The 72,089-nt window shown below is 46.1% G+C and overlaps 1 long non-coding RNA gene across 1 annotated transcript; it reads left to right on the forward strand.

Annotated features, from left to right (window-relative positions):
* Positions 1 to 27,577: 27,577 nt before the first annotated feature.
* Positions 27,578 to 29,076, forward strand: LOC141173208 (uncharacterized). The gene is made up of 3 exons (XR_012252611.1): positions 27,578 to 28,016; positions 28,133 to 28,347; positions 28,749 to 29,076. It is a non-coding gene; the product is annotated as an uncharacterized lncRNA (long non-coding RNA).
* Positions 29,077 to 72,089: the final 43,013 nt, after the last annotated feature.

Raw genomic sequence — 72,089 nt, forward strand, 5'->3', positions numbered from 1 at the left:
CAGAAATAATATGCCCACACACAGTATTTAGACGAATGAGACAGTACAAGGGAAAAACCAAAACCACCTTGCATACAACTTCTACACAACTACAACAGAGGGAACACCAACGGGAAAGGAGATAAATGATAAAGCGAGGAAAGGGAAAAAACACTTCCAAATACACTTATCTCAGCAACTCCAAACACCACGATCCGCTCTGTAAGTCTGAATGAAAAGCTTTCACCGACACCTCCCAAACAGACCTGCAGGAATATGAAGGAGTCTCACTAAAGAAGCATTGATTGCAGCTGGGCGAGGCTGGACCTCAGCTAGCCCAGAGAGAGAGAATTAACTCCTTCACTGCCGAAAAAACACAAAGCACCAACAAGTCAGCTGCGAGAAGTCAGGCTGTGTACTCGTGACGATCTTCGTGGCAACACACCCGTGACAACCATGGCCTGAGCATGCTGTAATGCACACGCCCGGGCTGAGCGGCGTGTGCGTGTGATTGTAGTGATTCCACTGTACCGTACCGGAGAGTGCCTGGAGGGGCATAACTAAGTGTCTGCCCGATCCGACCAAGATCGCACGACGGCATACAACGCCAGTGCACCAGGGAGGAACCGAGCAGAGGTACCAGGGTCTACTCCAGGTCAGACTCCGGAAACGGCTGTTGGCCCACACCGGGGAATACAGGAACTGGAAGGTTTAGGCTGGCACACTGGTATGCAGACGGGGAGGTACTGGCAGGTACAACAGGTTGGAGCACAGAGAGGATAGAAACCAGTACAGACTGGGACTTCTGGAACAGAACTGCAGAAGCGGTATACAAACACAGCAGGTTGAGAGCAAGACGAGGCCGCCAGGAGCAGAGCAAAGAGTCAGAGCAGAGCGAGGCTGCCGGAGCAGCGAGCAAAGGGTCTGAGCAGAGCGAGACTGCCGGAGCAGCGAGCAAAGGGTAAGAGCAGGGTAGGACTGCCGGAGCAGTGAGCAAGAGGAAACAGAGCGAGACTGCCTGAGCAGCGAGCAAAGGGTCAGAGCAAACTACCGGAGCAGCAATCTAGAGGGAGCGGGGCGAGACTGCCGGAGCAGCGAGCAAGAGGGAGCAGGGCGAGGCTGCCGGAGCAGCGAGCACAGGGTCAGAGCAGAGTAGGACTGCCGGAGCAGCGAGCAAAGGGTCAGAGCAGAGTAGGACTGCCGGAGCAGCGAGCAAGGGGTCAGAGCAGAGCGAGACTGCCAGAGCAGCGAGCAAAGGGTCAGAGCAGAGCGAGACTGCCGGAGCAGCGAGCAAAGGGTCAGAGCAGACTGCCGGAGCAGCGAACAAGAGGGAGCAGAGCGAGACTGCCAGGGCAGCGAGCAAAGGGGAGAGAGCAGAACGAGACTGCCGGAGCAGTGAGAAAGAAGGAGCAGAGCGAGACTGCTGGAACAGTGAGAAAGAAGGAGAGAGCAGAACGAGACTGCCGGAGCAGTGAGAAAGAGGGAGCTGAGCGAGACTGCCGGAGCAGTGAGGTAAAGGGAGAGAGCAGAACGAGACTGCCGGAGCAGTGAGAAAGAGCAGAGCAGGACGAGACCGCCTGGAGCGGTGAGCAAGAGCAGAGCAGGACGAGACCGCCTGGAGTGGTGAGCAAGAGCAGAGCAGGACGAGACAGCCTGGAGCGGTGAGCAAGAGCAGAGCAGGACGAGACCGCCTGGAGCGGTGAGCAAGAGTAGAACAGGACGAGACCGCCTGGAGCAGTGAGCAAGAGCAGAGCAGGACGAGACCGCCTGGAGCGGTGAGCAAGGGCAGAGCAGGATGAGACCACCTGGAGCGGTGACCAAGAGCAGAGCAGGACGAGACCGCCTGGAGCGGTGAGCAAGAGCAGAGCAGGACGAGGCCGCCTGGGGCGGAGAGCAAGGCAGAGCAGGGGGGACAGGGCTCTGTTCACACGGAACAGACAGGAAGGGAAAGGCAGAGCCAGATACAGACAGGGTACTTGCAGAGAAGTAGCGAGTGGACCACAAACTCACAAACGGGAGTACAGAGACATCAAGCAGGAGTTAGGTACGAGTTGCAGAAAAAGGAAAGGAACGGACAGAGAAAAAACAGGTAAAAGATAGGAGAGAGTTCAGACTGGAACTGAGTGTACGGAGGAGACCGACACTGCAGCGGAATACAGGAGCGGGTCTGGGAATACGGCCCCCAGAGAGGCGGGACGAACAGGCAAGGAGCGTGTTCAGACAGGACAGACAAGATACAGGAGCAGGTCTAGGTAATCGGCCCCTAGAAGGTGGGAGGAACAGGCTAGGAGCGTGTTCAGACAGGCCTGGAAATACAGCCTCCAGGATAGGCAGACAAGAGGCAAGGAACGTGTACAGACTGCAGGTTAGGGTACACAGATAGGACACAGTACAGACATGGGAACAGGTACAGCAGGACAGGTAACATAGAGAGGACCTGGCATGTCAGAGACAAGAGCCAACTGACAGGGCAAGATGCTCAGGCAGGGATTGATTGGAGCAGCTGGGTTAAATACTAGGTGACAGACAGCAATAGGCTGAGGACGCACAAGGGGTGTGACCCACAGCAGGTACAAAAAGCAGGAAGTGATCGGGCGCCGCCCTTAAGCAGCAGAAACAGACACAAACAGACAGCATGGAGGGAAGCCAGAGAGACATTCTCAAGTGCGTGCTCTTGCACAGTGGGAGATGGACCACTATGCAAAGACGCCGCCAGGTATGTTACACTGACCTCCATCAGGTTGCAAATTGAATATAATTTTTTTCTGCATCTAGCTCTGAAAAAATATTTGGGCTTCTAGCCGTGTGTGGGACTTGTTCTATTAGTCCATCTATACTGACCTCCATCAGGTTGCAAATTCAATATAATTTTTTTCTGCATCTAGCTCTGAAAAAATATTTGGGCTTCTAGCAGTGTGTGTGACTTGGTCTATTAGTCCATCTATACTGACCTCCTTCAGGTTGCAAATTGAATATAATTTTTTTCTGCATCTAGCTCTGAAAAAATATTTGGGCTTCTAGCAGTGTGTGGGACTTGGTCTATTAGTCCATCTATACTGACCTCCATCAGTTGGCAAATTAAAAAAAAAATTTTCTGCATCTAGCTCTGAAAAAATATTTGGGCTTCTAGCAGTGTGTGGGACTTGTTCTATTAGTCCATCTATACTGACCTCCATCAGGTTGCAAATTGAATATAATTTTTTTCTGCATCTAGCTCTGAAAAAATATTTGGGCTTCTAGCAGTGTGTGGAACTTGGTCTATTAGTCCATCTATACTGACCTCCATCAGTTTGCAATTTAAAAAAAAAATTTTTCTGCATCTAGCTCTGAAAAAATATTTGGGCTTCTAGCAGTGTGTGGGACTTGTTCTATTAGTCCATCTATACTGACCTCCATCAGGTTGCAAATTGAATATAATTTTTTTCTGCATCTAGCTCTGAAAAAATATTTGGGCTTCTAGCAGTGTGTGGAACTTGGTCTATTTGTCCATCTATACTGACCTCCATCAGGTTGCAAATTAAAAATAATTTTTTTCTTCATCTAGCTATGAAAAAATATTTGGGCTTCTAGCAGTGTGTGGGACATGGTCTATTACTCCATCTATACTGACCTCCATCAGGTTGCAAATTAAAAATATTTTTTTTCTGCTTCTAGCTCTGAAAAAATATTTGGGCTTCTAGCAATGTGTGGGACTTGGTCTATTAATCCATCTATACTGACCTCCATCAGGTTGCAAATTGAATATAATTTTTTTCTGCATCTAGCTCTGAAAAAATATTTCGGCTTCTAGCAGTGTGTGGGACTTGGTCTATTAGTCCATCTATACTGACCTTCATCAGGTTACAAATTGAATATAATTTTTTTCTGCATCTAAACCAGCCAATAGTTTTGGCCTAATACCCCAGTTTGGCCACTCAGCTCTGCTCGGTTCCCATCCATTGTTTTTTTGTGCAAACAACTCCAGAGTTGTGAATTAGTTAACAACCAAAATGAGTGGAAAAAGGCCTGCTGCTGGTGGAAAGGGGAATAGGCGTGTTGGGAAGGGGAAAAAAGGTTGTGTCCGTGGGGTAGGTGTTAAAGCAACAGTAACATCTGCAGAAGAAAGACTATCTTCCAGCCAAACTAAAATGTATACTTCTTTTAGCGGACAATGTGATAAGATCCCTTTCTTACGGCCATGCCAATCACTGCAAATTCCAGATGAGGCACAAAAACAGCAGGTGCTTCAATGGATATCTAGTGCTCTTTTAAGTGGGCTCTCCTCCACATCAACTTCAACATCACAAATACTCCCGTCCTCAAAGGTGTCACCCCAATCGCACTTGCTTCCTCACAGCTCCCAAATCTCCAGCTGCCCATCTGAGTATGAGGTAGAACAGATGGTTGAGTCTGCAGAGCTGTTTACTCATACTATAGCCTGGGAATCAGAGGTCGGCTCCAGTGCTTCTGTGAATCCAGACGAGGAAATGATCTGCACTGATGCCCAGAATCTTTATGAGTCGGATCCAGGACTCCTTTGAATGTGCATTGAGGTGAAGGGTACATTGCTGGAAAAGGAAGAAAAAAAAAAAAAACCTCTTTAAATCTCTTAGTTTGCGAGTGTGAACGAGCTGCGTGTGTCCGGAGCGTAAGTGCGAACGAAAGTAAGTGTGTGACTTGTTTTTCAGTGACTTTGGATTCAGGGAGTTTGGAAGGGAGGACTTAGGACTGAATTGCTGACTTTATTTCATTCTTTCTTTACTTTACTTTTTACTTAATTAATCCACCTGACCTACTTATCTGATTCCCCCGTCCATACTTGATACTTAACTGATCCCCCGCCGATATCTAATTGATACACTTGCACATCCCTAATTGATCCCCATCCATACACCTATATATAAATAATTGTGTTTTGTACTTGTATATATATACTGACTGTATCCCCATATTTAGAATGACGTCCATGTTGGCCGGAGCCATGCAGTGCACATCTTGCGCAATGTATGCATTCCGTGAGCAACCGCTCGAGGATCCATACTGCTGCGAGAGATGTGAGCATATCGTGCACTTGGAAGCCCAAATTCTGGATCTAAGTGCTCAGATAGCGGTACTGAGGAGCATCGACAACATGGAACGGAGTTTGCTGCTCACCAAGCAGACACTCAATGGGTCAATACTGGGGGTGGAGCATAGAGGGGAAGTGCAGGCTGAACAGGCAGGGAGCTGGATAACAGTTAGGAGGGATAGAGGGAAGAAGTATAGGAAGGCTGGTTCAGAACCAGCATTATTGGAGCACGACAGATCCTCTGACCGCCGGGGGAGTGTATGCTCCAGTAATGAGGGGGAGGGGGGAAGTGTAGGGCAGGCAAGACAGGTTCTGGTAGTGGGTGACTCTATTATTAGGGGGACAGACAGGGCAATCTGTCACATAGACCGGGATCGCCGAACGGTGTGCTGCCTCCTTGGCGCTCGAGTCCGGCTCATCGCGGATCGGGTTGACAGGTTACTGGGTGGGGCTGGCGAAGACCCAGCGGTCATGGTCCACATCGGCACCAATGACAAAGTGAGTGGTAGATGGAGGGTCCTTAAAAATGATTTCAGGGACCTAGGTAGGAAGCTTAGGGCAAGGACCTCCAAGGTAGTTTTCTCAGAATTACTACAAATCCCGCGAGCCACACAGGAGCGCCAACGGGAAGTTAGGGAGGTGAATAAGTGGCTAAAGAGTTGGTGCAAGGCAGAAGGGTTTGGGTTCATGGAGAACTGGGCCGACTTCGCGGTCGGCTACAGGCTCTACCGTAGGGACGGGCTGCACCTCAATGGGGAGGGTGCAGCGGTGCTGGGGAAGAAGATGGCTAATAGGTTGGAGGAGTTTTTAAACTAGAGACGGGGGGGAACCAAGGAAATAGGTGGGATGTGAGGCAAGCAAGGGGGAAGGGGAGAAGTGAATATAATGAGGGTGGAGAGGGGGGTGGGGATAGTACAGTTAGATCGTTAGAGAAGAATAGGATGCTAAATAACCCCAAAGTTTTATCTTGCATGCTGACCAACGCAAGAAGCCTGACCAATAAGGCGGATGAGCTGCAGGCGCTTATATCGGAGGAGAGGTATGACATCGTAGGTATAACAGAGACTTGGCTAGACGATAGCTACGACTGGGCGGTAAATTTGTTAGATTATAGTTTATTTAGAAGGGACCGGAAACAGGGGAAAGGCGGAGGAGTCTGCTTATATGTAAAGTCATGTCTAAAACCCAGACTAAGGGAAGATATAGGAGAGGGAGACGAGGGGGTCGAGTCCATGTGGGTAGAGATAGAGAGAACTAAAAATAATAATAAAATATTACTGGGGGTCTGCTATAAGCCACCAAATATAACAGAGGAGAATGAGAATCTGCTATTAGGACAAATAGACAAAGTAGCAAAACATAATGAAGTGATTGTAATGGGGGATTTCAACTACCCGGATATTGACTGGGAAACAGAAACCTGTAGATCTCAGAAAGGTAAAAGGTTCTTGACAAATATTAAGGATAATTATCTCTCCCAACTAGTGCAGGAACCAACGAGAGGGAAGGCCGTGTTGGACTTAATATTGACTAATAGGCCTGATAGAATAACTGAGGTACAGATAGGGGGGCACCTAGGTAATAGCGACCATAATATTATCGACTTCAAAATGCCCTTCAGTAGGGTTATCAATAAGGGAACAACAAAAACATTAAACTTTAGGAGGGCGAAGTTTGATCAGCTGAAAGAAAGCCTTCAACTTATTGACTGGGACAAAGTTCTTAATCAAAGGAATACAAATAGTAAATGGGAAACCTTCAAAAGAATTCTGAATACTCAGTGCGAGAGATATATACCGTATGGGAATAAAAGGGCCAGAAATAAGAGGAAACCAATATGGTTGAACAAGAACGTAAAAGGGGCGTTAAATAGCAAAAAAGAGGCATTCAAGAGATTAAAACAAGAAAACAGTAAGGAAGCACTAATGTGTTACAAGGAAAAAATGAGAACCTGTAAAAAACAAATAAAAATAGTGAAGGAGGAAACAGAGAGACGTATTGCTAGGGAAAGTAGATCAAATCCCAAACTGTTCTTTACGTATATAAATAGTAAAAGGATTAAATCGGATAATATTGGACCGATAAAAAGTGAGGAAGGCAAAATCATAGAGAAAGATGAGGATAAAGCTAATCTATTAAATAATTTTTTTTCGACAACTTTCACAAAGGAAATCGAACTAACAGGAGAAATGAGAAGTGACAAGCTTAATCCTCCACTAAGTATGACAAATCTAACCCAAGCTGGGGTACAGAAACGCCTCAGTAACATTAAAATAAACAAATCACCAGGACCTGATGGCATACACCCACGGGTACTAAGGGAACTAAGTAATGTGATAGACAGACCGTTATATCTTATATTTAAGGACTCTCTTGAGACTGGGTCTGTGCCACTTGATTGGCGACAGGCGAATGTAGTGCCAATATTCAAAAAGGGAGCGAAAAGTGACGCCGGAAACTATCGGCCGGTGAGTCTGACGTCCGTTGTGGGCAAAATTTTTGAAAGCTTCATTAAAGAGGCAATTACGGAGCATCTTGATGCTAATAATCTTTTAATCCCGAACCAACATGGATTCATGAGGAATCGCTCCTGCCAAACAAACCTGATTGACTTCTACGAGGAGGTTAGCTCTCGAGTAGATCAGGGGGAACCAGTGGATGTCGTGTATCTCAACTTCTCAAAAGCGTTCGATAGCGTGCCACATAATAGGTTGGTATACAAAATGAGAATGATGGGGCTAGGGGAAAATGTCTGCAAGTGGGTAGCTAACTGGCTAAAGGATAGAAGGCAGAGGGTGGTTATAAATGGAATATACTCAGATTGGGTAAGCGTCACTAGTGGGGTACCACAGGGGTCTGTACTAGGCCCAATGTTATTTAATATCTTTATTAACGACATAGTCAACGGGATAAATAGTAAAATATCAATATTTGCAGATGACACAAAGTTGTGTAAAACAATTAATACAAAAGAGGACAGTGCAGACCTACAGAGGGATTTGGATAAGCTGGGTAGGTGGAGCATTAAATGGCAAATGAGGTTTAACGAGGAGAAATGTAAGGTCATACATATGGGAAGGAAAAATGGAAGTCACCAGTACTCACTGAATGGGAAATCATTGGGGAATTCAGAGATGGAGAAGGACTTGGGCATCTTGATTGATAGCAAACTAAATTGGAGTGCCCAAAGTCAGGCCGCTGCTGTAAGGGCAAACAGGGTAATGGGATGTATCAGAAGAGGTATAGCTGCAAAGGATGAGAACATTGTTCTTCCACTGTACAAAGCACTGGTCAGACCACACTTGGAATACTGTGCTCAGTTATGGGCCCCAATATATAGAAAGGATATAAATGAGCTTGAAAAGGTACAAAGGAGGGCAACAAAATTAATAAAGGGATTGGAGGGACTGCAATACCCAGAGAGGTTGGCAAAACTAGGACAATTCAGCTTGGAAAAGAGAAGGTTGAGGGGGGACATAATAAATGTGTACAAATATGTTAGGGGACAGTATAGAGATCTTGCCCGAGATTTGTTCAAAAGGAGGGATATTACGGTAACAAGAGTGCACTCACTAAGACTGGAAGAGAAAAGGTTTCAGCACCAGCATAGGAAGGGGTTCTTTACGGTAAGAGCAGTGAGAATATGGAATTCACTGAGTGAGGAGACGGTAATGTCGGATTCACTACACCAGTTCAAGCGGGGACTGGATGCATTTCTAGATACCAGGCAGATTTCAGCATATACTTAAAAATAAAATAAAATAGTAGGTTGATACAGGGATTTATTCTGACTGCTGGTTTCAGAGTCGGGAGGGAATTTTTCCTCAGGTGAAGATTGGCCAAATCATTTGGGGTTTTTGCCCTCCTCTGGATCAACTTTAGCAATTACAGAACTAACAGGTCGAACTTGATGGACGCAAGTCTTTATTCGGCTTTACAAACTATGTTACTATGTTACTATGTTACCAGACGCTGAAGGTTCTGACCATAATGTAGACCCTCATTCCCAAACTGTAACTCATGTTGGTGGAGACAATGAGGAAGACGATGATGAGACTCAAATACCTGATTGGAGCGACAACTTTAGTTTTTTGTCAGGGCAGGAACAGGTTGGCTCTGAGGACGACGGGTGTGATAACGCACAGGGTGATGATGATGAGGTTGGAGATCCCAGTTACTGTCAACCCACAGTCAGCCAAGAGATGAGGTCAGCAGAGGAGGTGGAGGAGAATGCTAGTGACGACGAGGTCAGGTTGCGCCTTCCTGGACAGAGACGTAGTACTGGAAGCACGTCAACAACTGCATCCTCAAACACAACTCTGCCTCTCATCACAAGTCGTGGTGGCTCTTCAGGTCGCATGGGTGCTAAGCCTTGCATAGCCTGGGCATTTTTTCAGATCGATAAAGATGACCCAACTCGTGTTATCTGTAACATTTGTCAGCAAAAGCTAAGTAGAGGCCAAAAAATACATAGTTTGAGTACTTCATGCATGAACCGGCACATGGACATGAAGCATAAGTTGCAGTGGAAGCTCACTGTGCTATAATGCGGCCTAGCCGGCCGGGCCAACCACCGTCTGCCATATCTTGTGCATCCGCGGCCTCTTCATCCTCTGTGACTGGGGGGACAGCAGTCACACCTGTTTTGGGACGCAGACCTGCCACCTCTTTACCTGCAACAGCCAGCATGATTGGCAGGTCATCATTTTCTTTGGAGGTGGTAACACCAGCTGGTGTTGAGCGCTGTCCGACATCGATAGCACCACCTTTGGATCAAGGCAACCTAACATGTCCGCCTGCATCTTCCTCACAGACCGGCAGTTTGCCGGGGACACCCTTATCAACCCCGTCTAAGCACAATATCCAGCCCTCGGTCCCTCAGATGTGGACAAGTAAAAGACCATTTCCTCCTAGCCATGATAAAGCTAAGAGGTTGAATTTCACCATCTGCAAGCTCTTGGCTACAGAAATGCTGCCTTTCCGCCTGGTGGACACAGAGGATTTTCGAGACCTTATGTACGTCGCAGTGCCCCAGTACCAGATGCCCAGTCGGCACTACTTCTCAAAGAAAGGTGTGCCTGCGCTCCACCAGCATGTCACACACAACATCACCGCTTCTTTGAGAAACTCTGTGTGTGACAGGGTGCATTTCACCACAGACACTTGGACGAGTAGGCATGGACAGGGGCGTTACATGTCGCTGACTGGGCACTGTGTAACTATGGTGACAGCAGGACAAGGGGCTGCTGTCCAAGTCTTGCCGTCCCCACGAGTTGTGCGTCAATCCTCTTAATCTCAAAGTTCCTCCACTGCTTCTGCCTCCTCAACCTCCTCTCGGTCCTCCACCTGCACCCAAAGCCTGTCTGGTCATGCCACCAGCTTTCAAACTGCGCAGAAGGGATGCTGCACACCTCCTTACTATGCTGGCAGTAGGGCTCAACGTCATCAGGCGGTTTTTACTTTGAAATGTCTGGGAAATGTGAGTCACACAGCTGAGGAGTTGTGGTCAGCTCTGGAGAACCAATTTCATGAATGTTTGTCTCCACTGGACATGAAACCAGAGAAGGCCGTGTGCGACAATGCTGCAAACCTGGGTGCGGCCCTTCGCCGGGGCAATGTCACACACGTGCCTTGTATGGCTCACGTGTTGAACCTGGTTGTCCAGCAATTTTTAGCCAACTATCCCGGACTAGATGGCCTTCTGCAGAGGGCACGGTCGCTGTGTGCTCACTTCCGCCGTTCGCATCCCGCAGCTCAACGACTTACATCTCTACAGAAGTCGTTGGGCCTGCCACTTCACTGACTAAAATGCGATGTGCATACCCAGTGGAATTCAACTCTGCACATGTTGCAGCGACTGTGGCAGCACCAACAAGCCCTGGTGCAATACGTTCTGACGTATAGCCTGGGCCAACGAGATCCAGAGGTGGGGCAAATCACGCTGGAGGCGTGGTGTCAGATCCGGGACCTATGCACCATTCTGCACAGTTTTGAAATGGCGACGAAGATGTTTAGTGCTGACGATGCCATTATCAGCATGACTATTCCAGTGATGTACATGCTGGAGCACATGTTAAACAGAATTCGGAGTCAGGTGGTGGCACAAGAGGAGGTGGAGGAAGTAGAGGAGGAGGAGTTGTATGCTTAAGGGCTAACATCTGCAAGGTCCAGACGGTCGGCAGCACCAAGGCGGCAGGCATGTGATGGTGGGGGAGATGGTTTTACCAGGGCGCATGGTAGTAGCCAAACTAGTGAGGAAGGTGCAGGTGCCTAAGAAGAAGTGGAGGACGAACTGATGGAAGACTCATCAGATGAGGGAGACCTTGATCACATTTCTGTTGTGCGAGGTTGGGGGGAGAGGACAGAGGAAGGAAGCATGATTGTTACCTCGCCACCAATACAACAGGGACTTGGTGCTCCTGGATGCCCAAGACACATGAGTGCCTTCTTGCTGAACTACCTGCAACATGACCCTCGAATTGTGAGAATTAGAAATAATCCCGACTACTGGGTTGCCACACTGTTAGATCCCCGGTACAAAAGTAAATTTGCAGAAATTATTCCTGCCATAGAAAGGGACGCACACATGCAGGAGTATCAGCAGAGACTGTTGCAGAATCTTACATGTGCTTTTCCACAAAACACCAGTGGTGCACGTAGTGAATCTCACAGTTCCAACTTGCCAACCGTGGGACCGTCGAGTGTTCAGCACTCAAACCGTAACAGAAACACAGTATCTGCTGGTAACATCATTTTTACGGAATCATTTCACCACTTTTTTAGCCCATCCTTTGCAAGGCCACAGGAGACAAGAAGTCTGACACATAGTCAACGCCTAGAGACGATGGTACAGGAGTATCTCCAAGTAAACATTGAAGCCATGACTGTGTCACTGGACCCTTGCACTTTTTGGGCTTCCAATCTGGATAAATGGCCGGAGCTCGCCACTTACGCCTTGGAGATATTGTCATGCCCCGCAGCCAGCGTTCTGTCTGAATGTGTGTTCAGCGCTGCTGGTGGTGTGCTGACAGATAAGCGCTCGCGGCTCACCACTGATAATGTAGACAGACTCACGTTCATAACGATGAACAAATCATGGATCCGAAACGACTTTTCTACCCCTGTGTCATCCTGCGGAGAGTAAAAGCTTGATGATTGGTTAAAATCACCTCACCAACCGTTTTAAGCTTTCAAATTACTAATCACGTTTATCTGTATCTTGGCTGGAAAATAATTTGGGCTTTGTAGCAGTGTGCAGCACTGATTCTAATAGGCAATCTATACTAAGCTCCACCAGATTTAAAATTACTAATCATGTTTATGTGCATCTTGGCTGGAAAATAATTTGGGCTTTGTAGCAGTGTGCAGTACTGATTCTATTAGGCCATCTATACTAAGCTCCACCAGATTTAAAATTATAATAATTTTTAGCTGCATCTAGCCCGGAAAATAATTTTGGGGCTCCGAGATGCGCAAGACATATAAGTGCCTTCTTGCTGCACTACCTGCAACATGACCCTCAGATTGTCAGAATTCGAAGTAATCCTGACTACTGGGTTGCCACACTCTTAGATCCCCCAGACTCTTCGATCAACCTTTTCATTTTAAAAAAGACCAAAAAAATGGTTATTTTTGAAATTATAAGCATTAGCAGGTTATTAGAAACTGAAATCAAACAGTTTTCAACTCAAAACTTTATTCTAGGTGATGTTACATTTGCACATAGGACCCCTTGTTTGAAAGGAGCTTCTGAACTCTCTCGTCCATTGAATTTGTCAGGTTTTGGATGGTTTCTGCTTCAATTGTTTTGCATGAGGACAGAATACCCTCCCAGAGCTGTTGCTTAGATGTGAACTGCCTCCCGCCATCATAGACACTCCTTTTGATGATGCTCCAGAGGTTCTGAATGGGGTAGAGGTCAGGGGAGCATGGGGTTCACAGCATAAGTTTGTCCCCTTTTATGCCCATATCAGCCAGAGATGCAGATGTGTTATGTGCAGCATGAGACGGTGCATTATCATGCATAAAAATGATCTTGGTGTGGAATACACGGTTCTTCTTCTTGAACCATGGCAGGAAGTGCTGTTTGAGAAACTCCACATACATTATGGAGTTCATCTTTACCCCTTCAGGGATCCTAAAGGGGCCGACAATCTCTCTCCCAATGATTCCAGCCCAAAACATTACTCCACCTCCTCCTTGTTGGCGCTGTAGCCGTGTTTGCGTGGGGTGTCCATCAACCAGCCATCCTCCACTCCATCCATCTTGACCATCGAGCGTTGCACGGCACTCATCCGTGAACAAAACAGTTTTGAAATCAGTCTTCATGTAATGTTTGGCCCACTGGAGCCGTTTCTGCTTGTGTGAAGTGGATAGCGGAGGTCGACAGGATGGCGTACGCACAGCTGCAAACCTCTGAAGGACCCTGCATCTTGTTGTTCGGGGGACGTTGGAGGCACCAGCAGCTTCAAAAACTTGTCTGCTGCTATGACAAGGCTTTTTTGCCGCTGCTCTTTTAACCTGATGTAATTGCCTGTAGGAAAGAGTCCTCAATTTGCCCTTATCAGCACGCACACGTGTGTACTGTGAATCAGCTACATACTTCCTGATTGCCAAGACACTTCATCCTGATCATCGCACAATGTTGATTGTAGTCATGCCTTGACCTAAACACTCCACAATTTGTTGCTTCTCAGCAGCCGACACATCCTTTTTCTTTCCCATTTTGGCAGAAAATGTAGGCTGCTTAATAATGTGGGACAGCCTTCTTAAGTAGTCTTGCCTTTCATTCGACACACCTGCCAAACTAATTAGCACAGGTGTCTGCAATTGCTTACAGTGATATAAAGAGCCCTGACACATATCACCATCAATGAGTTTAACTGACAAACAAACAAATTCTTCCCTTATCACTCCTAAACACTTTTTGCATAATAATTTTGAACACAGTGTACTTGTGCTTTCCCACAAAACACCAATGGTTCACGTAGTGAATCTTACCGTTCTAACTTGCCAACCGTGGTCTGTATGGAGTTGTTCAATAAAGGGCCCAAAATTAAGATAACATAGACGGGAGACGTCTCTATGAATAGGAATTCCTAAGTATTTGATACCCTGTGAGGGCCAGGCAAAGGGAAAGTTGGACTGGATGGAATCCTGTATGGATTTGGGGAGGGAGACATCGAGGGCCTCAGACTTCGCTGCATTGATTTTAAAATTTGACCATGTAACAAAGTGATCTATTTCAGCCATAACAGCAGGGATGGATATATGTGATTGAGTGATATATACTAGGATATCATCAGCAAATGGAGAGCACTTGTACTCGGTGCCTCCCACCTCAATCCACCTAATATTGGGGTTATGGCGAATTGATGAGAGCAGATGCTCCGTCTCTAGGATGTATAAGAGAGGGGACAGAGGACATCCCTGCCTTGTCCCATTGGTGATTATGAAAGGTGATGAAAATGTTCTGACGCGCCCCCTGGGCCTTGGGACACCCGGAGCTGGACCCTTTTTGGTGGATGCTGGTGGTTGTAGTCTCCGTGGCGGCGACCCGGTTCCGTGGCTCAGGGCGGTCAAACTAGTGGCGGAACTATTTATGTGGTTTTGATGTTGAAATTTCCGACTACGCCACCCGTGGAATGCGGCCAGAGTGAACCGCCGCTGCAGGGCAGACCGCTGAGGCTGGTGTTGTGGGTGCAGCAGAGCGTAGCATAACTCCCCACGGGAGGAGTATAGCCTCAGGGCAGTTTATGCAGAGGATGGGGGTGATGGTGCAGGGCAGCAGCAGTAACGACACGGAGTCAGTGATGCAGTCCAGGGCCTTTACTCACAGTTCTTATTATCCAGACCACTTCTGCAGGTAACAGCTGCCCACGTCGTACTGTGCTTACCAGGTGAGGGGCTCAGACAACTCCCAGATAACTTTGGAGCGCTTCACAGGACCCCCTTTGTGTGTCCTTTGTCTGGCCTTTCTTACCAACGCTTCTGTCCGGCTGCCTCGGGCCTCCTCTTGGTAAACTTGGCGCCAGTTTTCCTGACCCTATGTGGTGCCTTCCTAGCGGGTGTAGCGAGGGGCTGCGCCACATAAAATGTCACAGCCTCCGGTTTCTATCTGAGGGTCGTTTCCCGCCTCCACTAGTTTCGGGGACCGGTCTCCCCCTTTGGCCTGACCCCTCCACGCAGGTGGATTCAGGCGTGCGGTGGCGACTCGCCCGTCTGCACCCCTGGGATGCCTTCGTTCCTCGTTCCTGGAGCCTTCTCCACTCCTCTTCCTTCCTTCTCCCTCTTCCAGGCCTGGGCCTCTGTTACTAGGCCTGCCTCCAGAGCAGAGCTCATGCAGAGCCCCTGCTCAATGTCACTTCTGCTCAGACTTCTCTGCACTGAACTAAGATGGAGCCCACCTTTTATACTTCCTTCTCAATGCACCCAGGAACTGCTTCCTCCCTGCTCCTGCACTACAGGGTTCCCCTTCCTCAGTGTTCCCTCCCCCCACTCCAAGCCAGGGACAGGGACTGTCGTGCCCATCTCAGAGGCATATTGGTTGCCCTGCCCCACGCCAATGTGATGTAATGCATGCAGGTGTCGGGGTCCTGATCCACAATCGATCCTTACCTGAGAGTGAGATATCACACCTCTGGGTGAGGTGCAATACCTCTGTAGCAACCAAGCCCTCGGGGTGCTACAGTTCCATTTATCTTCAGCCTAGGTGACGTATTGCGATAAAGGGCCGTGATTTTGGCTATAAAAGGGTCCCCTAGACCCCTACCCCAAGCTTTTTAAGAGAATAATATATGGCGTGCCAGGAGTCTCTATGGAATGCTTTCTCAGCATCCAATGGGAGTATCTAATTACAAATTTTTAATTGCATCTAGCCCAGGAAATACTTTGTGCCTAGTAGCAGTGTCTGCTAGTCAGCGGACTATCCCTGCTGTTAAGCAAGCTACACCACCTGTAGTTTGGACACTTAATTTTTTCAAAGAAAATGCTTCGGGACCCCGGAATACTCAGTGAAGAGCATCAGGAGGCACCCCAAGGCATAGGGGCTGGGACTGGCGGTAATACGCCATGCGGTGGACCGCCGAGCTCGATCCTTATAAAAGCTTTTTAACTGCAGCAGCTTTAGTGGACGCTACTGGAGCTGGAATTACGCGGCTGCTGGCATGAGACTTGCCCTCCAATAGATCCTTGTAAAAGGATTTAAAGTGTATTCATTCAAATTAGAGAGACAATTTAAATTAAAAAGCTTAGACCTGCCTCCACCACAGGGGGCTCGCTCGACCCACCAGCGGACAGGCACCAGTATTGGGAGAGGGGGGCTTGCCGTCAGGGTCCACCGCGACTCTGGCACAAACCCGGCGACACGGAGGTGGCACGGGCAGGAACGGACTGGCCGTGTTGGCTTCTCGCTTTTTGGATTTTAGAAGGGCATGACATGCCTATATCTGTGTCTCCCCCTCCTTTTACTCCTCCACCTCTTTTCTTTTCGCATGACTATATGTACTTGTCACTTTTCCATGTGTTAGTTATGTCTTCTGAGCAGCTCGACGGTTCGACGAACCGAACCGAACTCGAACACTACGGGGGTGGCTCAACACTATTTATTACCCGCCTTGTCCGTTCGATGGCCATGATGTCTCGCGCACCTTGCCATACCGCTATCGGCACAATCTCTGACCATACTATAGTTAGTTTTGTGAAAAATTCTCTGAAGCGCTCAGTGTCTAGTTTCATTATTGCCATTAGTTATGCACTCTTGTGATGACCTAGGTCGTTTCCCACGGCCTGTATAACTAAGATGACCGGACCTCTTGCCTCTCTCCCTACCTTGATTACCTCCATTAGTACCTGTGGCCATTGCAGGCCTCTAATACCTCTCCAGTTGAAATATGTGTTATGAAACTCTAATTTCCTCCCACCTGGGCGGACTTTTGCCCTTTTTTCTGCCCAATATATATACGAGTGGCCTATCACCCACACTGTTGGCTTAGCGTCACCTGTAAAAGAAGCAAACCATGTTAGGATAACAAGTCCGGTCTTATGTATCTCGCCAAACACGTGGATCGCCATCTCCCTATCCTCTGAACTTCCTTTTCTGACAGTCCTGCTCTTGCTGCTTCCGTGGCCGCGCCTTTGTGGAATGAGTGTGTCCCATAACCTTTGGGGTGGTTCCCTGCCGATGTTAGGCATTTATTAAATATAGCTTGGAACTGGTATCTTGATAATTGCTTTCCATCAGTGTGTGATATTAAGAAATTACTTTGTCATCTGATGGTTATATATGTTTTTACTATTGTTACCCGACTCAGTGTACCGTTTGTGGGTTGTAGAAGTACCCAAGTGCCCCTGCCCGCTGGAACCATTTTCGATTGGCGTATGCGTAGACCTATTGCATTATTGGCTATGACTACGTCCAGGTGTAATAAGCCTCCACTGGTGGTAATTTTGGATTGAGGGACTAATTCGCTTATGCATAGCGCCCCGAAGAAGGCGATCGCAAATACAGTAGACAGTAGTGTTGCTTCGAATTGTGAGTATCATGTTAATGGTGTTAGGGATATGATGTGAGAAATCAGTTTTAGTGACACGGGACGGGACGTCTACACTCCTGACTTGGCTGACCCCTTTTCCACCCTTTTATGTATTGTCTGATGATGAATCTCTTTGTCACATCTCCCCAATTCAGTAGTTGGAAGTGAAATGCTACTCCGGTCAGACACCGCTGCGCTGACGCCCCTGATATGCCTTGGAAGCCTTTACCTGATGGGGAAACAGAGATCCACGTCATCAAGATAAGTTGTTTCCTCATCTATTGTTTTTGGATTTAAATTATGTCATGAACTAATGAATAGTGATTTAAATACCGGGGAGGTCTATATATGTCTTATTTTTTAATAAGGCTTGGCTCATTGTGAAGACTACATAGGTATTCCTGTGGGGAATATTACTGCAGGGGGTTAGTTATCCCTGATAAAATGCTGCTTTAAGGAAATCTGCAATGCCCTTTATACTGTCAGGCCTACAAATTGGGGAGGCCTGTGAGGCCTTATATGCTGTGTCCTGGAGATATATCCTTTAAAATACCAATTAGGATTATTAATTCCTCTTAGTAAAGTGGATGTATCAACTTAATTAGGGGATCTATGGTGCCCCATTGTTATTATAGAATGTTGTTTTCTATGCTCTGTGGATAAAAGTGTACTATTCCCTTTATGTATTGTGCAATGGCGATCCTGTCTGGATACGTCCAATCTTCTGTTATTACGTGTTCCTGGGTTGTACTAATGGATTTTTAAGACACCCTCACAGAGTGAATATTAAAATTGGGGTGATTTATATAAACAGGTTCGGATCACATGCCTATATTTTAGGTCTTTTTCTTGTTACTTAGTATTTGTTGTGAGACTCTTAATAGTTTTAAACATTAATATTAAAGGTTATTTTTTAATGGGTATTTATTGTAAAAAGGTTTCAAGGCTACCCACATTATTTATCGATTTTTGTAAATTGCCCCTGATATGCCCCTCATCATTAGCTGGTGGAGAAATTCTATGGTGACTTGAAATCTGGCTTGTTCACATGGGTCAACCCATCTGCCTGCTATTAGTCATGTCCACTCTTCCCATGCCTTACCGTATGCTTGCCACGTCGACGGGGCAACTGACGCTCTGATTAATGGCATCAACTTTTCGCCACTAGATCCCATAGGGAGGGTGGGCAACTGTTGCCCGATGGGTGGGCATTGGGGATGAGCTCTGTGAAAATCTGCCAATTGAATTGTGATAAAGCATTAGCTGCAGCATTAGACCCCTCAGCATCGTGGCTGGCGCGGACCCATACATTGTGTTTTAGGCATAGGAATGCTAGCCGGCATAGCAGGCCTAGCACTGGGAGAGACAATGATGCTATCTTATTAATGCAGCGCACTAGCCTGGTGTTTTTTGTTATGAAGCGTATATTTTTGTTAGCCAGGCGCGTTCCCCATATTTCTATTGCTACCACTATTGGGAAGAGTTCCAGGAGTGTCTGTTTTTTTGTCAGCACTTGTTCTGCCCAATACGGAGGCCAAAAGCTTGTGCACCATAGTATTTAATATTATAGTTAGGACTGTCCCACAAGGGATGCCGTGACGTGGCGGGACAGCTTTTACATTATTTTGATCAAAATTATGTTAACTAAATACCCTTTATTATTTATTATTATTTTTGCACTGTGCGATTTTTACATTTACTTTTAATCATTTGGGTATTTTTCTTGTCTTTGGTTTCTCTTTGTCTAATGGCCTTGTGTGAACATGCAGTTACATTTTGCATGCACATCAATTTATGTTCCAGTTCACACCTTCAGGTTTTTTCTTTGCAGTTAGTATGCTTGAGTGCATATAAAAGGGTGTGGCCGCCCTTTGTCTGGGCTGGGACGCTGATCCTGCCTCGGTTTTATGCTTGCACTAGGGATCCAGTCTCTCTGTCCTTGTCCATATGTATGTCACTTGACAAATGGTAAGGTTTTTAATATTAGAGTTAGGACTGTCCCACAAGGGATGCCGTGACGTGGCGGGACAGCTTTTACATTATTTTGATCAAAATTATGTTAACTAAATACCCTTTATTATTTATTATTATTTTTGCACTGTGCGATTTTTACATTTACTTTTAATCATTTGGGTATTTTTCTTGTCTTTGGTTTCTCTTTGTCTAATGGCCTTGTGTGAACATGCAGTTACATTTGGCATGCACATCAATTTATGTTCCAGTTCACACCTTCAGGTTTTTTCTTTGCAGTTAGTATGCTTGAGTGCATATAAAAGGGTGTGGCCGCCCTTTGTCTGGGCTGGGACGCTGATCCTGCCTCGGTTTTATGCTTGCACTAGGGATCCAGTCTCTCTGTCCTTGTCCATATATATGTCACTTGACAAATGGTAAGGTTTTTAATATTAGAGTTAGGACTGTCCCACAAGGGATGCCGTGACGTGGCGGGACAGCTTTTACATTATTTTGATCAAAATTATGTTAACTAAATACCCTTTATTATTTATTATTATTTTTGCACTGTGCGATTTTTACATTTACTTTTAATCATTTGGGTATTTTTCTTGTCTTTGGTTTCTCTTTGTCTAATGGCCTTGTGTGAACATGCAGTTACATTTTGCATGCACATCAATTTATGTTCCAGTTCACACCTTCAGGTTTTTTCTTTGCAGTTAGTATGCTTGAGTGCATATAAAAGGGTGTGGCCGCCCTTTGTCTGGGCTGGGACGCTGATCCTGCCTCGGTTTTATGCTTGCACTAGGGATCCAGTCTCTCTGTCCTTGTCCATATGTATGTCACTTGACAAATGGTAAGGTTTTTAATATTAGAGTCAGGACTGTCCCACAAGGGATGCCATGACGTGGCGGGACAGCTTTTACATTATTTTGATCAAAATTATGTTAACTAAATACCCTTTATTATTTATTATTATTTTTGCACTGTGCGATTTTTACATTTACTTTTAATCATTTGGGTATTTTTCTTGTCTTTGGTTTCTCTTTGTCTAATGGCCTTGTGTGAACATGCAGTTACATTTGGCATGCACATCAATTTATGTTCCAGTTCACACCTTCAGGTTTTTTCTTTGCAGTTAGTATGCTTGAGTGCACATAAAAGGGTGTGGCCGCCCTTTGTCTGGGCTGGGACGCTGATCCTGCCTCGGTTTTATGCTTGCACTAGGGATCCAGTCTCTCTGTCCTTGTCCATATGTATGTCACTTGACAAATGGTAAGGTTTTTAATATTAGAGTTAGGACTGTCCCACAAGGGATGCCGTGACGTGGCGGGACAGCTTTTACATTATTTTGATCAAAATTATGTTAACTAAATACCCTTTATTATTTATTATTATTTTTGCACTGTGCGATTTTTACATTTACTTTTAATCATTTGGGTATTTTTCTTGTCTTTGGTTTCTCTTTGTCTAATGGCCTTGTGTGAACATGCAGTTACATTTTGCATGCACATCAATTTATGTTCCAGTTCACACCTTCAGGTTTTTTTTTTTTTTTATTTAGTACAGCTGCATATCCGTACAGATGGGCTACTCCAATGAGTAACAGACGCTGCTACAGGCCCAAAAGGTTTTACTTGGCTTGATGCAGTAAAAAATTATTATTAAATTCAAAGTTGGTGTAGCTTGGTACAGATGGGCTACTACAATGAGTAACAGACACTGCTACAGGCCCAAAATTATTTACTTGGCTAGATGCAGTAAAAAATTGTTATTAAATTCAAAGGTGGAGTAGCTTGGTACAGATGGGCTACTACAATGAGTAACAGACACTGCTACAGGCCCAAAATTGTTTACTGGGCTAGATGCAGTAAAAAATTGTTATTAAATTCAAAGGTGGTTTAGCTTAGTACAGATGGGCTACTACAATGAGTAACAGACACTGCTACAGGCCCAAAATTATTTACTGGGCTAGATGGAGTAAAAAAAATGTTATTAAATTCAAAGGTGGTGGAGCTTGGTACAGATGGGCTACTACAATGAGTATCAGACACTGCCACAGGCCAAAAAGTATTTACTGGGCTAGATGCAGTAAAAAATTGTTATTAAATTCAAAGGTGGTGTAGCTTGGTACAGTTGGGCTACTACAATGAGTAACAGACACTGCTACAGGCCCAAAATTATTTACTTGGCTAGATACAGTAAAAATTTGCTATTAAATTCAAAGATGGTATAGCTTGGTACAGATGGGCTACTACAATGAGTAACAGACACTGCTACAGGCCCAAGATTATTTACTGAGCTAGATGCAGTAAAAAATTGTTATTAAATTCAAAGGTGGTGTAGCTTGGTACAGTTGGGCTACTACAATGAGTAACAGACACTGCTACAGGCCCAAAATTATTTACTTGGCTAGATACAGTAAAAAATTGCTATTAAATTCAAAGGTGGTATAGCTTGGTACAGATGGGCTACTACAATGAGTAACAGACACTGCTACAGGCCCAAGATTATTTACTGGACTAGATGCAGTTAAAATTTTTTATTAAATTCAAAGGTGGTGTAGCTTGGTACAGATGGGCTACTACAATGAGTAAAAGACACTGCTACAGGCCCAAAATTATTTACCGGGCTAGATGCAGTAAAAAATTGTTATTAAATTCAAAGGTGGTGTAGCTTGGTACAGTTGGGCTACTACAATGAGTAATAGACACTGCTACAATGCCCAAAAGGTTTTACATGGCTGGGTGCAGTAAAAAAATGGTATTAGATACACAGGTGGTGTAGCTTGCAACACAGATAGGCTACTCCACTGACTAACACACACTGCTAGAGGCCCAAAAGTATTGGCTTAGCTAGATTTAGCCAAATGCTGTGAAAAACACTTGCACAGCACTGGCACAGACCTGCCTGGCAAAAAGTGCTAGGAACTGCTGTAACCTAGCCCTCAAAAGGGCTGCAATTACAAGCTAGTCCCTACTCCCTAAATTTTTCTGTCTATTTAAGAGAAAATTCGCTTGCAATTCACAGTTACACAATATAGCGCTGACAGCAGCAGCGGTGCCGTCTAACACTCAGCTGCAGCAGTGAGAAAATGGTGGTGACGGGGAAAATGGCTGGGTCTTATAGGGCAAGGACATGTAACATACACAGCCAATGACACATGCCCTTGCTTGTGTGAAAAAAAAAAAGCACTTTGTTGCGCGTGTGCGCTGCTGATAGGCTGACTGACTGCACCGCCCCACTGTAAATGCAGGAAAGAAAAAAAAAATGGAGATCTGCATTATTTCTGCAGAGATCCATCCCCTGCCTCCCCTCCCCGCCCGCTGTACGCTGAAAATGTGTATTAACATTGATTATCAGCATTACTGGGAAAAAATCCAGTTACGATTTTGGTGCACAAACAGTTATCGAACATAACTTCTAACAGCCGGATTTTTTGCAAATCATTCGGGTTCGTCGAACGGCTCGAACACTGCCCAAAACAGCTCGAATTTGAGATTGACGAACAGTTTGAGTCGAACACTGCTCATCTCTAGTCAGATGGTGCCCTCCTACTAGCTATGTCCGGGGGGGGAAATGCCCCATGTGCCTGCCTCTAGATATGCCCCTGCAACGGCCACAGGGCACATTGTTGATTCCATACACCAATGTTTTCTTTTCGTTCATGCAAAGCAAAGAGCTGCCTAACAGTTTTACAGCTTAAATAGAATCTGTCAGCAGATTATTGCTACCTCATCTGAGAGCATCCTGATGAAGGCAAAGAGAAGCTGAATCCAATGATGTATCACTTAGATTGCTGGGTGAAGCCGTTCTCATACAACCAGAGTCTTTAAATTTAGCAATGAAGTAGAGCTGAAAAGCTAACCCTGCCCAACCATGGCTCTGTATATACAATTTCCATAGACAGTGAGCTGCCCATCACAGGAGAAGGCGTGTTGGACTAAGGCTCACACAACCAGCTTGTCACAGCAATGATAAGCTACTGGTGCTAAAACAATCATTGTAAGCAAACAAAACCTGGGGCCTTGACAAGACAGGCATCCCTGAAATTTATGTTTTAACCTCTACCTCATGCTGTCTTCAGATAAAATAGCAAAAACCTACTGACTGATTCTCGCTAAAAGCCTGAGGAAGAAAAGTCAAATGGTGGACAAGTTGCTGCTGTGCACAAAGCAGCAACTTGCTCGCTGGCAGATGTGACATGCAGAAGTAGTGCTGTTTCATTTAAAGCATTCAGCAACTATTAGAAGTAACACAAGCACAGGAGACAGGAAGTGTTGTGCTCCAGAAGCATCCAGCAACTAGAGGGGTTTACACAGTCACAGGAGAAGGGGAGTGTTTTATCAGAGCCCCAGGGGGATTGTGGGAAGTTTTTTACTGTCTGGCTGGAACCGAAGAGAAAGGTGGTGTGTGTTCTGCATCTCACAGAAGCCCCCTGCAAGTTATAAGGATTGAAGTCAGGAGTGAAGCTTAAGCACAAATCAGGTAGAGTTCCTGAACTAGCAGTGCAGAGTATTGTCAGGCAGAAAGATAAGGACTGGAATAAATGGTGTCACAGGGATAATTTCCCTCAGCAAACCCTCCACCCTCCTCCATCTCACTGTGCTGTAAAGTATGCTGTGTTCATTAATTTGCCTTTGCATTAGAACTGTGCTGTCCTGTACTATTGTGAAGGCTGTGAACTGCTGTGCTGCTAAGTAAACTGTACTGTTTGTCACTGGAGCCTGTTGCTCATAAGACTTAACTTACACTGGGTGTGCGGCTTCTTATTAAATACTACTGTTCTACCCTTTATGAGGACTCTTGTCAAGTGTGTCTGGTCAGCAAGTGAAACAACCTATGTGTCTGTGCCTGAGGGTCAGTACCCCTGTGTGCCTGAGAGAAGCTGCAGCACTTGGTCTATGTTCGTCCTGAGTAACGGTTCCCCCATGATTCCAAAGAATTCATGTAACCTGTCTCGCCCCATCTGAACCTAGCGGCGTGCGTGTAACACAGACTTGAACTGCAACTTGGAGTTGTTGTGATTGATAATGCCCAAAACATTCTGGATGCCTTAGGGTATGTGCACACGGGCACAATTGGCAGCGCTTTGAATACAGCATACTTTATGCTGCGTCCAAAGTGCTGCACGCAGGTGAATCCGCATATGTTCATTGAACCATGTGGATTCACCTCATCCTATACATTGCACTGATAGAATTTCTCTTGCGGATACTAGCGTCTCTGCAAGAGACATTGATGTGCTGCAGTCTGTAAAGATGCGCCGAATGTCTGTGTCCGCGGGTGAGCCACAGGTGCACGGAGACGCATAGTGGGCATGGGATTTGTATAAATCCCATCCACTATGCTGTAATATCTGGCCACTGCAGATTGCAAAGTATGCAAAGTCAGACAAAGTAACGCACACTCCATGCACTGTCGATATCCTGAATTTAAAGAAGCTCTCCTATTAACATTTTTTATCCTCTTAATATATTGCAGTCAAGATATTTTATAGCATTGTGTTCTTACAATTGATCATTTTGCCTTTCTACCCAGTTATTTATTCTGTTTTCCATTAGGTCTATGACATCACGTGATTAAAAACTGACAAGCTGAATCAAATCCTTGTAAGCACTATGATTAAACAGGAAGTCAATTTTCTCTGCACAAGTCATGAGTCACTCTGGCAGGAGGGAGGAGAGGAACAGCTGGATCAGGGGCTGAAGAGGGGAAGATATTTCCTGTTTCTACATAGAACAGAGGAAAGAGAAACTCACAGGAGCAGCAGGACAACCCCTTCTCAATGTGAATGATTGGCACTGATAAAATAGAAAACCTTATACTCACTTCCCCAGCCGGAACCATTCCAGCAGTTTTGGCATTCGCGTTCCCGAGGCTTTCGAGCGGTTGTCATGACACGTGAGTCCGGAGCCCAATCACTGCAGGCATCACTGTCCCCGCCTTCGGACAATTCGAACATCAAGAGGAAGTCAAAGAACAGATGTAGCCACTTTTCCCTGACATGCATGTGGAATTTTAATGCAGATTAACCCCTTCATGACATCCACCATACATATACGGCATGAGAATTACGCGGGCTCACTCCCAGCACTAGCGGGTGTCAGTGCTATATGACAGCTATCTCCCTAGAGCAATGTCCACGATCAGTGCTAGCTCTGATCGCCAGCATATAACCCCTCTGATGCTGCTGTCAATAGTGACAGTGACATGAATCGGCATAGCAGGAGGGAGCTCCTGCTCTGCTTTGATCGGCGCATCGCGATTGTGATTGCATTGTGCCGGTGGACTCCTAGGTGACCCCAGGCCGAAAGTTGGGCGCGGGGTCACCCAGGTATGTTGGCCTGTAAGTTCCTGCTGAGAGCAGAAGCTGACCTGTGTCTCAAAACATGATCTCATACCCTGCAATGCAAAAGCATTGCAGAGTAGTAGATCAGCGATCAGAGCAAGGAAAGTTGATGTATCATACTGGTACAGTAAAAAAGTAAAAAAAAGTTGTAATAATTGTAAAAACATTTTAAACCACATAATAAAGAATGAAAAAATAATATTATACCAATCTACACTGTGTTCCAAATTATTATGCAAATAATATTTTCTCAGATTTTCCCAAATTACCTATATGAATTGCAGTCATTGTAATTTTCCAGTCAAATAACTATTAGAGTACAATTGAAAGGTTTTTGTACAAACTGCCTATGATAACAGTATATTTTTAAAAAAATAAAATACTCAAACTGCACTCAAAATGCATGGTCCAAATTATTATGCACAGCAGAGTTTTCAACCTTTTCATTTTAATAAAGAACAAAAAAATGGTCATTTTTGAAATTATAAGCATTAGCAGGTTATTAGCAACTGAAATCAAACAGTTTTCAACTCAAAACTTTATTCTAGGTGATGTTACATTTGCACATAGGACCCCTTGTTCGAAAGGAGCTTCTGAACTCTCTCGTCCATTGAATTTGTCAGGTTTTGGATGGTCTCTGCTTCAATTGTTTTGCATGAGGACAGAATACCCTCCCAAAGCTGTTGCTTAGATGTAAACTGCCTCCCGCCATCATAGACACTCCTTTTGATGATGCTCCAGAGGTTCTGAATGGGGTTGAGGTCAGGGGAGCATTGGGGCCACACCGTAAGTTTGTCCCCTTTTATGCCCATAGCAGCCAGAGATGCAGATGTGTTATGTGCAGCATGAGATGGTGCATTATCATGCATGAAAATGATCTTGCTGTGGAATGCACGGTTCTTCTTCTTGAACCATGGCAGGAAGTGCTGTTTGAGAAACTCAACATACATTATGGAGTTCATCTTTATCCCTTCAGGATAAAGGGGCCGACAATCTCTCTCCCCATGATTCCAGCCCAAAACATTACTCCACCTCCTCCTTGTTGGTGCCGTAGCCGTGTTTGCATGGGGTGTCCATCAACCAGCCATCCTCCACTCCATCCATCTGGACCATTGAGTGTTGCATGGCACTCATCGGTGAACAAAACAGTTTAGAAGTCAGTCTTCATGTATTGTTTGGCCCACTGGAGCCGTTTCTGCTTGTGTGCAGTGGATAGAGGAGGTCAACAGGATGGCTTACGCATAGCTGCAAACCTCTGAAGGACCCTGCATCTTGTTGTTCGGGGGAAGTTGGAGACATCAGCAGCTTCAAAAACTTGTCTGCTGCTATGAAAAGGCTTTTTTGCCGCTGCTCTTTTAACCTGACATAATTGCCTGTAGGAAAGAGTCCTCAATTTTCCCTTATCAGCACTCACACGTGTGTACTGTGAATCAGCTACATACTTCTTGATTGTGCGATGATCACAATGAAATGTCTTGGCAATGTTGATTGTAGTCATGCCTTGACCTAAACACTCCACAATTTGTTGCTTCTCAGCAGCCGACACATCCTTTTTCTTTCCCATTTTGGCAGAAAATGTAGGCTGCTTAATAATGTGGGACAGCCTTCTTAACACTAGAACTACTGATGGAGTCATTTTGTCGTTTTTTATTTCTCTTCTGTGACTACATTTTTCAGAATTCCGGCTTGAAACTTGGTGACTTTTCCTCAAATATGATGTGAAAAAAGATTTTGTGAGAATAAATAATTTTGGTGAAAAATTTGCGCGTTTTTTTTCAAAATTTACCAAGAACTACTGAAGGGAGTCATTTTGACTCCCTACTATATTTTGAGGTCCTTTTGTCACTAAATGTTGCTATAAAGTTTTGTGCATAATTTTTCCACTCTGTCTTATTTACCCTGATGTTCATATAGATGTAGTTCAATTTACATGTCAACTTTTCACATTTTCCTTGTGTTTTACCTGCTTGTATTACTGTGTAATGCTGAACAAAATAGCTTGTTTACTCTAGGCTCTTATCTTATGCTAATGAAGGGTGGTGTTTTTCTAAGGTCCTAGCAGGAGACAGTATTCTGGATAGTAACTTTACTTTCAGTTCAGCTGAAGAGACAAAGAGAACAGACGCAGACATACGAGCTCTGAAGACTCATACAGGTATGAATTGTTATGAAATAGTTTAGCTGTCTGTCAACTGATTCAGCCCACCTACTTTTGAAGGTGGCAGAACAGTTATTATTTCTTTTAGTTTTCATTTCATTTCTATTTTTCAGCAGGGAACTATATAGAATTATGGAATTTGTGAGGAATATGGAGAGAAGACGTTTGATAAAGCCTCAGGATATACTGGCTACTTTGCAATCCATACCGGAGGATGAATCGGAATCCGAATTGCAGGAACATGTATTTGATTCTGACAGTGATGAAGATTTCATTCCTCAGAACATATCAAGTGAATCTGAAGACTCAGAAGGAACAAATCCAGAAGGTAAGTAGTTATGTGTATTTATTTGTTCTTCCACACACTGAGTTAGGGCCTGTGCACACTAGCAGAATTCTGGCTGAATAGCCATCTGGATATTCTTGCCGCAATACAGGCCGTACCTGCCCGCTCATGCCTGAAGCTCCGCTCCGAACCCCGGGCTGGAGCCGCTGTCAGGGACAGAGCAGCGCTTGCTTACGCGCGAGCACGGCTCCGTCCCAGACAGCGGCTCCAGCCCGGGGTTCGGAGCGGAGCTTCAGGTATGAAACTCCGCTCTGTACCTGAGCGGGCAGGTACGGGCCGGATTGTGGTGAGAATATCCGGTCGGATATTCCGCCGCTAATCCAGCCAGTGTGCACGGACCCTTACAAAACAAAAATTCTAAATATTCATCAACTTTTTTACAGATATTCCAAGCACATCAACTGGGGATCGGGCTCATGCAGTTATGTTGCCTCGTGACCATCCTCCTGGTCGTGGACAGAAAAAATCAGCAAAACGTCCCAGAAATGAAAGAACAACAGATAACGATGGCGGCGAAGGTAATGCAACAACAAACACCAGAGAAGGCGAATCTGAAGGAATACTAGTTTCAGCGGATGGTATTCAATGGAAACCTGTTGAAATTGGAGAACACTTGCCTGGTAGGCGTGACAGCCAAAATATTCTTCGAGAAGCACCTGGCCCTACAGGATACGCCAGAAGAAATATCATTATCGATAGTCCTTTGAGCGCATGGCGTTTATTTTTTGATTCATATATATTGACACATATAAAGAACTGTACGCTTGCAGAAGCATGCAGGAACAATAATTTACAGTTTACTCTATCTGATGAGGAGCTAGATGCATTCATTGCGATATTCTATGCTCGTGGAATATCTGGCACGAACCGTCACTCGATTAGCAGTATTTGGTGTAATGACTGGGGAATACCGTTTTGCAAAGCGACAATGTCTAGGGACCGCTTTGTTGAAATTATGAGGTTTCTCAGATTTGATGAGAAATCTACTCGATCGGAGAGACTGCAAACGGACAAGTTTGCTCTATTTTCTACTGTGTGGGACAGGTTTATTGAAAATTGTATTGCGTGTTACAAACCTGGCCCATACATAACGGTGGATGAGCAACTTTTCCCAAGCAAAACTAGGTGTCCATTCACGCAGTACATGCCTTCCAAACCAGATAAATATGGCCACAAATATTGGCTAGCTGTTGATAAGAGGAGCAAATATCTGGCAAATGGCTTCCCTTATCTAGGCAAAGATGACACACGCAGTGCTGAGGACCGTTTAGCTGACCATGTGGTAATGAAGTTATTGGACCCGTTTTTGAAAAAAGGTCGCAATGTTACAACCGATAATTATTTTACTTCAGTAAAATTAGCTAAACAGTTAAAAAGCAAAGGAACAACCATCGTGGGAACACTGAACAAGATAAGGCGAGAAGTGCCTAAAGAAATAAAATCCATGAAAGAGGAATTGTACAACACTAAAGTGTTTAGAAATGAAGACAATTTTACACTTACAGTATATCAAGGAAAGCCCAACAAAAATGTTGTCATTTTGAGTTCCGTCCATCCAGATGTTGTTGTTGCGTCTGATTCCGCTAAAAAAACTCCAGAAACGGTAAAGTTTTACAATGAAACAAAATATGGAGTAGATGTAGTGGATCAGATGGCACGAAAATATACCACACGAACATGCACAAGGAGATGGCCTGTTCATGCATTTGAAAATGCCTTAGACTTTGCGGGTATAAATGCATGGATAATATTCAAGGAGATTAACCACCAAAAAATGTCACGCAAGGCATTTTTGCAAACGCTTGTGAGAGAGTTGAGTGGTCCTTATGTCACAGATAGGGAAAAGGGTTCCACGTCCCAAGTTTCTACATGCTCAGAAGTGATGGTTCAAACAAAATTTTGCCAGATCAAAGAAAAGTGCAAGAAAAATAGATCTGGCGGAAATTGTAAGACTTGTGGTAAGTCTTTGTGTGGGCAATGTACTGCCATAAATCAAAGGCAATGCCTAAAATGCGAAACACCAAATGTTTAGAAGGTGAATTCTGCGCCATATTTTCATTTTTATGCTCCTCCACCTACATTTTTTCTTCTTTTTGTTCTTCAGTTGTTGTTTATATGTGTGCACTTGAATAAAAAAAAATGTTTGAAAAACGTCTATTATAATTATTGTTATTTTCTGTAGAAAAATAAGAAAAGCAGAAAAAAAACAATCAAAAGCATTACTGTTGGATCTCACAATAATAATACATTACAAAAAATATAATTATTAATAAATAACCACAAATGAAACTCTAAAAATAAACGAAAACAAGCAAGGAGTCAAAATGACTCCTTTCAGTAGTTCTAGGAGGGGTCACGAGTCCAGTAGTCCTAGTGTTAAGTAGTCTTGCCTTTCATTGGACACACCAGCCAAACTATCTAGCACAAGTGTCTGCAATTGCTTACAGTGATATAAAGAGCCCTGACACACATCAACATCAATAAGTTTAACTGACAAACAAAAAAATTCTTACCTTATCACTCCTAAACACTTTTTGCATAATAATTTGGAACACAGTGTATATATATAATCGTCTTATCCCGTCTGTCTGTCTTTCTGTCTGTCTGTCTGTCTTTCTGTCTGTCTGTCCAGGAAATCCCGCCTCGCTCATTGGTCCGGCAGCGGCCAATCAGCAATGCGGGATTTGAGAAAAAGATGGCGGCCATTAGCGGCTCATCTGCCAGACGGAGGTCAGCGGCGATGCAGCCGGGAGATGAGGCGGCGCGAGGCGCTCATCTCCCGGACGATAGCAGCAGAAGTATCCCGACCGGCGGCGGCGCCGCTGACCTCCATGCGGCTAGGGTGTCAACGGAGGACCGGGGAGTGGCGCTGCCGTCAAGACACTTCTGCTGCGAGCAGCCGCTCATCTCCTGGCTTCTCGCAGCGGAAGTAGCCGCACAGGCAGCGCTGCTCCCCAGTCCTCACTAATACGATTCGCTGATTGGTCGCGGCATCCGCCCGCGACCAATCAGCGATCTTGGCGCCATATTTAAACACTGCTGTGCTGATTGGTCGCGGACGCTGCCCGCAACCAATCAAAGATTTGACCGCAAAATTTAAACAGCAGCCGCGACCAATCAGCGATCTTGGCGCCACATTTAAACACTGCTGTGCTGATTGGTCGCGGACGCTGCCCGCAACCAATCAAAGATTTGACCGCAAAATTTAAACAGCAGCCGCGACCAATCAGCGATCTTGGCGCCACATTTAAACACTGCTGTGCTGATTGGTCGCGGACGCTGCTCGCGACAATCAGCGATCTTGACAACACATTTAAACACTGCTGTGCTGATTGGTCGCGGACGCTGCCCGCGACCAATCAGCGATCTTCGCAGCAAATTTAAACACGCTCTCCGGCCAATTACCGCAGGATTTCAAATAAGTATGCCACCTTCGGGAGATAGCAGGGCTAACTCCGCCCATGTGGTCATGTGACTCACCAACTGCCCATAAGGTACTGAGCATGTTTTCTCAGTCACACTGTGCGAGGGACTTCAGTAACACTATGCGAGGGACTTCAGTCACACTATGCGAGGGACTTCTGTCACACTGTGCGAGGGACTTCAGTCACACTGTGCGAGGGACTTCAGTCACACTGTCCGAGGGACTTCAGTCACACTGTGCGAGGGACTTCAGTCACACTGTGCGAGGGAATTCTGTCAGGTTTACTGAACACATTCTGCCAGTGACAGCGCGCTGAAGAGATACTTCTTTACGCTTCCTGTCTTACAATGGGTCGTAAGCGAAAATACGCCACGGAGGATGACAGAAAAGCAGCAGAAGCAGCAAGAAAACGACAACGTCGAGAGCAACAGACACAACAACACACTGCCGCCAGACAAGCCCAGGATGCGGAATCTCACAGACAACGTCGGAAATGGGAGACACCGCAACACACTGCCGCCAGACAAGCCCAGGATGCGGAATCTCGCCAAAACCGCCGGGAACAGGAGACACCGCAACACTCTGCCGCCAGACAAGCCCAGGATGCGGAAGCTCACCCAAAATGCTGGGAACAGGAGACACCGCAACACACTGCCGCCAGACAAGCCCAGGATGTGGAATCTCACCAAAAATGCCGGGAACAGGAGACACCGCAACACTCTGCCGCCAGACAAGCCCAGGATGCGGAATCTCACCAAAAATGCCAGGAACAGGAGACACCACAACACACTGCCGCCAGACAAGCCCAGGATGCGGAATCTCACCAAAAACCCCGGGAACAGGAGACATCACAACACACTGCCGGCAGACAAGCCCAGGATGTGGAATCTCACCAAAAACGCCGGGAAAAGGAGACACCACAACACACTGCCGGCAGACAAGCCCAGGATGCGGAAGCTCACAGAAAACTTCGGAAGCAGGAGACACCACGACACAGTGGCGCCAGACAAGCCCTGGATGCGGAATCTCACAGACAACATCGGGAACGGGAAACACCGCAACACACTGCAGCTAGACAGGAACACGATGCGAAATCCCATAGACAATGTTGGCTGAATGAATCTCCAGAATCCAGGACAAACCGAGAACAACACGATCACCAAATTTATCAAAAATGAATGTTCTACCAACTAAGGCAAACCCAGCCGAACATTCAACAACTTGCACGTTAAGTAACAGACAATGAAACTATAATTATTCCACACTACTGTGGGAATATGAATGTAGTTTGTTCTAAATGCGACTCTCTGAATTTCAGCGAGGAAAAACCATCTGACAATCAGTTTACTCAATGGTGCCAAAAAGGAAAAGTTATGCTACCAAGACATCACTACTCAGATCTGTTTGAGCAGTTGATGAAAGAAACGCATGAACACAGTAGAAATTTTATGGAAAATATCAGAAGTATCAACAGTTCTCATGCGTTTGCTTCATTTGGTGCCAACATTGCACTGCCCCCTGGATTCGGACCGTATTGTTTTAAAAGTCATGACCAGATCTACCACTGCACTGGAACACTTCATCCAGAACTAGGAAAACCACCAAAATATGCACAATTATACATCTTTGATCCAAATGAGGCTACAGAACAAAGGATGAACCTGAAAGAAAATGAAAAGTGTAATGCAGAACTGATGAACCTAATTGCCATACATTTACAAAGAATCAGCCCATTTGCTGCCGCATATCGCATGCTAAAAGACGTCGAAGCTGAGGAGGAACAGAGAGCTATACAAAATGGGGCGGAAATGTCTTCTATTATCATGGCCATTAAACAAGAACGTCAACAAGATCCCCGATGTTACAACAAACCACGTGTAAGTGAGGTCGCAGTTGGTTTTTCAAAATGATGATGGAGAGCCTCCTTTTCAAAGAGATATATTAGTCCATCTTAAGCCAGACCAAACCAACCCTTTCGTTCCTAAAACACAACGAATTAGCATTTTGCACCGCTACCTTGATGCTCTTCTGTATCCGCTATTCTTTTCAAGCGGTGATCAAGGGTGGCATGAAAACCTACACCAGCAAGGAACTTCAAGAAGAATTACACAACTACAGTATTACAGTTTTCTTCTGTCTGTCTGAAATTACTTCAATCCTATTTTAAACGGTGGGAAACTGACACAACAGTACTTAGTCGACGCATACATTAAAACTGAAGCTAATCGGCTCAATTTCATACGAATGAACCAAAAACAACTTAAAGTTGAAGACTACTGCGTTCTTCAAGAACATTTGCAAAAACAATCCATTCAAAAAGTAATTCCAATTGGAAAAACAGTAATTCTCCCGTCGTCGTTTCAAGGTAGCCCCCGCAACATGCAACAGCGTTATCAAGATGCAATGGCAATAGTAACAAAGTATGGAAGACCTGACATTTTTTTTAACAATGACCTGTAATCCTAAATGGCCGGAAATTACCGAAAATCTACAACCCTGGCAGCAAGTTGAACGCAGGCCGGAATTAGTTGCACGTGTATTTCGACTAAAACTCAGCAGCCTTTTTAAAGACATCAAAAAGGGTCTTTATGGAACAGTCGTAGCAATGGTACACATCATAGAGTTTCAGAAACGAGGTCTCCCTCATGCGCATATACTAATTATTTTAGACGCGGATTCCAAGTTTCGCACGGAAGACGAAATTGACAACATAATGTGGGCTTAAATTCCTAACCAAGAAAAGTATCCTGAATTGTATAAGATTGTAATGTGTAATATGGTTCATGGCCCATGCGGTGTAGCAAATCCAAAAAGTCCATGCATGGAAACGGAAAATGTACAAAAGGGTTTCCAAAGCAGTTGAAACAGCACACTGTTAAAGATTTGGATGGCTACCCATCCTACCGGCGACAACTGATTGATAACATTGTACACAACAAAAAGATTATAAATACAGTGGCATGTAAAAGTTTGGGCACCCCTGATCAAAATCACTGTTATTGTGAACAGTTAAGCAAGTTGAAGATGAAATGATCTCTGAAAGGCATATTGTTAAAGATAACATATTTCAGTTGTATTTTAGGCAAATAAGTATATAGATGGTCTTTTTTTTTTCATTTTAAAAAATTACAATAAGGGAAATGGGCTATGCAAAAGTTTGCGCACCCTTTGAGATTTGTTGGCTTTGAAAATTTTGACCAAGGTTTCTGACCTTAATTAGCCTGTTAGGGTTATGGCTTGTTCACTATCATCGTTAGGAAATGCCAGGTGATGAAAATTTCCCAGCTTTATAAAAACCAAGCCTCCTCTAACTTTATGTAAAAAAACAGCAGCCATGGGTTCTTCTAAGCAGCTGCCTAGCATTCTGAAAATGAAAATGGTGGAGGCCCATAAAACAGGAGAAGGCTATAAGAAAATAGCAAAGTGTTTTCAAGTTGCCCTTTCCTCAGTTTGAAATGTAATTAAGAAATGGCAGTTAACAGGAACAGTGAAGGTCAAGATAAGGTCTGGAAGACCAAGCAAAAGTTCAGTGAGAGCTGTTCCTACGATTGCTAGAGAGGCAAATCAGAACCCCCGCTTGACCTCAAAAGACCTACAGAAAGATTTAACAGACTCTAGCTTTGTGGTTCATTGTTCTACTGTTCAGAGACACCTGCACAAATATGACCTTCATGGAAGAGTCATCAGAAGAAAACCACTCCTGCAGCCTCACCAAAAAATTCAGCATCAGAAGTATGCAAAAGAACATCTAAACAAGCCTGATACATTTTGGAAACAAGTTCTGTTGACCGAAAAGGTTAAAATAGAAGTCTTTGGCCACAATGATCAAAGGTATGTGTGGAGAAAAAAGGCCACCAAATTTCAGGAAAATAACATCTCGCCAACTATTAAGCATGGGGGTGGATCAGTCATGCTTTGGGGTTGTGTTGCGGCCAATGGTACAGGGGACATTTCACGGGTAGAGGGAACAATGGATTCAATGAAATTTCAACAAATTCTTGATGCAAACATAACACAATCTTTAAAAAAGCTGAAGTTGAAAAGAGGATGGCTTCTACAAATGGTTAATGATCCTAAACAAACATCAAAATACACAATAGGCTACCTCAAAAGGTGCAAGCTGAAGGTTTTACAATGGCCCTCACAGTCCCCTCTTCTGAACATCAATGAAAATCTGTGGCTAGACCTCAAAATAGCAGTGCATGCAAGATGAACAAGGAATCTCACAGAACTGGAAGGATTTTCCAAGGAAGAATGGATGAAAATCCCTCAAACAAGAATTGAAAGACTCTTGTCTTGCTACAAAAAGCTTTTACAAGCTGTGATACTTTCAAAAGGGGGTGCTACTAGGTACTAACCATGCAGGATGCCCAAACTTTTGCATTGCTCCATTTTCCTTTTTTGTCATTTTTAAAATGGAAAAGATTAAAAAATATATATTTTTTGCCAAAAATACAAAGGAAATCTGTTATCTTTAACTTCAGGCCTTTTAGAGATCATTTCATCTTCAACTAGCTTAACTGTTCACAATAACAGTGATTTTGACCAGGGGAGCCCAAACTTTTACATGCCACTGTAACTCATGGATAGTTCCATACAACTCGTACTTATTAAAACACTACAACTGTCACATCAACGTTGAAATCTGCATTTCAATAAAAAGTGTTAAATATCTTTTCAAGTACATCTACAAGGGGCATGATAAAGCTAACATTGAGATACAACAGAAAACAGTCAATCAAGATGAATCATCACGGTTTGTTGACTCAAGATATGTGAGTGCTCCAGAAGCTGCTTGGAGGATATTTGCGTTTCCAATGCATTCACAGTCCCATGCCATTATACGTTTAGCTATTCATTTACCAAATCAACAGCAGCTTTATTTCTTTGAAAATGCTCAAGTTGAAGATGTCTCAAAAACTTTAAGCACAATGTCAACATTAATGGAATGGTTTTTGCTGAACCAACGTGACGAAAACGCAAGGCAGTATTTGTATCGAGAGATTCCAGAGCATTACGTTTGGAATAAAACTTGGAAGCCAAGACAACGAGGACTTGGCAGAATAATTGGACGCATGTATACTGTTAGTGTCAAGGATCAAGAAAGATATTGCCTTCGGCTGTTACTACTGCATGTCAAAGGAGCTAGAAGTTACGAAGATTTGAAAACAGTTAATGGAGTATTGCATGATACAGTTAAAGCTGCAGCTTTGGCTTTAGGACTTCTATTGGATGATACTATGTGGACACTTATTTTAGAAGACGCAGTTACCCTACATATGCCTAAGAAACTTTGTGAATTGTTTGCCTACATTTGTGTCTTTGGACCGCCTACAAATCCGGCTCAACTTTGGACAAATTTCAAAGAGCATATAATTGAAGATTACTGCTTAAGTCTTCACAACAAAAGTGGAAATTGTCAAAATTGCGAATCTTATGCCATGCAAGATGTCCAAAATGTCCTACTACTGCATGGAAGAATGTTTTCTTTAATTTGCCACAGACTGCAAGTCAAGTTCCACAAATTCAAGAGTATGACGAAGATTATGAATTATTGTTGGCAACAGAGAAGAAAAACTCCTTAAATCAACAACAACGGATTGCATATGACACTATTGTGAGCGCTGTAGAAAACCAAGCCGATCCAACGTCAAAATGTTTCTTTATTGACGGTCCTGGAGGCAGCGGTAAAACATACCTCTATGAAGTTTTAATGCATTACGTTAAAGGGTTGGGAAAAGTCGTATTGACATCGGCTACAACAGGTATTGCAGCAAACCTTTTACGAGGAGGTCGCACTATGCATTCATAGTTCCAGTCAATGAAATCTCCGTTTCCAGAATCAAACAAGACACCTTTGCAGGAAAACAGTTAAACAGTGCAAATCTTTTGATACTTGATGAGTGCACCATGGCACCCAAATATGCTTTGAGCTTAATTGACAGACTTCTGCGTGAAGTTATGACTACAAATATTGCTGAAAAAAATTAAATTCTTTTTGGAGGTAAAGTTTTTGTACTTGGCGGAGATTTTAGGCAATGCCTTCCAGTTGTACCAAATGGAACAAGAACAAATATTATCGAGTCCACCTTAAAAATGTCTGACCTTTGGAAAGAGTTTAATAAACTCCAACTAATTAGCAACATGCGATCTTCTGACCCAGAGTACAGCAACTGGCTTCTTAAACTTGGTAATGGTGAACGTAGCAATGAATATAACCTTGGAGAAGACATTATTGAACTACCAGAAGACATGTTGTGCACTGACTGCATCGTAAGTGATGTTTTTGGACAACGCATTGAAATTGATGTGAACGACCAAAGCAGTGTTGAGAGGGCCTCTTCCTATGCAATTCTCTGTCCCAAGAACAATGACGTGGCTCTGCTAAATTCCCGTGTGATGGATAGAATGCCTGGAGAGTATAAATTGTACAAAAGTGATGATTCGGTGGAGGTAGACAATGAAGATGAACGAGAGCATTATCCAGTTGAATAGTGTTACGCCATCAGGAATGCCATCCCACAGACTACAACTTAAAGTTGTAGCAATCGTAATGTTGCTGCGGAATCTAAATACAAGAAATGGTCTATGTAATGGAACTCGCCTTATTGTTACTGGACTCCATTCCCACATAATTAAATCAAGAGTGATCACTGGATCTGCAAAAGGAGATGAAGTGTTCATTCCACGCATTGATTTATGTCCTTCAGACACCGGTCTTCCATTTAGGCTTCGACGTCGACAGTTTCCAGTAAAACCAGCATTTGCCATGACAATAAACAAGTCACAAGGTCAAACTCTACACCGTGCTGGCATATATTTACCGGAGCCCGTTTTTGGTCATGGACAACTCTATGTTGCATTTTCAAGAGTTAAAATGAGATCCAACGTCAAGGTGCAAGTTTTGGATTCCCATTTACAAGGAAAGTTGCTTACAGATAGTCTAAAAGTATTCACCAAAAATGTCGCGTACAAAAATATTTTAGGTTGATATTGTTAAGAAATATATTATAGGCTCGTACTTCTTTTGTCCGATGATTTATTTTAAAATATAGTTAGATATTCATGGAATAGTTTATATATTTGGAGCATCTGTTTAATAATTTTGTTCAGTTGTATTAAGTTCTATAAGCAATAATATGTAATAATAAAGTATTATTTTACACAGAAAATTCTGTGTATTCATTGTATCATTCTTAAATCTTCATAGCGGCATCTGCAGCATGTGCTACTAAGGTGAATGCAGATTTGTGCCTCTCCACACACTTTGTCCCGGCGTGGAAAGGACCGAATCTACACCCAGCAGCAACTCAGGGCAGTATCTGAGAGCGCATGCTGTGCCTCACATCCTGCGAGGAGCTGCTGAAAACAGGACAGACAACGCTGGAGCAGAGAAAAGGAAACAAGGTGAGGATTAGGGTTTCGTTTTTTAACTGTGCTGTGGAGATGGGGTAATGAGTAGGTCATACAAAACCAGGATAAGGGGGCCATACAAGCTAGGATGAGGAAGCTGTACAATCCAAGATAAGTCAGCCTTACAAACCAGGATCAGGGCAATGACGGAGCCATACAAACCACAATTACAGAATGAGGAAGCCATACATACCAGCATATGGAAATGTAACAGTAGGTGCTGCATTTCCCACCCTAGGCTTATCCTCAAGTCAATAAATTGTCCCTTTTTTTTGTGGAAAAATTATGGGTCTCGGCTTATACTCGGGTGACTGCGCACATGCAGCATGTGACCCCCGCCTGAAGCTGGCTATTTCTTCCGCTTATGTCACGACTATTTGCACCTGAAGCCAAGGAGTCTTCTGTTTCACGTTCCATGGTGAGTGATGGGCTGTGAGCGGGGTTATCCCACATCCCGTCACACCCGGCATTCACCGCACGAGCATTCATTGACAGAGTGCGCGGTGGATGCTGGGTGTGACACGATAGGGGATAACCCCGACCATAGCCCATCAATCACTGTGGTGCGCGGAACAGGAGACCCCTGGCTACAGCCACAAATAGTCGTGATGTAAACGGAAGCAAGAGCCGGCTGCAGGCGGGAGAATTACGTGCTGGCTGTGCGTCGTCAGCGATGTTGTCACAAGCAGGATGGACAACATGACGTAATGACAAAATTCATTAGGGGCACTGAGGGGATACATTGTGAAGTTAATTTAAAGTAGTGCACAACCCATTTAAACACTGCTTCGTTGCTTAGTCGCGCCCGGTCGGCCGCATGCATATTCTAGAATACCCGATGCATTAGAATCGGGTCACCATCTAGTAAATATATATATATTTATGTAAAAACAGAACAAATACAGTACACATATTTGGTATGTATGGACCTATAAAACACACTGCTTGTCACACTACTTAACCCCTTCAGTAAATACCATAAAAATGTGGCAAAAAAATTAGGCTTTTTCATCGTATCACAAAAAAAGTGGAATAAAATGCGATCAAAAAGTCGAATATAAAGAAAAATGGTATGGCTGAAAACGTCATCTTGTCCCTCAAAAAACAAGCCACCATACAACTAAATCAGCGGAGAAATAAAAAAGCTATAACTCTCAGAATATACAGTTGTGCTCAAAAGTTTACATACCCCGGCAGAATTTTTCCTTTCTTGGCCTTGTTTCAGAGAATATGAATGGTAACAAAAAAACTTTTTCTCCACTCATGGTTATTGGTTGGGTGAAGCCATTTATTGTCGAACTACTGTGTTTTCTCTTTTTAAATGTTAATGACAACCAAAAACATCCAAATGACCTTGATGAAAAGTTCACATACCCCAGCTCTTAGTACCATGTATTTCCCCCTCTAACATCAATGACAGCTTGAAGTCTTTTGTGGTAGTTGTGGATGAAGTTTTTCTGAATCTCTTCATGATTCAGAAAGAGAAGAAATTCGAACTGCACCTGACGAAACAGAGGAATGGAAGCATGTGACCCACAGAAGCAGGAGGATCGAGAGGCAGTCAGCACCCATACTGCTCAGGAACCAGTACCAGGCTCTCACACAGGAGAACCATGAAGAAATACAGCAAGATAAGACTTTGCCAGCAATGAATAACCTTGTAAGCCCTCAGAATCCTCCTGGATGGAGAAAGAAGAATGTTGTGAATAAAAAACGGAGAGTGGTGGTCATGGGGCATTCCCTGTTAAGAGGAACAGAGGCCGCTATCTGCAGACCAGACATAACCTCAAGAGAAATGTGCTGTCTTCCAGGAGCAAAAATTAAAGATGTGTCTGACAGGATATCAAGACTCTTCAGACCTACAGATCACTACCCATTCCTGCTAATACATGTGGGGACAAATGACACCGCAAGAAAGGACCTGGAAACCATCTGCAGTGACTTTGAAGACTTAGGCAAGAAAGTGAAAGAATTGGGAGCGCAGGTGGTCTTCTCATCCATGGCCATGGAACAATGAGGTGGAATAAGATTCTACAGGTGAACAACTGGCTACGTCGATGGTGCCGTCAACAAGGATTTGGATTTCTGGATCACGGAATGAATTACCTATACGATTGACTACTTGCTAGAGATGGGGTGCACCTTACGAAGACTGGAAAACATGTATTTGGAAGTCGCCTTGCTACACTCATCAGAAGAGCTTTAAACTAGAACAATGTGGGAAGGGAAGCAAAAGGCCAGAAAAAGCCATACAGCTGACAAATACTATTGAGATCTCTGCTACTGGAAGTGGAAAAGAAGAACAAAGACAAAAAAATCTAAATAATAAAAATATGGGAGGAAGAGAAACCAATCACAAACTAAAATGTTTTTATACAAATGCACAAAGCATGGGCAACAAACTGTTAGAACCTTGCTGTTAGGTTTTTTTTCCTTTGCTGGTCACATGACCTTGTTGGCCTATTTAGTCCTGCTCCGCCCTTCTGGCTTTGCTGGACTTCATTGTATATCTACTTTCTAGCTAGCCTGTGCTCTGTATCTAACTCTGTTAGTTTGCTTGGTCTACGGACCTCTATGTTCTATCTATTTTGTTTGTTCGTCTGTCTGCTACTATTTCTGTTAGGAGGTGTCCCATATTCCTCCCAGTCCTTAGTACTTGTAGGGATTCCCTCCCCACATCTATAGGTCTTCGTACAGACTAGATTAGGACTTTAGCAGGTCTGATCGCAGGATCAGGTTCCCTGTTACATCGTAGGGATTCAGCTGAGTCTCAAAGTAGGGACAGATCTCCTCTCTTTCCTTAGCTTTGGTAGCAGAACAAAACAGTAAGTCCAGCCCGCAAATTCTCTAAGGAAAGATTTTTCTGTTCCATCATGGTGTCGGTTCAGGATTTGGCTCATCGCCTGCAGGGACTCTCTCTGGAGGTGGCCGAGCTCCGTCAGCACGTGAGTAACTGTCCTGGAGCACATTTCTTGGAGCCTAAGGTATGTTTGCCGGATTTGTTTTTTGGTGAACACCGAGAATTTTTTTCATTTAAAAATGCTTGCTTATTGTATTTTCGTTTGAGACCTAAGTCCTCTGGGGATGAATCCCAGCGCGTAGGGTTCATAATGTCACTTTTGCGCAAAGAGCCTCAGGAGTGGGCCTTTTCTTTGCAACCTAGTGATTCATGCTTCAGATCAGTGGATAGTTTTTTTTCTGCTTTGGGACTATTATATGATGATCCTGACCGTGTCGCATCAGCTGAGACTGAGTTGAGACGTCTAAAACAAGGATCGGGTAATGTGGAAAAATATTGTACACATTTTCGTCGTTGGTCCACTCAAACAGGGTGGAACGATTCTGCTCTGAAAAGTCTATTTCTTGCTGGGCTCAGTGAAAGGGTTAAAGACCTGCTAATTGCTTATCCTACACCTGAAGATTTGCAACAGGCTATGCAATTAGCTATACGGGTGGATAGAAGACTGCGTGCTAGGGTTAATGAGAGCAAATCCTCTGCTATGTCAGTTTCTGGTTATGATAATGTGTGTACTAACAGTGGTGAACCGATGGAGATTGGATCGGTGGCACCTCGCTCTCAAGAAAAAGACCGTCGTTTTTCGCAAGGCTTGTGTTTCTATTGCGGAAAATCTGGTCATTTGATTAAAGGCTGTGAGCTTCGGATGAAGAAAGAAAAAAAAATGGTCAGTCACGCCCGTATTGCCTGTTTAAATTCCAAGGGTATATTTTTAGCTGCTTCCACGATTGCTCAGGAAAAATTAATGGAATTTCGGGTGTTTGTTGATTGCGGGTCTACACTGAATGTAATTGATGGGGGATTCGTGGAAAAACTCAATTTAAAACCTGAACCTTTGTCATCCCCCATTGCTGTGGTTTCTGTGGATGGCTCCCCTTTGAAGAATATTACTCTCAAGGTCAGTGAATTTCCTCTCACTATTAATGGTGTTCACCATGAGAAATTGGATTTGGTAGTGTTGAATAACTTGCCTTCTCCAGTAATATTGGGTTTGCCCTGGTTAAAATTTCACAATCCTGTACTGGATTGGTCTACCAGTGAAATTAAATCCTGGAGCCATAAATGTTATGACAAGTGTTGTAACGGGCGTATTGCTGCTGTGGATAGGGGAGAATTGCCTGTTCCTATTCAGGATTTTTGGAGAGTTTTTTCTGAGAAGGAATCGCAGGTTTTGCCTCCCCATAGAGACTATGATTGTTCTATTGAATTTGTCCCTGGAGCGACTCTTCCTAATAGTCGTTTATTTAACCTTACTATTCCTGAGAGGAAGGCTTTGGAGGAATACATACAGACAAGCTTGGCCGCCGGTCACATTAGGCCCTCTAAGTCTCCTGTGGCGGTTGGATTTTTTTTTGTAAAAAAAAAGGACGGCGGTTTACGTCCTTGTCTGGATTTTCGTGAGATTAACAAAATTACGGTACGCAATCCTTACCCACTGCCATTGATTCCTGATCTGTTTAACCAGTTATTGGGGGCCAAGTGGTTCTCTAAAATTGACCTTAAGGGGGCATACAATCTGTTGCGCATGAAGGAGGGTGATGAATGGAAGACTGCTTTTAACACTCCTGTGGGTCATTTTGAGAATCTGGTTATGCCTTTTGGTCTTACTAATGCTCCTGCATTTTTTCAGAATCTGATTAATGGCATCTGTGATGAACCTGTAGCCGCCATCTTGGTAATGATAAATCATATCCAGGGATGGCCACACTTCAGCAGCCCCCACCCTTGGGACCTTCTGTTAAAACGTCAACTAGATAGTTTCCCCCCATCCAGGCTCCTGTAAGATAAGAAGCCTACTTAACACTTGAATGCTAGGAGCTTCAAAGACTTCGAGAGGAAACACAGCCAGCAGGGGGGGGTGCTTCGTCTATCTGTACCTGACCATTTGTCCCATAGGACTAGTTTCTTTGTCTGTCACAAGCATGGAGGCATAAGATATAGAAACATGAATAGTACACGCATGTTGCGTGGGATGGGCCAATAAAAAAATATCACGGCGTCCCGGAGCCATTGCGCACACAAGCCTCCGCGGTAGACGTTTGTACGTGCTCTGGAAGCCAAGATATAGCGCGGAGCCATTCCTGAGGACCGTATGGTATCATAATTGATATCAAAAGGTCGGTTACGGCGGCCCGAATCCATGGGAACCCCTGGGGGTATCATGAGACCATCCCAGAAGAAGTTATTGGGTTCCATAGAATTTGGGCTTCTGATCGAAGTTAGACCTGAGGGTGGAGACTGAGCCAGCTGACCTCACCAGCAGTGGGCGGGACGGGGCAGGTAAGATAGCAGGACAGACAAGAGACAAGTCAGTTTTTGACCCAAGAGTGGTGTGCTGAACATCTGAGCACCAGCTGAGGCCACCAAGGGGAGGAGCAGTTTGACCATGCGGTGGTAGGCCTCAGCCTGTAACAAAGAACCGTGCCTGCGACCGCAGAATCCTCTCCCTGCGTCACAAGAAAATCAAGAAACCGGTAACTGATATGCTGTGGTGATTCTGTGTGTTGTATTCCATTGTTGTATAGTTTAGCCTGACCTTATACCTGTGTATATTTAGTTGTATATCGTGTATCTAGTGTATTATTATAATCAATTACCTCAAGTAATTGTGGGCCTGCCTTTTATTCTGCATAACGAACGCACGTCCGTGTGAGCTCGGCTCAAGCCAAAAACGCTACCCAGGGTTGGTTCCTGACCCGATATAGGCCCATTCACGGACTGGGCGTATATCTAAAATAGGGACTGGTGGCAGCATACCAACTGGGGATTGGGGAAGGCTGGTAGTGACGGTCGGAGGTTCAGATATATATATTCCTGGCGCGGCCAAGGAAGATATATATACCGCCCTCACTACAGAGGGCCCCGATACCCAGTAGGTTACAGGACAGTCTCCCTGGCGACCGCTTATCCTAGGTGCAGTTCCTTGACTGACCTGAGGCTAAGAGGGCGCTAGCGAGTTGTGCTGTGTAGTGACGTTACGGTTTAGTGACGTTGAAGGGATAACACACTACCGTGTTCCCTGCGCTGGTTGTAGCTTCCTGGCACTACTTTCTCTAGGTGCAGTACCTTGACTGACCTGAGAGGTAAGGGGGCGCCAGAGAGCTGCACCCACCGGCCGGCTTTCATCACGTTGGTGGCAGAGCGGTGGGATTGCAGAATAATAGTGTTGTGGGACCCCTACTCCCAGGCACTAAAGACTGCCAGTGGTAACTTCCACTGCTGGAGTCTTAAGGTCAGCCCAACGTTAGACGGTCAGGCTAAAAGTATAACAAGGTGTGTGCAAACTCAGGGTTGCAGCGGTGTCGGTTACCAAGATGGCAGACGGCACCAGGAGCAAGACCCTGCAGGAGGCTAATGCTACGGTCCGTGTGGCAGGAGGGGAGGACATTGTTACTCATGGCGAGGAGGAGTCCAGCCCGGGCACCTCAGGGAGCCAGTCCCCAGTATACGGTCCCGCAGTGGGCTGCCCACCACCTACCCAGCCCAGCCTGTCCAGATCACAAGCCCTTTTACAAGCGGCTATGGCAAGTCTCCAGTCTCATGGCGATGCCGTCTACAAAACCCTCCTGGCAGCATCAGAGAAGGCAGCGGAGGAGGAGCGCGAAGCTGCGGAGCGCCGGGAGGCTGCGGAGCGTGAAGCTGCAGAGCGCCGGGAGGCTGCGGAGCGTGCAGAGCGAGCTGCGGAGCGCCAGCACCAACTGGACCTGGCCCAGCGGGGGCTTCCGCTAGAGCAACCAACCCATCAGGAGACCAAGTCGTCCAAAGTCCGAGCTGAGGACTTCCCTCTACTGGAGAAGGATGGGGACCTGGACTCCTTTCTGGTGGCATTTGAACGGACCTGTCTTCAGCACCATCTGGCCCGGGATCAGTGGGCCAGATACCTGACCCCCCGTTTGAGGGGTAAGTCCCTGGATGCCTTGGGGGACTTACCTGCCGGGGAGGTACAGAACTACGACTGCATCAAGCGGGCCCTGATCCGGCAGTACAACCTCACTCCCGAGTCGTACCGCCAGAAGTTCCGGAGCCTGCTGCGTGGCCCCAAGGACACCTGGACCGATCATATGCGGGCGCTGTTGAGAGCCGCAGAGCACTGGACCTCGGGTCTAGCGCTTACTACCCGCCAGGAGGTCCAGGAACTGTTCGTCACGGAGCAGTTTTTGTGGAACTGCCCAGAGGACCTCCGACAGTTCCTCCGTGACCGAAAACCAACAGGGGCTTCTGCTACAGCCGCCCTGGCAGACGAGTATGCCAATAACAGGGCGCCTGAGCTGAAGAAGTCTGCCAGCAGCACCTGGAGAGGGGGTAAGCCCAGTCATGCCCCTGTTTCCCCGGCCCCTAGAACACAAGGGGTGTATCCCCCTGTTGCCCTCTCCAGGCAAGGACCAGACGTAAGACGTTGTCATCTATGCAACAAACCAGGACACTTTAGGGCTGAGTGTCCCCAGCGCCAAAAGACCCCATCCCAGTCCCAGAGAGCGCCCAATGTTTTGTGTGTGGGAGGGGGTGGTGGTAGGTCCCTGGACAACATCCAACCCGTCACCATAGGCCGTTCTGCGGTCATGGGACTGCGGGACACGGGCGCTGAACGAACACTGGTACGGCCTGAGGTGGTGTCCCCCCAGGACTTGGTACCAGGAAAGACTCTTTCCGTCTCCGGGGTTGGAGGCGTGGAGCCGGCACTTCCCGTTGCCATGGTGTATTTGGACTGGGGTGCCGGAAGGGGGATGCGGGAGGTGGGAGTAACGCCAAATATTCCCGCAAATGTTTTATTAGGGACCGACTTGGGGCGTCTAGTATCGCAGTATGTACCCTCTGAACCCCCAAGTTCGGCCCCCCAAGAGTGTATTGATTTGTCTGCTGCTAATGCCAACCATGTTGTATGTAGTGTGTGTCCTGCTGAGGAGGAGGGAGTGAAACCTGAGGGTAACACCTGCACAGACACAACACAAACAGGGTTAGTGAAAGCAGGTGGGGAGTGTGGGGATGCCCGCAGAGGTGCTCAGCCGGCGTGCCGTGACCTCTTGTCCTCCGGTGAGGGAGGGGGCGGGCAGGATTCTGTAGAGGGAAGCTCAGGGATGGAGAGGGGGGCAGCTACCGGCAGTGTAGGGCTCCCAGGGGTATCCAGGCTGCTGAGTATAGGCCCACTGCAGGGGGAGGAACAGGCCATGGGAGGTGGGGGTGTCCCAAGAGAGGAGCCGCCAGGTAAGACCCCAGGGCAGGAGTTCCCCACATCCGAGATGTCCAAAGGCCTAGGAAGCCTGCCTGATCGGGCGGCTTGGTCAGAAACAGAGGGGAAGCAGGCACTACCCACGGTCACAGCGGTCATAGCCGCTGTCACCAGGAGTGGGAGCGCCGGAGCCCAAGGAGCCTTGCAGAGGTCCGACGGCTTCCCCACTTCTGACCAAGTGTCTGCCGGGTCAGACAGCGGCCAGGTGACATGCCCGGAGGGGCTGACGGAGGATGTGACAGTTTCGTCGATTCTGGCCACATCAAGTCAGGAATTTCAGGCTGCGTTGGAAGCAGACGACAGCTTGAAAGCTCTCAAGGAACAGGCGGCACAGCCTCCCATGGAGTCAGACTGCGAGCGTGTGGTCTGGGACCAGGGACGGCTGTACCGGGTAACGGTCCAGCAGGGTTCACCGGAGGCGTGGCCCAGGGACCGACAGTTAGTGGTACCCTATCCGTTCAGGGCGGAATTGTTGCGGATCGCACACGAGATTCCGATGGCCGGACACCTAGGGATCGCTAAAACCAAGGCCAGGATAGCTCAGCATTTCTACTGGCCTGGGATGGGAGCCGCGGTGGGTGCCTACTGCCGTTCGTGTGACACCTGTCAGAGGGTGGGGAAGGCGGGGCCGCGCCCCAAAGCCCCACTGGTAACTCTGCCAATCATCGAAGAGCCTTTCTCGAGGGTTGCTGTGGATCTTATTGGACCTCTGTCCACTCCCAGCCACTCCGGGAAATGCTTCATACTCACGGTAGTGGACTATGCCACCCGGTACCCGGAAGCGGTAGCTTTGTCGTCCATTCGGGCCGACAAGGTGGCTACCGCCTTACTGGAGATCTTCTCCAGAGTGGGTTTCCCCCAAGAAATGCTCACCGACCGAGGGACCCAGTTCATGTCGCGGCTGATGGAGTCCCTCTGTAAGCAAATGCAGGTGCAACATCTGGTGGCCAGCCCGTATCACCCACAGACTAATGGCCTGTGTGAGCGGTTCAATGGCACCTTAATGCAGATGCTTAAGATGTTGGTCGACTCCCACGGGAGAGACTGGGAGCGTTACCTCCCACACCTCCTATTTGCTTACCGGGAGGTTCCGCAGGCCTCAACGGGGTTCTCCCCCTTTGAGCTCCTGTACGGGCGACGGGTACGGGGCCCCCTGGCTCTGGTGAAGGAAGCATGGGAAGGGGATTTGGCCACCCCCGAGGTGTCTGTCATCGAGTATGTCGTGCGCCACCGGGACAGGATGATGGCCTTGGCAAAGCTGGTGCAGGACAATATGGCCCAGGCCCAGGCCGACCAGAAGCGGTGGTACGACCAGAATGCTTGTGAGAGGACCTACCAGGTGGGTCAAAAGGTGTGGGTACTGGTCCCCGTACCACAGAACAAGCTTCAGGCAGCCTGGGAAGGTCCCTACTTCGTGCACCAGAAACTCAATGCCGTCACCTATCTGGTCACCCTGGATCACGCCCGTGGAAGGAGGAAGGCCTTCCACGTGAACATGATGAAGGCTCATCATGAGCGGGAAGCGACTGCCCACCCAGTGTGCAACCTTCCCGAGGAAGGAGAGGTAGAAACCCTCCTGGATCTGCTCACCCAAGCCAAGGCGGGTGGGTCCATCGAGGATGTGGGGGTTGGCCACCAGCTCACGGAGGACCAACGGTCCCAGCTGGGGACCACCCTGCACCCCTTCCGGGGGCTGTTCAGCAGCCTGCCCGGAAGGACTGAGATGGCTGTCCACGACGTGGACACTGGCGATCACCCGCCGATCCGGCGTTCAGCATATCGGGTCTCTTTCGAGGTGCAGGGAAACATGCGCCAAGAGATAGACGAGATGCTGAAGCTGGGGGTGATCCAGGCATCCAGCAGCGCGTGGGCCTCGCCTGTAGTCCTCGTACCAAAGAAGGACCGAACTACACGGTTCTGCGTGGACTACCGGGGGCTCAACGCTGTAACGGCCACCGATGCGTTCCCCATACCACGCATCGATGACCTGCTCGATCGGATGGCCGGGGCTAAGTACCTGACCATCATGGATCTGAGCCGGGGGTACTGGCAGATTCCTCTGACCCCCGCGGCAAGGGAACGCTCTGCCTTTATCACCCCTTTTGGACTGTACGAGTCCACAGTGATGCCATTCGGCATGAAGAATGCCCCTGCCACTTTTCAGCGGATGGTCAATACGCTGCTTGAAGGACTTGAAGGGTACGCGGCTGCGTACTTGGACGATATTGCAGTCTTCAGTCCCACTTGGGAGGATCACCTAGAGCACCTGCGGCAGGTGCTCGGTCGGATCCACCGGGCAGGCTTGACCATCAAGCCGGAAAAGTGCCAGCTGGGCATGAGTGAGGTCCTCTACCTGGGTCACCGGGTAGGCGGGGGGGTTCTGAAGCCAGAACCGGGGAAAGTGGATGCCATCGCATCCTGGCCCACTCCTAGGACCAAAAAGCAGGTGATGTCCTTCTTGGGGACCGCCGGGTACTATAGGAGGTTCGTCCCACACTATAGCACCCTGGCCAAGCCCCTGACGGACCTCACCAAGAAGAAGCTGCCCGTCGCAGTCGACTGGACAGTCGCCTGCGAGACAGCTTTCGGGGCACTCAAGGCCGCCCTAAGTAGCTCCCCTGTACTGCAAGCTGCCGACTTCGACCGGCCGTTTGTGGTACAGACCGACGCCAGTGACTTTGGCCTCGGTGCTGTGCTAAGTCAGGTCAACACGACAGGCCAGGAACATCCTGTCTTGTACCTGAGCAGGAAGCTACTGCCCCGGGAGGTGGCTTACTCCACGGTGGAAAAAGAATGCCTGGCAATTGTATGGGCCCTGCAGCGTCTGCAGCCCTACTTGTACGGGAGCCATTTCACCGTGGAGACGGACCACAACCCCCTCAGCTGGTTACACACGGTCTCTGGGTCGAATGGCAGGTTGCTACGCTGGAGCCTCGCTCTCCAGCAGTACCACTTCTCCATTCGCCACAGAAGAGGCCGTGACCACGGTAACGCTGACGGGTTATCCCGGCAAGGGGAGGGTGCAGAAGGACGCACGGGGGAACACAGGAATGTGCTACCCCCTCGCGCCCTCGTATAGGGGGAGGTGTGATGAACCTGTAGCCGCCATCTTGGTAATGATAAATCATATCCAGGGATGGCCACACTTCAGCAGCCCCCACCCTTGGGACCTTCTGTTAAAACGTCAACTAGATAGTTTCCCCCCATCCAGGCTCCTGTAAGATAAGAAGCCTACTTAACACTTGAATGCTAGGAGCTTCAAAGACTTCGAGAGGAAACACAGCCAGCAGGGGGGGGTGCTTCGTCTATCTGTACCTGACCATTTGTCCCATAGGACTAGTTTCTTTGTCTGTCACAAGCATGGAGGCATAAGATATAGAAACATGAATAGTACACGCATGTTGCGTGGGATGGGCCAATAAAAAAATATCACGGCGTCCCGGAGCCATTGCGCACACAAGCCTCCGCGGTAGACGTTTGTACGTGCTCTGGAAGCCAAGATATAGCGCGGAGCCATTCCTGAGGACCGTATGGTATCATAATTGATATCAAAAGGTCGGTTACGGCGGCCCGAATCCATGGGAACCCCTGGGGGTATCATGAGACCATCCCAGAAGAAGTTATTGGGTTCCATAGAATTTGGGCTTCTGATCGAAGTTAGACCTGAGGGTGGAGACTGAGCCAGCTGACCTCACCAGCAGTGGGCGGGACGGGGCAGGTAAGATAGCAGGACAGACAAGAGACAAGTCAGTTTTTGACCCAAGAGTGGTGTGCTGAACATCTGAGCACCAGCTGAGGCCACCAAGGGGAGGAGCAGTTTGACCATGCGGTGGTAGGCCTCAGCCTGTAACAAAGAACCGTGCCTGCGACCGCAGAATCCTCTCCCTGCGTCACAAGAAAATCAAGAAACCGGTAACTGATATGCTGTGGTGATTCTGTGTGTTGTATTCCATTGTTGTATAGTTTAGCCTGACCTTATACCTGTGTATATTTAGTTGTATATCGTGTATCTAGTGTATTATTATAATCAATTACCTCAAGTAATTGTGGGCCTGCCTTTTATTCTGCATAACGAACGCACGTCCGTGTGAGCTCGGCTCAAGCCAAAAACGCTACCCAGGGTTGGTTCCTGACCCGATATAGGCCCATTCACGGACTGGGCGTATATCTAAAATAGGGACTGGTGGCAGCATACCAACTGGGGATTGGGGAAGGCTGGTAGTGACGGTCGGAGGTTCAGATATATATATTCCTGGCGCGGCCAAGGAAGATATATATACCGCCCTCACTACAGAGGGTCCCGATACCCAGTAGGTTACAGGACAGTCTCCCTGGCGACCGCTTATCCTAGGTGCAGTTCCTTGACTGACCTGAGGCTAAGAGGGCGCTAGCGAGTTGTGCTGTGTAGTGACGTTACGGTTTAGTGACGTTGAAGGGATAACACACTACCGTGTTCCCTGCGCTGGTTGCAGCTTCCTGGCACTACTTTCTCTAGGTGCAGTACCTTGACTGACCTGAGAGGTAAGGGGGCGCCAGAGAGCTGCACCCACCGGCCGGCTTTCATCACGGCATCCTTAGACCTTTGATCGGTAAAAATGTGGTTGTGTATTTGGATGACATTTCGATTTATTCGCCAGATCTGGAGTCTCATTGGCGGAGCGTGCGTGAGGTATTACAGTTATTAATGGACAATTCGCTTTTTGCTAAGCTGGAGAAATGTGAGTTCGCTGTACAGAGAATTAGTTTTTTGGGCTACATTATCTCCAGCAAAGGTTTTGAGATGGATCCGGTTAAGGTTCAGGCTGTGCAGGAATGGCCTAGGCCTATTGGTTTGAAATCGATACAGAGGTTTTTGGGTTTCGCCAATTACTATAGAAAGTTCATAAAAAAATTTTCTAGTATTGTCAAACCTCTGACTGATCTCACCAGGAAAGGTGCTGATGCGGTTCAGTGGTCTTCTGAGGCCATTGAAGCTTTTGTGTATCTCAAGGAGAGGTTCACCTCTGCTCCCATCCTTATGCAGCCTGATGTTACTAGGCCGTTTTTGGTTGAGGTTGATGCTTCCTCTGTGGGGGTTGGCGCAGTATTGTCTCAGGATAACGGGGATGGATTACATCCCTGTGCCTTTTTTTAAAAAAATTTTTCGGAGACTGAATTGAATTACGATATTGGTAATCGGGAATTATTGGCTATTAAACTCGCATTTGAACACTGGCGCCACTTCTTGGAAGGTGCGGAATTTCCCGTTCAGGTTCTTACGGATCATAAAAATCTGATATATCTTGATGCTGCCAAGCGCCTGAATGCCCGTCAGGCTAGGTGGGCACTGTTTTTCTCGCGGTTTAATTTCTCCGTTACTTACATCCCTGGTACTAAGAATGTTAAGGCGGATGCCTTGTCTCGCAGTTTTTCTCCCATAGTCGGTGCTGAGAAAGAGGAAAACATTTTACAAGAAGGTGTTGTGATAGCTGCTTTAGACTCCGTTTTGGAAGATGAGATTCTTAAAGCTCAGGAGAATGCCCCATCTAACACTCCTCAAGGGAGGTTGTTTGTGCCTGAGACCTTTAGGAGAGATTTGTTTGTTGAGTGTCACGAATCTCGGTTGGCAGGTCATCCCGGAATCTCTGAGACCAAGAGACTGGTGGGTCGCAGTTTTTGGTGGCCTGGATGGCAGAAGGAAGTCATTAAGTGGGTGCGCCAATGTACTATATGTGCTAGATCTAAGTCCTCACATACTCCTGCTGCGGGGTTGCTTTGTCCTTTGGAGGTCCCCAGTGCTCCTTGGACACATTTGGCTATGGACTTTATAACTGACCTTCCCCCCTCTGAGGGTTTTACTGTCATCTGGGTGGTCGTGGACCGTTTTAGCAAGATGTGTCACTTGGTTCCCTTCGTCAAACTGCCCTGCGCTAAAACTCTCGCTAAGGCCTTTGTCAAGGAAATTGTCAGACTTCATGGCGTTCCTACTGACATTGTTTCTGATAGGGGTCCTCAGTTCGTGGCTCGTTTTTGGCGTGCCTTTTGTGACAGGTTGGGAATTCATTTGTCGTTTTCGTCCGGATATCATCCTGAATCTAATGGCCAGACAGAAAGGAAAAACCAGGATGTTGAGCAGTTCTTGCGTTGTTTTGTGGCAGACAATCAAGAGGGGTGGTCTGAGTTTCTGCCACTTGCCGAATTTGCTCTGAACAATCATACATCTTCTTCTGCTGGTTGTTCGCCTTTTTTTTGTTGTTCTGGGAGACATCCGTCGTTTGGGTCGTTCTCCAAGTTGGGATCTGCCGTGCCTGAGGAGGAGAATTTTTCCGGTGATTTGGAAAGAGTTTGGACGGATGTGCGTGGTAATCTTCAGGAGGCCAACAGAAAATCTAAAGACTACTTTGATAGGAAACGACAGGAGGTTTTGTTCGCTGTTGGTGACATGGTTTGGTTGTCCTCTAGGAATCTGCGGTTGAGGATTCCTTCTAAGAAATTGGGTCCCAAGTTTGTAGGGCCCTTTAAGGTGCTTCAGGTTGTCAACCAATCTGCTGTTAGGTTGGAGGTTCCTACCTCCTGGAGAATTAATCCGGTCTTTCATGTCTCTCTGTTAAAAAAAGCTGTTGTGTCGGATGGTGACGCCTCTGCCTCTGTTCCTCCGGTGGTGGAGGACGGGGAATATGAAATTTCTCGCATCCTTGACTCTAGACGGTATAGAGGTAGTTTGCAGTATCTTGTGGCCTGGAAAGGTTTCGGACCCGAGGATAACTCTTGGGTGAGGTCAGATGATGTTTCCGCGTCCAGACTTATCAGAGCGTTTCACAGGAGATTTCCTGATAAGCCTGGTCCTAGGGGATCCGGAGGATCCTCTTAGAAGGGGGGGTACTGTTAGAACCTTGCTGTTAGGTTTTTTTTCCTTTGCTGGTCACATGACCTTGTTGGCCTATTTAGTCCTGCTCCGCCCTTCTGGCTTTGCTGGACTTCATTGTATATCTACTTTCTAGCTAGCCTGTGCTCTGTATCTAACTCTGTTAGTTTGCTTGGTCTACGGACCTCTATGTTCTATCTATTTTGTTTGTTCGTCTGTCTGCTACTATTTCTGTTAGGAGGTGTCCCATATTCCTCCCAGTCCTTAGTACTTGTAGGGATTCCCTCCCCACATCTATAGGTCTTCGTACAGACTAGATTAGGACTTTAGCAGGTCTGATCGCAGGATCAGGTTCCCTGTTACATCGTAGGGATTCAGCTGAGTCTCATAGTAGGGACAGATCTCCTCTCTTTCCTTAGCTTTGGTAGCAGAACATAACACAAACAAGGAGAATTGGAACTACTAATGCAGGAAAAGGAATATGATGTCATTGGAATCACTGAAACTTGGTGGGACGATACACATGATTGGAATAAAAGGCTAAAAGGATACAACTTATTTGCAAGAAACAGACTTGATAAACGAGGAGGAGGTGTTGCATTGTATGTTAGAAAAGCGTATATCTGCACAGAGATTGAAGCTTCAGAGACTGGGAGTTCTGTGGAAACTGTTTGGGTAAGAATACAAGGAGAGAACAACGGAAAGGACACCATTGTAGGCATTTACTACAGGCCACCTGGGCAAGCTGAAGATATGGATGAACTCTTTATGTATCAAATGACCAAGTTCTCCAAAAAATATGACGTAGTGGTCATGGGAGATTTCAACTATCCAGACATTTGTTGGGAGTCTCTCTCAAGTAAAACTAACAGGTCAAGCAAATTCTTATCCTCTCTTGCTGACAACTTTATCTTCCAAAAGGTAGGGAAAAAAACAAGGGGATCTGCTACTTTGGATCTAATCCTTATAAACAGGGAGGAAATGGTTGAGGAGGTAAAGGTGGCTGGGACCCTAGGAGGCAGCGATCATGCTATTATAGAATTTTGGATAACTAGAGGAGGAAGACATGTGAAGACTCAAACTTCAAGGTTAGATTTTAGAAAGGCAGATTTTAAGAGACTCAGAAAGAGAATAGGAGGGATCCAATGGCTGGATGTCCTTAAGGACAAAAATGTCCAGGAAGGATGGGAAATTTTTAAAAATGAGATTCTCAAAGCACAATCGTTAACAATCCCGAAAAGTAGGAAGAATGGGAAGCATTTAAGGAAACCAGGATGGATGAACACAGAACTTAAACACATGCTAAAAAGAAAGAAAGAAATGTTTATTAAATGGAAAGAGGGAGGCATATCTAAAGAAGATTATAATGCAGTCTGCAGATCCTGCAGGGCACGTATCAGGTTAGCTAAAGCTGACAATGAATTAAGGCTTGCAAGAGATGTCAAAAGCAATAAAAAAGGATTTTGGGGGTATGTCAAAAGTAAAAGAAAAGTCAAAGATGCTATAGGATTTTTACAGGATGAAAATGGAGAAATGGTAAGAGAGGATGTTGAGAAGGCCGAACATTTTAATTCCTATTTTGCATCTGTTTTCTCTCAGAAAGAAAATGTAACATCAACTGATCTTCACTGTCCTTTTAAAGGAATAGAGGAATCCAAGTTATCAGTAAACAGAAAGATTGTGAGGGAATATTTAGCTAACATAAATGAGTTCTGTAACATACCTGGCGGCGTCCTTGCATATTGGTCCATCTCCCACTGTGCAAGAGGGCGCACTTGATCTCCTGTCCAGAATGTCTCTCTGGCTTCCCTCCATGCTGTCTGTTTGTGTCTGTTTCTGCTGCTTAAGGGCGGCGCCCGATCACTTCCTGCCTTTTGTACCTGCTGTGGGTCACACCCCTTGTGCGTCCTCAGCCTATTGCTGTCTGTCACTTGGTATATAGCTCAGCAGCTCCCTTCTATCCCTGCCTGAGCATAGTGTTTCCTTCAGTGTGTGCTTGCACTCTGAAGGTGCCAGGTCCCGTCTCTTGTCTCCTGCTTTTTGTATCAGTTCCCGTGTCTGAACTGAGTCCTGTATGTCTCCTGCTTTGCGGTATCAGCTCCCGTGTCTGAACTGTGTCCTGTATGTCTCCTGCTTTGCGGTATCAGCTCCCGTGTCTGAACTGAGTCCTGTATGTCTCCTGCTTTGCGGTTTCAGCTCCCGTGTCTGAACTGAGTCCTGTATGTCTCCTGCTTTGCGGTATCAGCTCCCGTGTCTGAACTGTGTCCTTTTTGTGTTCTCTGGTCTGTCCTGTCTGAACACGCTCCTTGCCTGTTCGTTCCGCCTTCTAGTGGCCGATTTCCTAGACCCGCTCCTGTGTCTGGTCTGTCCTGTCTGAACACGCTCCTTGCCTGTTCGTTCCGCCTCTCTGGGGGCCGTATTCCCAGACCCGCTCCTGTATCCCTCTGCAGTGTCGGTCTCCTCCGTACACTCAGTTCCAGTCTGAACTCTCTCCTGTCCTTTACCTGTTTTGCCTCTATGTCCGTTCCCTTCCTTTTTCTGCAGAGTCTGAACTCGTACCTAACTCCTGCTTGTTGTCTCTGCAAGTACTGTGTGAGTATCTGGCTCTGTCTTTCCCTTCCTGTCTGTTCTGTGTGAACAGAGCCCTGTCCTCCCTGCTCAGCCTTGTCTGCACTCTAGCTGTGCTTGCCTGTAACCCTCTGCCTGTATTGTTCCTGAGTCCCGGTGTGTACTGGGTCCTATCCCGCCTGTGTTCCTACCTGCTAGTGCCTCCCTGTCTGCACTCTAGCTGTGCTTGCCTTTACCCCCCTGCCTGCATACCCGCCTGCCTGCATACCAGTCGTGCCTGCCTATACCCTCCAGTCTGTGTGCCAGCCTACCAGCCTGTTCCTGTATTCCCCTGTGTGGGTCAACAGCCGTGTCCGGGGTCTGTCCTGGAGTAGCACCTGGTCCCTCTGCTCGGTTCCTCCTTGGTGCACTGGCGTCGTATGCCGTCGTGCGACCCTGGTCGGATCGGGTGAATACTTAGTCACGCCCCTCCAGGCATTCACTCTCCGGCACGGTCCAGTGGAATCACTACCAATCACACGCACACGCCGCTTAGCCCGGGCGTGTGCATAACAGCATGCTCAGGCCATGGTTCCCGTTGAGCCCCACGGCCTTCGCTCTTTGAGAAGTTTTTCCAGCGAATACATGCATTAAAATAAATAAATAATTTTTTTTCCCCCTTTAGCTGAGTTCCAGGCGAATTACGCACCCGTCCAGATGGATCTATCAGCTCTCGTTCCTGCGGATCCGCCACGTTACTATGGGGATCCAAGACAGTGTCGTGCATTTGTGGAGCAATGCATGCTACACTTTAAGGCCTACCCTCTCTATTTTCCTTCCGATTGGGCTAAAGTGGCCTTTATGATTGACTACCTAGCGGGTGATGCCTTGAAATGGGTCACCCCCCTATGGGAAGCATGGGATCCTGTCATCCTTGACCTGCAGGCCTTCCTGGTGGCCTTTCGTATGGTCTTCGAGGACCCTAACTCTGAAGCCCCTGCTGAAGCTTCACTTCCCAATATCCCGGAGCAGCCCCGACGGGTAATGTGTGTGGGTAGCGCAATAGTCCTCCAGCCCAATGAGACTACTGCCCACCCAGAATCCTCACAGGGTGACTACGCTTTCCGGAATACTTCTCTCAACCTCAAGAGGCAGCCCAGACGTGCTAGACGTAGAGGCAAGCCGTCACGCCAGGGTCTGTCCTCCCTGAGACCTCCTGACCCCAACCTTGAAGTCCCTACTGAAGCTTCATCTCCCTGTATCCCGGAGAAACCCCAATGGGTAATGTGCGTGGGTAGTGCACCAGTTCTCCTGGCCGAAGAGACTTCTGCCCATCCAGACTCCACACAGGAGAACTTCCTGCACCCGGCATCAGATGCTTCTTTCTCTTTAACCGGTGTGCATGTCCAAGGATGCTCCAAAGCTGTGGTTACCTCAGAGTCTGTGCACCTCTACTACCTGGCGGAGGATCCCCTGTTGCCTCCTGAACCCTCCGGGATACCACTCGATGACAAATGGAGAGAGACTTCTCTACACCCGGTACTCAATACTTTGTCCGCTTCGTCCTGTGAGCCTGACAATGGGTACCCCAAAGTGGTAGTTACCTCCGAGTCTCTACACCCCTCCGACCAGGCGGAGGACCTCCAGTTGTCTCCTGAACCCTTCGGGGTGCTACCTGGTAGCGAAAGGACAGAGACTCTCCTATACTCTGTACCTGATACCTCGCTCGCTTCGTCCAGTGAGTCCAACTTAGTGTACTCCGAAGCAGAGGTTACTCCTGAGTCTCTACACCCCTCCGACCAGGCGGAGGACCTCCAGTTGTGTTCAGAATCCTTCGGGGTGCCACCTGGTGGTGAATGGACAGAGACTTTCCTATATCCTGGATCTGATACCTCGCTTGCTTCGTCCAGTGAGTCCGACCTAGTGTACTCTGAAGCAGAGGTTAACCGTGAGTCTCTACACCCCTCTGACCAGGCGGAGGTCCGCCAGCTGTCTCCAGAACCCTTCGGGGTGCCACCTGGTGGTGAATGGACAGAGACTTTCCTATACTCGGTACCCGATACCTCGCCTGCTTCCTCCAGTGAGTCCGACCTAGTGTACTCTGAAGCAGTTGTTTTCTCTGAGCCTCTGCACTCTTCTGACCCGGCGGAGGACCTCCAGTTGTTTCCTGAATCCTCCGGGATATCACCAGATAACAAAGAGACAGTGACTTTTGCTCATTATGTTCCTGATAACCCGTCTATTTCTTCCTGTGAGCTTGACAAGATGTACCTCGAAGCAGAGATTACCCTTAAGTCTCTGTCCCCCTCCAACCCAGTGAACGACTGGCCCTCGAATTCCCTGCGGAAGATTCTGGCAGGCCTGAAGAAGAGGGGGCGTAAGGGGGGAGGTACTGTAACATACCTGGCGGCGTCCTTGCATGGTGGTCCATCTCCCACTGTGCAAGAGGGCGCACTTGATCTCCTGTCCAGAATGTCTCTCTGGCTTCCCTCCATGCTGTCTGTTTGTGTCTGTTTCTGCTGCTTAAGGGCGGCGCCCGATCACTTCCTGCCTTTTGTACCTGCTGTGGGTCACACCCCTTGTGCGTCCTCAGCCTATTGCTGTCTGTCACTTGGTATATAGCTCAGCAGCTCCCTTCTATCCCTGCCTGAGCATAGTGTTTCCTTCAGTGTGTGCTTGCACTCTGAAGGTGCCAGGTCCCGTCTCTTGTCTCCTGCTTTTTGTATCAGTTCCCGTGTCTGAACTGAGTCCTGTATGTCTCCTGCTTTGCGGTATCAGCTCCCGTGTCTGAACTGTGTCCTGTATGTCTCCTGCTTTGCGGTATCAGCTCCCGTGTCTGAACTGAGTCCTGTATGTCTCCTGCTTTGCGGTTTCAGCTCCCGTGTCTGAACTGAGTCCTGTATGTCTCCTGCTTTGCGGTATCAGCTCCCGTGTCTGAACTGTGTCCTTTTTGTGTTCTCTGGTCTGTCCTGTCTGAACACGCTCCTTGCCTGTTCGTTCCGCCTTCTAGTGGCCGATTTCCTAGACCCGCTCCTGTGTCTGGTCTGTCCTGTCTGAACACGCTCCTTGCCTGTTCGTTCCGCCTCTCTGGGGGCCGTATTCCCAGACCCGCTCCTGTATCCCTCTGCAGTGTCGGTCTCCTCCGTACACTCAGTTCCAGTCTGAACTCTCTCCTGTCCTTTACCTGTTTTGCCTCTATGTCCGTTCCCTTCCTTTTTCTGCAGAGTCTGAACTCGTACCTAACTCCTGCTTGTTGTCTCTGCAAGTACTGTGTGAGTATCTGGCTCTGTCTTTCCCTTCCTGTCTGTTCTGTGTGAACAGAGCCCTGTCCTCCCTGCTCAGCCTTGTCTGCACTCTAGCTGTGCTTGCCTGTAACCCTCTGCCTGTATTGTTCCTGAGTCCCGGTGTGTACTGGGTCCTATCCCGCCTGTGTTCCTACCTGCTAGTGCCTCCCTGTCTGCACTCTAGCTGTGCTTGCCTTTACCCCCCTGCCTGCATACCCGCCTGCCTGCATACCAGTCGTGCCTGCCTATACCCTCCAGTCTGTGTGCCAGCCTACCAGCCTGTTCCTGTATTCCCCTGTGTGGGTCAACAGCCGTGTCCGGGGTCTGTCCTGGAGTAGCACCTGGTCCCTCTGCTCGGTTCCTCCTTGGTGCACTGGCGTCGTATGCCGTCGTGCGACCCTGGTCGGATCGGGTGAATACTTAGTCACGCCCCTTCAGGCATTCACTCTCCGGCACGGTCCAGTGGAATCACTACCAATCACACGCACACGCCGCTTAGCCCGGGCGTGTGCATAACAAGTTCAAGTCTCCAGGTCCAGATGAATTACACCCCAGAGTACTGAAGGAGATTGTAGAAGAAATTTTAGAACCACTCTCCATAATCTTTGAAAATTCTTGGAGAACAGGAGAAGTCCCAGAAGACTGGAGAAGAGCAAATGTTGTTCCTATCTTCAAAAAGGGGAAGAAGGTGGACCCAGGGAACTATAGGCCGGTGAGTCTGACTTCTATACCAGGAAAGATCTTTGAACAAATTATTAAACAACATGTATGTAAGTACATGGATAAGAATGAAGTGATTAACCAGAGTCAGCATGGGTTTGTAACTAACAAGTCATGTCAGACTAACTTAATTTCCTTCTATGACAGAATCACTGACTGGGTGGATCAGGGAAATGCTGTAGATATAGTATATCTTGACTTCAGCAAAGCATTTGACAAAGTATCTCACATCATCCTTATTGAAAAAATGACCAAGTATGCAATGGACCAGGCAACGGTTAGGTGGATTCATAACTGGCTTAGTGATCGGACTCAAAGGGTGGTTGTAAATGGCTTCACATCCAGCTGGATGAATGTCTCAAGTGGGGTACCACAGGGCTCCGTCCTGGGACCTGTATTGTTCAACATCTTTATCAATGATTTAGATGAAGGAATTGAGGGTAAACTGATTAAATTTGCTGATGACACAAAGCTAGGAGGGATAGCTAATACTAGAGAAGAGAGAGAGAGGATTCAAAAAGACCTAAATAAACTGGAGCAGTGGGCAGCAACCAACAGAATGGTTTTTAACAGGGAAAAATGCAAAGTACTACATCTGGGCAATAAAAATGAAAAAAGCATATACAGAATGGGAGGAATAGAGCTAAGCAACAGTACATGTGAAAAAGACTTAGGTATACTAATAGATCATAGACTGAACATGAGTCAACAGTGTGATGCAGCAGCAAAAAAGGCAAATACAATTCTGGGATGTATTAACAGAAGCATACAGTCTAGATCACGTGAAGTCATTATCGGTCTTTACTCCTCTTTGGTCAGACCTCATCTGGAATACTGTGTACAGTTTTGGGCACCACATTTTAAAAAAGACATCGACAAACTGGAGCAAGTTCAGAGAAGAGCGACCAGAATGGTGACTGGTCTGCAAACCATGTCCTATGAGGAACGGTTGCAGGATTTGGGAATGTTTAGCTTGCAAAAAAGAAGACTGAGAGGAGACTTAATAGCTGTCTACAAATATGTCAAGGGCTGTCACATTGTAGAAGGATCATCTTTATTCTCACTTGCACAAGGAAAGACTAGAAGCAATGGGATGAAACTAAATGGGAGGAGACACAGATTAGATATTAGAAAAAACTTTTTGACAGTTAGGGTGATTAATGAGTGGAACAGGCTGCCACGAGAGGTGGTGAGTTCCCCTTCAATGGACGTCTTCAAACAGAGGCTGGACAGACATCTGTCTGAGATGATCTAGTGAATCCTGCTTTGAGCAGGGGGTTGGACCAGATGACCCAGGAGGTCCCTTCCAACTCTACCATTCTATGATTCTATGATTCTAAGTTCTTTATTTTCTTAGATGGTAAAGCTGCCCATTCATTTTGGCAAAAAGCCTCCAGTTCCTGTAAATTCCTGGGCTGTCTAGCATGAACTGCGCGCTTGAGATTTCCCCAGAGTGGCTCAATGATATTGAGGTCAGGAGACTGAGATGGCCACTCAAGAACCTTCACTTTGTTCTGCTGTAGCCAATGACAGGTCGACTTGGCCTTGTGTTTTGGATTGTTGTCATGTTGGAATGTCCAAGTACGTCCTATGCGCAGCTTCCGGGCTGATGAATGAAAATTTGCCTCCAGTATTTGCTGATAACGTGCTGCATTCATTTTTCCTTCAACTTTTACCAAGTTTCCTGTGCTTTTGTTGCTCACACATCCCCAAAACATCAGCAATCCACCTCCACCTCGGTGCTTTACTGTAGGAATGGTGTTCCTTTCATCATAGGCATTGTTGACCTATCTCCAAATGTAACGTTTATGGTCTCATCACTCCACTTTGGTCTCATCACCACCTTGTACCAGAAGTTTTGAGGCTTGTCTCTGCGCTGTTTGCCGTATTGTAGGCGAGATACTTTGTGGCATTTGCGCAGTAATGTCTTTGTTCTGGCGACTCGACCATGCAGCCCATTTTTCTTCAAGTGCCTCCTTATTGTGCATCTTGAAACAGCCACACCGCTAGTTTTCAGAGAGTCCTGAATTTCAGCTGATGTTATTTGTAGGAAAGGTGGAAAGTCTCATTGGGAAAAGGATGGAAAATTCAACGAAGAACAAGTACATTGCATGATATGACCACTTAAGAAGGGGGGTGAGGTCTGCTTTGACCACGGAGAAAGTGGTATGAATTCTGTTATGATCCCTGGGGACATGAACAGGACACCAGATGGAACTAGTTAAAGGGAAGCACTCGTGACTTCGGTGTAGGTGCTCGAACTGGCTCCATACGGAAATTATCAGCAACGTATGGTGAGGTAGAAGTGTCTTCCATACATGAATTTACGATGAACATCCATACTTGATCCAATGATGCGTGAAAATTGACAAAAGTATAATATTAACAAATTGACAAACAACAAAAATTACTTGTCTCTCATTAACCAATAAGTACCGTAAATGTTTTTTTTTTCCGAGGTATTTTCTCTCTTTTCTCTATCTGGTCATCCTTTATATTTTTCTTTTTCGTTGCACGTATAATTTTCTGGTTGGGTTGTCGAGCCAACAAAAAATCTGTAAAAATGAATGTAAAACTTTTCTTTCCATCTGTCATCTGCGAATCGCAGCTCATCCATCCATCATTTCTGAGGAGGTAAACACAAAGTAGTTCTGCAATTTGAGATATGAGGGTTCTTTTCATCTTTTTCTAACGGAGTTTAATTTAAAGTATTTGTGAAAAAATGTCTATCTTTTACATATTTTAACCCCTTATCAACACATACAGTTTTGGGCATAGTGACTTTACTCTCTTTGATTAAACAACTCAAATTTGTTATACTATTTAAGATGTTTTATGCCTTCTTTTATGACAGATAGGGCTTCATATTCATTTTTAATTTTGTGATTTCATTAAAAATTCTGACTGTTGTGCATCTAAAGACACTGTTGAACTGTGCATCTTTTGGTGCATTTTTTTTTTTTACTATAGGCTACTATGAAGAAACTGGAAAAAATGCATGCAAAAAAAAACTAATTTTTAAGTGCAGAATCAAAGTAATTCTGTACTAAAAAAATACACATTAAATGAGCTGCTTAAAATATGCAACAAAAAAAACACTTAAAATAAAGGAGAAAATACATAAAAATAGCAATAAAGAGACTGGATTGTTTTTCCATAGTGAAACCTTCAGAAAACCTGAAAATAAAAAGAAGCTAAAAACACAGCATTTATTCTACATGTGAATACTTTGGCTTTGTTAAGTATTTTCTGCAACACCAGAGGCTTATTCATAGTTTAACAGTATTTGTTTAATATTGCTTTTTTGTTATTTATTAGTTTTGGGGGATATTATTACTTAACATGGTTGTCCAGACTTGGGGTACAAGTCTGCGGTCACTCACACAGGGTGCACTCTGTCATTTTGGCATCAGGAGTGTGCAGTCATGTGATTGTAAGCATGTTCTTGCATACTTCCGGCCACATTTAGACAAGACATGTCCGGGCTCACTCAATTCTCTTGAATTGAGAGAGGCGCAACACGTCTAGATGGCATGTGACCGCATGTATGCAAATTGCATACTTGCGGTCATGTGCCCGCCCCCTCCTGGTGTCGGCACTGGAGAATACGAACAGCATGCACACTGCACTCTTGGAGGATTAACAAGTCTGGGATTACATATAGTGACTGCAGACTTGTGCCCCAAGCCTGCAAAACCTCTTTTTTTAACATTGAATCAGCTCTGGTAATGTATATTTAGTCCAGTCAACTAGTGAGGCCCAGTTGCTCTGCCTCACAATAGTGTCCAGGAATGATTGTATTATCATTGGGACCCGTAGAAGCTGCAGCAAAATGTCAAAAAAGACAAAGCTTTTACATCAGTATACTGGCGTAAAACGCTTTGAACAGTCAAAAATTTGTTGCTAGATGTGCAATTTTCATGCTTGTTTGAATCAGCGCCACTAGAATGGGCGGAGGTTGGAAGTAGCCGGGGCAGGATGTGGCATGGCTATGCCCGCCTAACAAATTCAGCAGAAGTGGCGGCTTTTTTTTACATCAGAAATGCTACTTCAGTCTCCAATTTGAGTAGCATATCTGGTGAGGCGCACACCACTGAGAAGATCAGCCAAATTCATCAAGTGCACCTCTTCATGAATTTGGCAAGACCACCCCCATCGAGCGCTGAGCACTGCCAGTATTAATGAATCGGCCCTAAGGGTCCTGTTGATCCCCATGCAGTGTCTCTCTCTATAGCAGCTACTCTGCAAAACTGTGCCCCCAGATTCATCATTGTCTCCTTGCTTTTTTTCTTCAGTAAATGCGGTTCTCATAGTGACTTTTATGGCTGCACCCCATATTCATTATTTAATTTGTGCCTGTTTATAATCTAACTTTACTTGATTTAATCTGCTTTTTATGTTTCCATTATGGGCTCAGCTTTTGTTGTCCAGATGCTTTAGCCTAATTCATCAGCTGCGACTTTTTGAATTACCCTAGTAAAGTAGAAAGTTTGTCTAAACTTTTGTTGCGCACTTGAAGACCAGAGTGTGCCATTTTAAAAGATTAGACGACTTTTTGCTATAAAAATTTTCAAAATGATGAAAGACAAAACAAAGGAACATCTTTTATTTTGCGCAATATTCATCAATGCACTTGTGGCATTTTGAAGAATTTGAAGCTAAAAATAAAGATACTTTAAAACAAAATGCAAAGGATGAAAAATTCAAAAAGTAAACTAAGTTATGCTCATCATCATCAATTTCCAGACAGCGTTGCTTTTATGCTTACATGATTCTTTGTGGTCTCTACATGCTAGTCCTACCTTAATATATAGCACAACATTGGCTAAGACGAGTTACCACTAAGTCCAGTGATTCGTTGACTAGCAATTTTCTGTAATTTCTTATCTGGTTTAGCGGACTAGAAAGTATTTCAGTAGACTGGCTCAGTCCAAGAAAGCATTGGAATGAGTGTTGAAAGAATCAATATTATTATTTTATTTTTACTTATTATTAGTGATCAGCGAGCGTTCTCACCACTGCTCGGTACTCATCCGAGCATCACTGTGCTCGACAAGCCCGGCGCTCGGCGAGTATTTCCGGGTTGCTCGTGCGGGAGCTCGGGTCTCCTCCCTGCATGTTTGGCGCTCTTTAGAGAGCCAATGAACATGCAGGGATTGCTTTCAATACACTGTAATGCAGTAGCCATGTTCATTGTGGCATCACAGTGATTGGCTGGCCACATAGCGTCATCGGGTCTATTTAAGACCTGGTCACACTATGCTCATCACAGTCTACCCCTGACACAGGCAGTGTAGGGAGAGCTTCTGCTGAGTCAGGGAGAGATTTGGTTGTTTATTAGTTAGTATAGGTATTCCACAGCATATCTATATATCCATATGAACTAACAGTCCTTCTGAGGACTAATCCTGCTGCATATATTCAGTGGTGATAGCAGGGTTTAGACTGGCTGGTAAGGTTTGTGGCAGTGCATACAGCACATTGCACGTTCTGTCTGCTGCTGCTGCTGTTACAGATATTTGTAGACATAGCCCCAGATATAAGGGGCCAGGGCTAATTTTTTATTATCTTAATCCTGATTATTTTCTTAAAAAGCAAGGCAGGCAGGGTTTGAGGCAGTGTATGCAACACAAAAGGGTCTATTGCACGTTCTGTATAATCCTGATGTTATGGATATTTGTAGACATAGCCCCGGATATGAGGGGCCAAGCCAATTTTTTCTTTTAATCCTAATGCTGATAATTTGCTTAAAAAGCAATCCAGTACACCATTTTCTGTTCCATTTGCTTGTTAGCACTGTAGAATACAGACAGATCTTTTCCATATTACAGCAATAAAAATCCAGAAATTTGTAGTGAACATGGAAAATATTGACCTCCATTTACAGTTTGTAGCAGTGTGTCAGTGAAGCTAGTCACACATGGTCACTGTGAAGAATAGTAAACTAAAGACCCGCTATTTAAAAACGTGATTGTCCGTCAGACGTATGCACATATAACTGCGGTCCAAATTCAGCCATTTCGGTCCTCCATTTACAAATTGTACCAGTTTGTCAGTGAATCTATTCACACGTGGTTGCTGTGCAGAATAGTAAACTACAGGACCTCTATTTAAAACCGTGGTTGTCCGTCAGATGAACCACATATAACTGCGGTCCAGATGCAGGCATTTGTAGTGGACGTGGAAAATATTATACTCCATTTAAAATGGGCAAGGTATGTGGCAAGGGACAGGGAAGTGGACGTGATGGTGATGGTGCATGCAGAGGCAGAGGCTCTGGACAAGCTGAAATTGTGCCACAACAAACACCCACATCTTGTCGCCCGACCTTCCTGTCCCAATTAATATGGGACTGCAGAACACCACTATTGAAAACATAGCAGTGTCAAAAGGTTGTTGGTTGGATAGCAGATAATGCTTCCAGTCACTTTGCCAACACCACCACCCTGTCTTCCACACAGTCAAGTCTCAGTAGCCGTGAGTCTGGACCCCATATTCCTCACCCTGATCCTCCTTCCTCCCACCATGCCGAGTACCCAGAGACAACTGATCCCACACTTGGACACTCCGAAGATCTGTTCACTTTTCCATTTATAGATCCGGGCTTCTCACCTGGCCAACTTTAAGTGGAGCAACAAGGGGAAAGTGCCCAAATATTTGAGCAGCCATGGTCACACAAAGGCAAAGGTGGGAAAGTGCAATTACTGTCACAAGAGGTGGATGATGATGAAACACAATTGCCAGAAAGTCAGGAGGAGGACCAGGGTGCGGAAGTGGAAGATGAGGTGGTGGACGATGAAGTCATTGACCCACCTGGCAAGGTGACATTCAGAGCGAGGACAGTAGAACACAAGGGGAGGGTGGCATAGCACCTCAACAGGCAGGAACAAGTAGTGTGGTGGCCACAGGCACAAGGCGGGCAACCATTCCCCGGAACACCAACACGACAGAAGTTGCCAGTACAACTGTTCGGTCTTCCCGAGCTTGGTTGTTTTTTAAAGACTCTGCAGATGACCCTAAAAAGGCCATTTGCACCACTTGTCAGGCCAGCATCAGCAGGGGTACCAAAACTGGCAGCCTAACCACCACCAGCATGATCAGGCACATGGCAGCAAAGCACCCAACTAAGTGGGCTGAGCCCCAGGGACCAGAAAAGTGTCTGCAGTGGACACCACATCTTGATCTGCTATTGTGCATTCATGCCAATTCGCTGTCCATGGCGCATGCGAAGATGCCATTGTGATGCTCACAGCCCTGCCCTGGGAAGATGGGGGTTACTCGGAACTGGGTCAGATGTTTGGTGGGTTGCAGCCGTGGCCTGGACCCGTTCCGTGCCCAGGGCCATCACATTAAAAAAAAAGGATGAAATGGGCTATCAGGGTTGAGTGGTTGCTATCGACTACGCCACCTGTGGTACCTGGTGAAGACCACCAGCACTGCTGCAGACCTCTGAGGCGGGATGTTGTGGCAGCCGACGTTGATACTACTCCCCACAGGCGGAGCAGGGCCTCAGGGCAGAGACACGGATGGATGGAGTCGTAGTGTAGGAGGTCTGGTGCTACGTGGTGCAGTGCAGTGCAGAAATAAAGAGTCCGGAGGTCATAGGGGTTGACTTCCAGGATTTTTACTCACGGTGGAGAGTACAGCTGCAAGGCTTCTCCCTGCTCCTCACGGAGTTCTGCGGTCACCAGGGACAGGGGTCCGACAACCTCCGAGTAATTCAAGTGCTTAATCAGGACCCCGCACAAGAGTGTTCCTAGACTTCAGACCGAGTCCTTTCCTGTCTGTGTGTGTAGATAGGCCGGGTCTCCCTCTGGACTACGCTCAGAAAAATGGTATGGGTGGCAGTTCCACTCCTTCCGTTATCCGGTGGGATCCTCAGGGCCTGCCGGGCTTCCCTGACTAGGACGTAGAGTAGCAGAGTCAGGTGTCGGGGGCCGGTACCCCTCTTGCAGCCGGAATCCCTCTGGCTAGGCAAGAATAGCGAGGACAGGTGGCGTATACCGTTCCGTCTGCATCCCCCTGGGATCATTTTGCGGTGGAGCTACACTCCTAAGCTCTGGGCCTTCTTGGTCATGGTCCTTGACCAGGTTTGAGACATCCGTTAACTCCAACCTGCCCCTCGACTCAAGGCCAGTGTACGAGGGCCGTGTCTCCATCCGCTGCAGGTTCACCCAGAAGCCACGTTCAGGGATGGAGATCACAATCAAAGAATCCTGAGCCCAAGATGGCTGTTTATTAACCCTCCATCACATACAATAGGCCTGACAGGCACATCTCTTTTACTTTCATTTCTCCTTCCTCACCAGATTGTGAGGAAATCCCCTCCCTCCAGGTAGTCTCCTGTCTCTAGCAGCTCTGTGAAACCTCATACCACAGTTGGATTGCAGAGCTTCAGGAGGACAGATATAACTGCGCTAATCTCTCAGGCTCATTGTATGTGAACAGGTCACACTCAATAAGGTTGGTATTTTATGTTTTTATTCATCACAATTGTTTATTTAGCTTGTTTTATGAATGTATAGCACAAAGTGTGAGGATATTTCATAGAAATAAGGCAGAGTAAAAAAGAAAGTGTGCTGCTCAGGCATATACAGTAGTTCCCTAACACATATTCCTTCTCTTGCTTCAGATTATCAGCTGAAATGGAGAGGAAAATATACAATTTATCAAAAAACCTTGATGTTGAGGAAGTAACAAACATGCTGTTAGATGATGCAGACCCCACACTGAATGAGGATTTAGGAGAGGAAAGTGAGATTGATTCTCATGATGAGGTGGAAGTATGTGAAGTGGATTCTGAAACAGAGCAAGATGGTGACAGTGATGAGGATGAAGATGTAGAATCTTATTATATGGGAAAAGATAAAAAAAAACAATGGAGCAAGAAGCCACTCCAGAAAAAACGTAGGGAACCTCAAAACATTATTACTCACCTTCCTGCAGTTATAGGAACTGCAAGTAATGCAAAAACTGCAGTTGAATTCTGGAATAGTTTATTCACAGATGACATTCTGGACTCTATTGTCACATATACCAACCAATATATAGACATTATAAAGGACAAGTTCATCTGCAACAGAACCATCAAGGCCTCAGATGAAATAGAACTGCGTGCTTTTTCTGGATTATTATACCTTGCAGGAGCTTATAGGGCAAATAGACAAAGTTTGGAGGAACTTTGGAGTAAAGATGGGGATGGAGTTGAAAAATTTGGCTTTGTTATGTCCATAAACAGATTCAAGCTTCTAATTCGTTGCCTTCGGTTTGAGGACAGAACTACCCGAACCGAACGTAAAACACATGACTGACTTGCTCCAATTCGTGATATATTCCAAAAATTTGTTGAAAACTGTAAAAAAAGCTATTGCCCTGGGGAGAATCTCACTATTGACGAAATGCTTCCTGGTTTTCGTGGTAAATGTGCCTTTCGTCAATATATTCCATCAAAGCCTAACAAATATGGAATAAAAATGTATGCCCTTGTTGATGCCAGTAAGACCTACACTTACAACCTGGAAGTTGATGCAGGAAAACAACCAGAAGGTCCTTAGTGTGTCAGCAACAAACCCAGCGATGTTGTAAAAAGACTGGCTGAGCCCTTGTTTGGATCGGGTCGCAATATAACAGCTGACAATTGGTTTTCAAATTGTGATCTGATTGATTATCTGAAAATGCAGAAGCTTTCATATGTTGGAACTGTAAGAAAAAAATAAAAAAGAATTGCCTACACAGTTTGTAAGTGTGAAAGGGAGACAACAGTACAGCAGTATTTTTGCATTCCATAATGGGAAGGTTTTGGTTTCCTATGTACCACAAGCAAAAAAAATTGTACTTCTTCTATCAACACTTCATGATGATGATGCCATCGATCCTGGGACTGAGGCACAAAAAAACCCGGAGATAATTACATTTTATAATGCAACCAAAGGGGGTGTTGATACAGCTGATCAGATGTGCTCAACTTTCAACGTCAGCAGAAACACCAAACGCTGGCCAATGGTCATATTTTTTGCTATGTTGAATTTGGGTGGTATAAATTCACAAGTCATTTACCTTGAAAACAAGCTTGAACCACTCCGTAGACGATTCTATCTGAAAAAATTGGCCCGTGAACTAGTGCTTGGAGAGCTACGCAGGAGAAGTATGAAAACAATCGGTATCCCCTCTCGCCTTCAAGTTCAGCTCAAAAGATTCCGCCCAGAAGATGATAGTGAAAATTCACCACCTGCACCACCTCCCAAAAGAAGGAGATGCACCACCTGCACCACGGAAAGCGGAATCAGAAGGCTTTCTAATTATGAATGTCACAAATGCCATAATGCAATCTGCCTGACACATGCAAAAATGATGTGTAATTCTTGCTCTTTGCAAGTGTAATTTTTCTGGGGAAACTTCAGGATCTAATTCTGATTGAATATGTGTTTAATAGTACTTAAGGTACCTTAAAAGTAAGTTTGTTTCCATAGTCGAACTGGGGACTATTTGGCGGGAGTTTTGAAATGTTTGCATTTCAGAGTCATTAGTTTTATGTTAAGTAAATGGTTCTTTTTTGCACCTGATTATGTGTAGTCTCTTTTATTACATCCCTATGAAGGTCACTGATCACGTTTAGAGCACTAAAATTGCAAACATTAGATATTATAGGTATTTTTCTAGCCTGCGCCTGACAGTCACATTGTATGTGAACTCGTTAGAACCGATATTGTATGTGACGGAGGGTTAAATATGAAATATTAAGTGTCACTAAATGTGAATCCTCCACCCTCACCTTCTACATGGTTCCCCCTATCTTTTGGTTCCCCAGTCTCCATTTTTCCAATAGGGGCAGCACTCTAGTGTCTACTAGCCCCCTCTGGTGGGAGAAGTATCGTGTTGGATGTAGAGGTTGGGTCCTGATCATTGCACCGTTCCTACCTCGAAGGAGGAACACCACACCCCATTGAAGAGGTGCAGCATCCCTGTGGCGGTTGAACCCTTAAGGGCACCACATTCCCCCCTGGTGAAACACAGCACGTCCGCGGGCTGCAAAGAGAGCAAAACCTGGTACTGATAACAGTAAACAATCTTCCCAATCGGGGAGTCACTTCTCCTTTAACGTTACAAACTGTACATAATATAAAAGTATAAAAGTATAAAACCATCCAGAGACATTTATGCATAGACAGACGGGTTAAAGTGCAAGGATGAAGAGTCAGTTCAGAAGTGCGAAGGACCTGTCCCAAACCCCCAACGTAGGCCCTGGGGTG

Source organism: Phyllobates terribilis, unplaced genomic scaffold, assembly GCF_046119375.1.
Source record: "Phyllobates terribilis strain yellow unplaced genomic scaffold, ASM4611937v1 Scaffold_1__5_contigs__length_1240528914, whole genome shotgun sequence".
In the NCBI taxonomy this organism is placed as follows: domain Eukaryota; kingdom Metazoa; phylum Chordata; class Amphibia; order Anura; family Dendrobatidae; genus Phyllobates; species Phyllobates terribilis.